The sequence below is a fragment of the Schistocerca serialis genome, chromosome 2 (assembly GCF_023864345.2).
Source record: "Schistocerca serialis cubense isolate TAMUIC-IGC-003099 chromosome 2, iqSchSeri2.2, whole genome shotgun sequence".
Taxonomy (NCBI): Eukaryota; Metazoa; Arthropoda; class Insecta; order Orthoptera; family Acrididae; genus Schistocerca; species Schistocerca serialis.
The window spans coordinates 941673600-941745688 of record NC_064639.1 but is presented as its reverse complement, the minus strand read 5'-3'; positions in this window follow the sequence as shown (position 1 = coordinate 941745688).

Here is a 72089-nt window from a genome sequence, read left to right as displayed (position 1 = left end):
GTATTAATGAGTTTTGTTACAACTGGAAATGATTACAATACTTATCTTATTAAATTACTCAGATGTGTCGCAAGCGAATGGCGACATGAAAAATAACCACGTTTCTTCAGTATAAACGATTCCTAAGTCGCTGATATAAAAGTACCTAATCTTGAAGCTGCTGTTTGACTGGGCCGCGACCAGGCGGGAGTGGCGCTTATGTCCTCTTCAGATAGAGGCCGCTGCTGTTGTGTTGCCGTCCTGGAGAGGGGTCGGTCAGCATGCAATTGGCTGACATCGTCTCGCCGCCCTCTCTGCTCCATCGTTCCAGACTGTCGTGCCGTAACACATTAAACCAAACGCAAATTATGACAAAGTCATCCTGTATCTCCTCCACAGCCATTGAACGACAAAACCTTGCTGTACACTACGGCATCATCAACAGTGGCAGATTTCTGTTCACCTTATCAAACAGACCGTTCGTGTATACAGAGAACAAGAGCAGTCCTATGACTGTTCCATCGGTCTCTCCTGTCGACGCCTTTGTCTCTGTTGAACACTCGCCGGCAAGGACAACGTACCGGGTTCTGGTTCAAATGGCTCTGAGCACTATGCGACTTAACTTCTGAGGTCATCAGTCGCCTAGAACATAGAACTAATTAAACCTAACTAACCTAAGGACATCACACACATCCATGCCCGAGGCAGGATTCGAACCTGCGACCGGACAGGTCACGCGGTTCCAGACTGAAGCGCCTAGAACCGCACGGCCACACGGGCCGGCACCCGTTTCTATTACCTAAAAAGTCTTCTAGCCACCCACATTCCTGAGAAACTATTTATCATGCTCGAACCTTCGCCAACAGTCTGCAGTGCGGCCCTGTATCAAAACGTTTCTGTAATCTTTGAATATGGAAACTGCCTGTTGGTTTTATACACACTGCAGAGCTAAACTTAAGCATAAATGTAATTTTTGCGTGATGTAACATACCTCGTGAAACTTGGACCATATATACAGAGAACTGCTACAATACACTACAGAAAGGACTAAAGGAAATACCGAGTGAGATGAACAGAGCTGATACTCATTCAAAGACAGAAATTAGCCGGCCGGTGACGCCGAGTTGTTCTAGGCGCTTCAGTCTGGAACCTCGCGACCGCTGCAGTCGCAGGTTCGAATCCTGCCTCGGGCATGGATGTGTGCAATGTCCTTAGGTTAGTTAGGTTTAAGTAGTTATAAGTTCTAGTGGACTGATGACCTCAGATGTTAAGTCCCATAGTCCTTAGAACCATTTCAACCGTTTTTGAACAGAAATTACACTGGAGTCGCCGCGATTTACGATGGTCCCCTCGACATTGTAAAAGGCGGGACGTGGTTCTTAATCGCGCATGTGTGACCACCATGTTGGCAATGCTCGCTCTGCAACGGGTTCGCATGATGACGAGATGGTTAGTGAGGCGTTCCTGTGGAAGAACTTTCCACTCCTCCACCAGTGCGGTTGACAACTATTGGATGGTCGCTATTACTTGTCGTCATGGTACAATACGTCTCCCCACCGCATCCCACTCGTGGTCGATGGGACTTAAGTCGGGGGAACTCGCAGGCCAGTTGATTCGCTGAAAATCATCTCGATCCGAGGGCTCTCTTCCACCTACACTGTTAGATACGGTCGCACATTGTCACCTACAAAAGTGAAATCAGGGCCGAATTCACCCCTGAAAAAATGGAAATGGGTAAGAGAACAGTATCACAATGACGTCGAGTGGTGATTGTATCGTGGTTAAAGATTTTGAGCTCGTTACACCCACACAAAATTATGCCTCCCCACATCATAAAACAGGAATCAGCGAAACCATCATGTTCGACAATGGTTCTAGGTGCATTATGTGTTCCTCTCTCGCCATATGATGGTAAGTCCAGCATTGCCGAATATGATCGTCTTGGTGGTCGAGATGTTATGGTGTGGAGAGGCATAAGGCTGCATGGGTGCACTGACTTCTAAATCTTTGATCACGGTACACTGACCGGTCAACGTTATTTTAACACTCTCTCTCATACCCCATGTGTGTCTTTTCCACTATGTATTCGGTCCTTACTTCATTATTATGGATAACGATGTGCACCCACTTAAAACAGCGCCGGTGGAGGAGCTATTGGATCGAGTGCGTCTTGGGCGAATTGACTTGCCTGCTTGTTCCCCCGACTTAAACCCCACTGTGCAAGTGTGGGATGCGGCGGGGAGATGTAGCATGACCGTAAGTGCCAACGACCATACAGCAGTTATCAAGCGCGCTGGAGATGAAATGCAATCCACTGCTACAGGAACTCTTTACCAACCTCGCGCCAGGATGGGAGCACGTTGCAGAGCAAGCATTGCATACCAACTGAACGCGATCGCACACCCTTGTGATGCAGCGCGACCGCAATTTTTGTTCTCATGAGCAGGTTGGAACCACTACCGTTGAAAACCATTCGACGAAACTGGAACGTGATCCGAAGCATCAGATGGTAATTATGCTTTTTCAGCCCTCCTACGAGAGATAAAACTGCGGTCACATTGAGCTCCAAACGAGTGCCATCACGTTCGATAGGGATGCAGCCGCACAGTGTGATTAGAAAAGGGTACAAACGTCCAAGGCTGTCAGGAGTGTCAAAAGTTGTGAAGAACGTCTTCCTGTTGCTCCTTGCACTGAAAACCGTCGATTTCGACCGCAAAGTGAGCGATGGAATCAGATCCCCAAAGGAAGGGGTGGTGTCATTGACGCCTTTTATGCCACCCCATCAGGTCTCTTCGTGTTGATTCTGAGAGGTGGTGTGTGACAAACCATAAGACGACGTGATTTCAGCGCAGGGTGACGCAGTTCTGATCTATATCGCAGAGACGCCAAAATAAGGGGTGAAATGTGGGTAAAGAGGGGCTGTGATAACCCTCTCATTGTGTGACGCGTCTACGCTAGCGTTGGGCAGAATTATGATGAAAGCTGGTGCCAGTGCGGCATCATTCACCCAGCTTACAGCTCACATGAACTTTTGAGCTGTGACTTTTTCTGCATGTGTGTCAATACCTTGCTTTTTGAAGCCCGAGGGTGACGTCAATGGGCGCCACGCTTTTTGCAACGTTACAAAGGAAGGTTGTAAGCATCTTTGAGTCAAATTTCAAACTTACGAGTCGGAACGGGTAACAATTATGGGATTTTCGATGAGAGATCCTTTAATTCTGTTGCTCTGCGTAAGCAAATTTTATTAAACCAGCACCTTATCATTCCCCAACCAGATCCCTGCCTCTTCAGTGGTAGCGGAACATGGTTACGTTTAAGTGGAAGGTTCTGAATTTGTGTAATAAGATTGCTGTGTGTTTTGGCTTTTGTGTTTCATATTACGATCAAGACGTTAATGGGCATATACTAGAGAGATGCTCGGACATCATGTCTTACGAAAGCCCAATTTATTACAGTATCAAATAGGGCGAGGAAACAGAGGGCAGCGTTGCGGAGCGGTGACAATGATTGCAGAGTTTACTGAGCCGCGGTCTTATCATTAAACCTAACACTATGGGCGAGGTAATGGACACCTGTTCCGTTTGTGACAGCCTCCATGCACTGTTGCAGGGTAGTGTTCCACCGGCACTCTCTCTTAAGTAATCGAGTACAGGACTTCGCCTTAATAAGTACAGACCTTAAAGAGAATGCTGCAACAGTAGAACTGCGTGGTATGTCTTCGGCTTGCAACTCGAGAGTCGCTTGCTCAGGTGTCAGGACAACATGGACAGGGTTGAAGGTTCTGTTCCTGGGCACGCCGAGCATCTGAGTCCACTGGCCGAGGCCAGGTGAAAGGGTAGAAACTATTTAACAACTTACTACCTGCTCTGGTCTATTGTGTAGGGCATTGTGAACTTATGTACTGACACCAATGAACAGGTGGTCGACATGTTGTGGTTAACTGTGCACTTGCAAGCAGTCTCGCATGTGATCGATTCCGTAATTTTTCGCTTTATCTGTCGTCTGACTCGCGGGAAGCTGTTTCAAAAGTTCTTGGTGTGGGTGAAACATTAAGTGCATTCTGATGGAGCTTCTTAGAGGAAAAATTTGTAAACTAGTGAAGCAATGACCTAGCGAGTCAGTATTGTCATCAGGTACAGAAATGTGATGAATGTTTGGAACAGTACATCAAATATATCGCAATTGATGGCTCTGTGCCTTGATGTCCTTGATCAGAAGCTATTAATAACGTGTTGGAAGGGATACGTCCAGAAGGTAGGTCACAGATATTATTTTCTAGTAGCTCTAAACTTTCTCTGAGTTAGAAAGGTTGGCGTTAATCATCCAAAACGCCCCCTACGGTGATGTGTTCCGGCACCATCTGTTAATTTGTAGCCGGCCGAAGTAGCCGTGCGGTTAAAGGCGCTGCAGTCTGGAACCGCAAGACCGCTACGGTCGCAGGTTCGAATCCTGCCTCGGGCATGGATGTTTGTGATGTCCTTAGGTTAGTTAGGTTTAACTAGTTCTAAGTTCTAGGGGACTAATGACCTCAGTAGTTGAGTCCCATAGTGCTCAGAGCCATTTGAGCCATTTGTTAATTTGTAGAATGTGAGAGCAAACTTCGCCTCCCGGTATAGTCAAGTCTAACAATGTGAGGATATGTTTTTGGTGCAACCATTTAGGATACTCGGTACAGGGCAGACCAGTACCATGAGAGTGGGCTACTGTGAATCGTGAGAAAGTTTGTGCGCACGGCTTAAAAACGGTGTAAGAGTAAGAAGAGTGATGCAATCTTTCGGCCCTGCTATTCAATCTATGTCGAAGAAGCAATGAAGGAAATAAAGGAAAGGTTCAAGAGTGGGATTAAAATTCAAGCTCAAAGGATATCAATTTTAAAATTCGCTGAGGACATTTTTACGCTTAGTGAAAGTAAAGAACGATCACTGGATCTGTCGAATGGAATGAGCGGTCAAATGTGTACAGGATATGGAAAGACAAAAAATGGTTCAAATGGCTCTGAGCACTATGGGACTCAACTGCTGAGGTCATTAGTCCCCTAGAACTTAGAACTACTTAAACCTAACTAACCTAAGGACATCACAAACATCCATGCCCGAGGCAGGATTCGAACCTGCGACCGGAGCGGTCTTGCGGTTCCAGACTGCAGCGCCTTTAACCGCACGGCCACTTCGGCCGGCCATGGAAAGACAAAAGTAATGAGAAGCAGTAGGTATGAGAACAGCAAGAAATTTAACATAATAATTGGTGATCAAGATGTAGGTGAAATTAAGGAATTCTGCTACCTAGGCAGCAAATAAGACATGATGGACGGAGCAAGGACGACATAAAAAGAAGCCTAGCACTGACTAAAAGGGCATTCCTAGCCAAGAGGAGCCTACTATCATCAGACACAGGTTTTAATTTGAGGAAGAAATTACTTAGCACAGCGTTGTACGGCAGTGAGACACGGGGTGAGAAAAGCGAAACAGAAGAGAACTGAAATGTGGTGCTACAGACATATGTTGAAAGTTAAGTTGACTGATGAGGTAAGGAATGTGGAGGTTCCGCGCAGAAACGGAGACGAAAGGAATAAATGGATAACACTGGCAAGAAGAAGGGACGGAATGACAGTACATGTGTTGAAATCAGGGAATAGTTCTCATGGTACTACATAGTGCTGTAGAGGGTACTGACTGTAAACGAAGGAAGAGATTGGGCTACATGCAGCAAATAATTGAGGACGTAGGTTGCGACGGTTTGTACTATGTCACTGGCGCGCTGGAAATGGTGCAGTACAGTTTCTCATATTTCTAATTTACCTGGCATACATAAATCGAGTATGGTATGACACACTGTGAATGGGAGGCCATTACCAGTGCTGGACAAGATTCGACTGCTTCTTAGCCTTCAGAGCCCTCTTGGCCTATTCATCATTACTGAAGGATATTGCACTGAATAAAGCTCTTTACTGGTTCTCCAGAATAAAAAGAATATAGCTAGATTCACAGGGATGGCGAATTTTTCAGCAAATTTGTTCGTGCTTTGCACAAGTGCCCCCTATACTAATTGCGGAGAAACGATGATTCAATCAGTGGCGTGATAGTCAACCGACATCCTTCGATGCATTTAGTGCGACATTGGCTAGTGTACCCGTCCTGGCTGTAATCGATTTCGATACAGAATTTGTCTTGCAGATGCCTCCAATTCAGGTGTTATGGCCGTCCCCCAAGAGAAGGTGGTAGAGAGAAAGCCTATCAGTAATGCCTCAAGATCGTTATCAGTTGTGGAGAGCTTATGAACTAGAAGCTCTAGCTGTACTATTTGGGTTGTTATTGGACATTGCCAAATTGAAAGACAGGCGATCTGTTATGTCAAAATGTGTGGATTAAAATCCTAGGTCAATACCGCCAAAATTACTTTATTGATTACTAGTTTCATCTCACTGACTAGCCATCTTCATATCAATAAAAATTATTATTTAATTCACCCTGTGTATCAGTCATCAAGATTACACATCATCGCAAGCTATCAAGCTGAATCACTCTTGTTGTCATGTACATACTAAAACAGGTCGTCATGGTTACTTAATGTACTTAATGAACAAATGGAAACGCGTATGGATAACGTTGTACATTATGTAACTGTGACGAGCTATTTGAGTGAGTACATGACAACAAGAGCGATTCAACAGCTTGAGGCGATGTGTAATACATGGTGGCTGATACACACTGAATTAAATAATAATTATTATTAATCTGACGATGACTCGTCAAAGAGCTCAAACAAGTAATCAAAACAGTAATTTTAGCGATCTTGTCCTAAGGTTTTTATCTACACATTTTCATATTATTTGGATTGGAACGATTGAAGTTTTATCTTGAGCATAAGACAATCCTCTTAGAGACAGGCTTCCAGGCCTTTATGTGGGCGCTAGTTAGACCGAAGAAGGGAGGGAATATAGACAGGTGGGCTGTGCGGACATCCGCTCCGTTGTAACGTTCGTCATATAAGGGGTACATATAACCGCGTGGCTGACGCGCTTAGCAGAATGTTTCAACACGAATCTGAGCCAGCGGATCTCTCGCAAGGCTGCTTGGAGTGTTAGTCGTAAAACAATATTCTGAATCTCGATTATGAGAAGTAAAAACATTGCTCAAACGATTGGAAGAGGTACCAGGCTATTCGTTTCATAAGTGGTTGCTTTTCTTTCTAACACGCTATGAGAGGAAGGATAAGATCTGCCCTCTCCAGGTTTTTAAATACTTTCATCATTCCTTGTATGGAGAGCATCTATGGGTATATAAGAAGATCGTGCGGATTATAGAGCACCTCATTTGGACTACGTTAAATGACGAGTCCATAAGTTAGTGGGCCAGTATGAAGAAGTCTTCAGAGTGAAACCCAATTCCAACAGCCTGGTAGAGAACCTTACCTCTGACAGGGCGAAGCACGCTATGAACTACGTATTCATAGATCACCTAGGTTCCTTAACCCGTGCTTAACAATGTAATCAGCACGTAGTAGGTAGATACAGCCAGTATCACCATTAAAAGATACCTGTCGTCTTTAACTAGTGCAAAGTAGTGGTAGGATCAGCTTCGCTAAACCTTAATGTAATCTCCTGAATTCCAAGAATGACTATGCAAGTTGAGCCTACGTTCGCTTGTCTCGAACAAGCACCAAACACAAAATTTCTGATTAGTGGGCCAAATTTATTTAAATATTAATTAATTCAACTGATAACAGGGCACCACCTCACAGATAATTTGATGGTTTAATAAAATACCAATCCTTAAGTTCGATGTACATTAAACATGATAAATTTTATTGGAACATTCTTAAGGGAAGGTGCAAACTGACTGATTTTAAGGATCGGGAGCGGACTGGCGCTGTGAGATGTAATAGCAACGAATTTAGCAATAGTTAACATTTATTCCCTCATTAAAAGTAACACAAACACACACACACACACGCACGCACGCACACAAATTTTTTAGGTAAAAACAGTTACATGGAATGCTGGCCCGTGAATCTCGACACATGGTGCATTGCATAACGCAACAATTGGACCGAGGCTTGACGGTCAAGTCTGCTAAATTATTGGTTACGATCATCAAGATCACACACACCACGATCACACTGATAAATCAGACAACGGAAGACAGAGTTTAGAAGAAAGCTTCCCTACTTCTCATGTTAGCTCACTGGGTCAGAGCGCGACTGGCTTTAACGGTCAGTTTCAGAGGACAAACCCCACTTCACTTCTGAAATTCCGCACACCTCAATAATTTTGTAAATAAATTTATCGTACTTGAATACGTCCACTCGGCGATGAAACTGAGGCTTCAACTCGACCACGAGAGGTGTTTGCGTCGAATTGGAGCCTCATGGTTTATAAAAAAGGTCTGCAGATGGTGCAGCAGAGTACGGGCTACTAAGTCCGTGGGAATGAAACACCAATTGGACGTTAATTCAATAAAATTTAACACAAAAATTTGACAAAGCATACGACACATTCATACATAATACACGAAACTAACTAAAACTGTACACCATGTGGCGACACCGCTCGTCCACGTCAAGTTTCAGTTTAACAAAATATCTCATCGAATAAACCGAATACTAACGAAATTAATACCGTTTCCTGCCTGAAATGATTTGTGCGGCATGACTCTCAGTGCCACACACCACAGTGACCACCGGAAACCCCAACACAGCTATCTCTTAAACATTTCAACTTAGCAGCTGAGCACCCTTACTCACTGGCGCCCTAGCGCAGAGTAAAACTAACCTGCCCCATCGCCGGGGTCTACACACCAACCCATAAGGAACATAAGGAACCAGAGAGCTTACGCGGTTTCTACCCGTACCAACCTCACAATGGATGCTGACCAGTGGCCACTAATGCCTCGCTAACCCAACGTAGCCGTATTAAAAGCTCTACACAAAGGTTGGCCAAACTACCCTTAACATTCAAGGAAACTTCCTGGCAACTAAGGAAACCTGGAGTCCCAGCCACAGACAAACCACACATTCATACTAGCAGACGATTTTTGGGACAGGAAAGATATGACATGAATACGTGATAATACATTACATAGATACATATTGAACATAGTTATGAATTTGAAATTGAGAAAGACATTCTCCTTTGGCGTTAAAACGCCGCTGTAATATGCCTTTTCCCAAAGCTGTTTCACAGAGGAAGACTGCACTGTAGTTCCTTCTCTAGATTGTCGCACAGATGACAAAATGGTAGATATCGAAATAGATGACAGAGGGATAGAAAAACAATTAACATCGCTCAAAAGAGGAAAGGCAACTGGACCTGATGGGATACCAGTTCGATTTTACACAGAGTACGCGAAGGAACTTGCCCCCCCTTATTGCAGCGGTGTACCGTAGGTCTCTAGAAGAGCGCAGCGTTCCAAAAGATTGGAAAAGAGCACAGGTCATCCCCGTTTTCAAGAAGAGACGTCGAACAGATGTGCAGAACTATAGACCTATATCTCTAACGTCGATCAGTTGTAGAATTTTGGAACACGTGTTATGTTCGAATATAATGACTTTCCTGGAGACTAGAAATCTACTCTGTGGGAATCAGCATGGGTTTCGAAAAAGACGATCGGGTGAAACCCAACTCGCGCTATTCGTGCACGAGACTTAGAAGGCCATAGACACGGGTTCCCAGGTAGATACCGTGTTTCTTGACTTCCGCAAGGCGTTTGATACAGTTCCCCAGAGCCGTTTAATGAAAAAAGTAAGAGCATATGGACTATCAGACCAATTGTGTGATTGGATTGAAGAGTTCCTAGATAACAGAAAGCAGTATGTCATTCTCAATGGAGAGAAGTCTCCCGAAGCAAGAGTGATTTCAGGTGTGCCGCAGGGAAGTGTCGTAGGACCGTTGCTATTCGTAACATATATAAATGACCTTGTGGATAACATCAGAAGTTCACTGGGGCCTTTCGCGGATGATGTTGTAGTATATCGAGAGGTTGTAACAATGGAAAATTGTACGGAAATGCAGGGTGATGTGCAACGAATTGACGCATGGTGCGGGGAATGACAATAGAATCCCAATGTAAACAAGTGTAATGTGCTGCGAATACATAAAAAGAAAGATTGCTTATCATTTAGCTACAATATAGCAGGTCAGCAACTGGAAGCAGTTAATTCCATAAATTATCTGGGCGTACGCATTAGGAGTGATTTAAAATGGAATGATCATATAAAGTTGATCGTCGGTAAAGCAGATGCCAGACTGAGATTCATTGGAAGAATCCTAAGGAAATGCAATCCGAAAACAAAGGAAGTAGGTTACAGTACACTTGTTCGCCCACTGCTTGAATACTGCTCACCACTGTGGGATCCGTACCAGATAGGGTTGATGCAATAGATAGAGAAGATCCAACCGAGAGCAGTGTGCTTCGTTACAGAATCATTTTGTAATCGCGAAAGCGTTACGGAGATGATAGATAAACTCCAGAGGAAGACTCTGCAAGAGAGACGCTCAGTAGCTCGGTATGGGCTTTTGTTGAAGTTTCGAGAACATACCTTTACCGATTAGTCAAGCAGTATATTGCTCCCTCCTACGTATATCTCGCGAAGAGACCATGAGGATAAAATCAGAGAGATTAGAGCCCACACAGAGGTATACCGACAATCTTCCTTTCCACGAACAATACGAGACTGAAATAGACGGGAGAACCGATAGAGGTACTCAAGGTACCCTCCGCCACACACCGTCAGGTGGCTTGCGGAGTATGGATGTAGATATAGATGTAATATCACACACTCTTTTCCATCTTTCCCTCCAGGCCTAGTAGTACCGAATATTTCAGTCATTAAGAATCGTAGCAAAACCGAAGGTTGCTTTCCAAGGTTAATGGAACGGCTCACACGGAGACGTTTCATAACCTTAAGCCCTCTTGCCTGTAAATTTGATGATTTTCTTCTGTTGGTTCATTGAATTACTGAATATGAGCGTCAAATTATATAAATTTATCTAACTCTGGTGTCAAAATTTCTAATCTTTCCTTTAATCTTATCTTTTTCTTTTATCCTGAGGCTTCTTCAGCAGCTTTCTTAACTTCAGTTTCTATATTTTTCCGTTCCTTCTCTATTTCTTCCACTTCTTTTTTCTCTAGTCCTTGATTAAGTCTCTTCTGATATAGATTTCGTATGCTTTGCTCATTCTTGTCAGCAGCTTCGATACGTGACCAGTTAAGGTAACCGTGTGATAGTTTCCGCACGTATCTTCCCTTGCTGTACCGGAATTGTGTGGACGGTATTTTTCCGAAAGCCTGATGATACGTTACCATTCTCATACATTCTACACACCACCCTGAATAGTCGTTTGGTTGCCACTTCCATAATGACTTTAGAAATTCGAAAGGAATGTTAGCCATCATTCTTGCTTTATTTGATCTCAAGTCTTCCAGAGCTCTTTTAAATTCTGATTCTAGCACTCGATCTCCTAAGTCGTCCCTATCGAATCCAATTTCCTCTTCAAACACGTCATCAGTTGAGTCCTCCCCCTCACAGAGCTATTCAATCTCCTCTTTCCACCTATCTATTCTCGCGACTGAGTTTGACAGTGGAATTCCCATTGCACCCTTGGGGTTACCACTCTTGTGTTTAATTTCAGCGATGGTTATTTTGACTTATCTATATGCTGAATCAGTCCTCCCGATCATCACTTCTTTTTCGATTTCTTCACATTTTTCCAGTAGCCCTTTCGCCTTGGCTGCCCTACGTTTAGTGTTCATTTATTCCTAAGAAATGTATATTGCTGTATTCCTGTCTTTCCCTGAAGACTTTTGTCGGTGAGTTGAAGTACTTCCTCTATTACCCAAGGTTTCTTCGCAGTTATCTTTCTTGTACATTTCTTTGTCTGTCCAACATCTGTGGTTGCTCTTGTCAGAGCTGTCCACTCCTCTTCAACTGAGCAACCCCCTCAGCACCTGGGTACGACTGATTTCGGAATCCCTATCTGACCTTTATGTAATCCGGCTGGAATCATCCCGTGTCTCGCAATCTTCGCCAAGTATACCTTCACCTCTTGTGATTCTTGCACGAAGTTAGTGCTATTACCATTCGGAATTTATTGCAGAATTCAACTAGCTTTTCTCGTCTCTCATTCATACCCCCAAGCCCTAATTTTATCGTAACCATGCCATCTACTTCTTCTGCTGCAACCGCGTTTCAGTCATCCATGATTTTTAGATTTTCATCTCCCTCTACGTACTGAATTACCCGTTCAATATCCTCATCTAGTTTCTCTATCTCTTCATCTTCCACTTGCGATATCGGCGTGTATACCTGAACTATTGTTGTTGGTGAGAACAACCCTATCAATGAACTGTTCATAGAGAGCTATCTGCATTACCTCCCTATTCATAACGAGTGCTACTCCCGTTATACCTGTACTCAAATGACCATAAATTCTTATCTTCTTTCCATTTCATTTAACTGACACTCACTACATCTAGACTGAGCCTTAGTACTTCTATTTTTAAATTTTCTAGCTTCCCTACCACGTTCAAACTACTGTTGTTCTAAACACCTAATCGTTGGTTATTCCATCTTTTTCTAACGGGCACCTCCCCCTTGGCAACCCCCGCCCCGAGACCCAAATGCGAAACTAGTCCGAAGTCTTTTGCCAATGGAGAAATCATCAAGGCACTTTTTCCAATCACAGGCCACATGTCATATGGCTACACGTTATCTGTCTTTAATGCGGTGGTCGTCATTGCCTTCCGCATCCTCATTCCGTTGACAACTGCGGATTCTTCCGCCTTTTAGAGGAAGTTTCCCAAAGGGCAAGGGAGTGCCCTGTACCCCTGTTATTCTTTAGCAATGCCGTTGGCAAAACGAGGTTGACTTCTCATGCCGGAAGTCTTCGGCCGCCGTTGCTGATGATTTTTATTCATAATTAAAGCAGGGGGTGAATTCTAACTCTGGACCCAGGATGTTTTCATTAGTAGTCACAAACGCTACCCCTAAGATGTGAGTGAACCGAATAATACCACTCCACTTTCAGAGATTAATTAAAACATCCTGTTTTTCCTGTCACACCCCGTAGATGTTTTCTATATTTTGGACCTGCACGACTTGCTACATCTCACACGAAGGAATTCACGAAGCAAAAACAGCGTCAAAATTTTAAAAAAATTGTCTCGGACTTTGAGCACGTATTTGATAGCTAGAATGTGGAGAGGCTGGCCATGTGGAAAAATTAGAAGTATCCTTCCTTGGACACTAGATCGCGTTTTCAAGAATGCTGCTTAAGATGCAGTTGTGTAACAGACTCGCTGTCAGTAGAATAAAGCTTACAATTAAGACCCCTGCGTGTCGAAATCCTTAGTCGTGACTGTCGCTTAATTTTGTGTCTTGGAGATCAAATGCCAAGGCTCAAGGATGTTTAATTACGACTCCTTGTACCAGCACAGTTAAGGTCTATAACTATGGAAGGAAGGCTGTCTTTCTTCAGATATTACAGTATTATGTACCGTTAGTCCAGGAAGTCAGCTAAAAGACTAGACACTTTCTGAGAGACCCGTGCTCTTGTATTGGTATTTAGTGTGTTCTTTGTCAGCACAGTATTTAAAAAATAAGTGTTTACACGAGATTGTGCAATGTAACGCTACATACTTAGTTGCTTTTCTTTTCGGGATTGTACCAACTGGATACCAAAGAAGACTCCTCGCATTCCTAAAACGGGCTATTTATCGAGTCGTATTAGTGTGGTCCGTCGCTCTTGAATAGTGTCCCTACGCTGCGACAAGTTTAACCGTAAGACTGTGTGAACAACGTGCTACCGAGGGACAGCATAACGGCGCTCTTGCGAGGCCTCATGAAAAATTACATCTGCTTCCACATCCACACTCTGCAGCCCTTTGGGAAGTGCATGTCAGGGTGTACTTCCCATTCTACCAGTTATCAGGGCTTGTTCCCGCTCCATTCACGTACGCACCGCTGGATGAATGACCGTTTAAATTTAATCTAACTTCGCTTTGTCCACTTCATCTCTGCGAGAGTGATGCATAGCGGGTTGTAGAATATTCCTAACTAGACTCTCTCGGGATAGCTGGCGTCTATTTTCAGGTGTCTGCAAGTTCAAATTCTTGAGCAATCTATGTGATACTCTCCCACGGGTCAAACAAACATGTGACCATTCGTGCTGCCCTTCTCTGTAGACATTCAATATCGCACTGTTAGACCTATTCGACACAGATCCCACACTCTTGAGCAGTATTCTAGGACAGGTCGAAAGAGTGATTCTGTCGACCGATTGCATTTCCTTAGTATTCTACCAATAAATCGAGCTCTGCTGCCTGCATTAGCCGCGACTGAGCCTGTGTGATCGGTACATCTTATACTCCTACAAAGTGTTACACTCAGGCATATGTATGAGTAGGTGCTTCCAGCTATGTCTCACTGATATTATAGTCATAGGGTACAACGTTTCTCTCGTTTTGTGAAGTGCACAGTTTTCCAGGTTTGAACATTTAAAGCAAGTTACCAATCTTTGCTCCACTCTGAAATCTTATCAAGATGTGACTGAATATTTGTGCAGCTTCTTTCAAACTGTACTTCATTACAAATAACTTCGTCATGAATGAAAAGTCTCAGATTACTATTGATGTTGTCTGCTAGTACATCAACAAAGAACATGAATAGCAAGAGTCCCAACACATTTCCCTGAGGCACATCTGAAGTCGCTTCTACATCCAAGATAGTGTACTGCTTCCTCCCTACCAAAAAATTCACAGTCCAGTCACAGTTTCGCTTGATACCCCGTCCGATTGTAGTTTTGATAACAAGTGTAGATGTGGAACTGAGCCAAATGTCTTCGAAAATCGATAAATGCTGCATGTACCTGACCGCCTCGATACATGTCTTTCAGGATCTCGTGTGAGAAAAGTGATAATGATGTTTGGTTTGCGGAGGGCTCCACTGCGTGGTCATCAGCGCCCGTACAAAGTTCCAATTTTTACAGAGTCCAATTCTTTACACAGTCCAATCGAGCCACTCTCACGAATGATGGTTATGGTGATGAAATGATAAGGACAACACAAATACCCCGTCCCCGGGCAAAGAAAACCTCCAACCAAGTCGGAATCAAACCCGGGACCCCGTGATCTAGAGGCAGAAGTGAGAAAAGTGCTGTTTTTGCTTCGTGAATTCCTTCGTGTGAGATGTAGCAAGTCGTGCAGGTCCAAAATATAGAAAACATCTACGGGGTGTGACAGGTTTCATATGGTTGATGTTTTCGGAATACACGGCGATTGGTGTGGAGTTCATTCTGTTCGAGACACGCTATTACCTTTGAGGTCAGATAAATGGATATTGAACAAATGCAGAACAGTGTTAACACGTAGATGGAACGAATGCGGATGCGCGCAGACTAAAACGAGAAGATGCGTCGTGGTCTGAATGTGAACACAATTAATTAAACATAGTTGGTGAATACAAGGATTTGCCGCACGGGATTAGCCGAGCGGTCTTAGGCGCTGCAGTCATGGACTGTGCGGCTGGTCCCGGCAGAGGTTCGCGTCCTCCCTCGGGCATGGGTGTGTGTGTTTGTCCTTAGGATAATTTGGGTTAAGTAGTGTGTAAGCTTAGAGACTGATGACCTTAGCAGTTAAGTCCCATAAGATTTCACACACATTTGAACATTTTTGAATACAAAGATTTGCAGCAACAGTCTGGTTTCTGTTGCAAAGAACAAGTACTTATTTTCCGGTGGAGCACAAAACAGCATCCTTAAATAAACTGCTGGTCCACATGTAACGGAATTTTATTCGGTTAATTATTTCTTTTTGTTTTTTCTCTTTTCTTTTTACTGTCTTTTATGCCATCTCTGTCATATACGATCCAGGCATATTGTGACCACCGCCTATGTTCGACGGCAAAGTGCAACAAACACTCACAGGCGGCAGGTGGCAACACTGGTAGAGGCGTGTATATAAAGTGTGTCGGGGGTACTCCGAAAACAGTGCAGTCGTTGTCGTAACGCGAAAATGGAGCGATTTGTCTGACGTCCAGAAGGGCATGATCGATTGACTTTCAAACCAAGGATGGAAACACTTCCGAAACGGTTAAGCTTTTAAATTGTTCTCGTGCCGCCGTGGTTAAAGTATACCGCGCATGGCAAAGTAGCGCTGGCCAAAACCTGCGACTGGGCAGCTGTGTTGCACCATGGGCCAGAGATTAGAGGGATAAATGACGGCTACGGAGTTCTGTACGGGCGAATAGACGTGCAACTGTTCAGAGAACATTGCTGTGTACGGGCCTCCGCATCAGGCGCCTGGTTCAAGTACCCATCGGCGACGACGGCTGGAATTTTCACGCCAGTACCTATATCTCTAACGCCGATCAGTTGTAGAATTTTGTAACACGTATTATGTTCGAGTATAATGACTTTTCTGGAGACTAGAAATCTACTCTGTAGGAATCAGCATGGATTTCGAAAAAGACGATCGTGTGAAACCCAGCTAGTGCTACTCGTGCACGAGACTCAGAGGGCCATAGACACGGGTTCCCAGGTAGATGCCGTGTTTCTTGACTTCCGCAATGCGTTCGATACAGTTGCCCACAGTCGTTAATGAACAAAGTAAGAGCATATGGACTATCAGACCAATTGTGTGATTGGATTGAAGAGTTCCTAGATAACAGAACGCAGCATGTCATTCTCAATGGAGAGAAGTCTTCCGAAGTAAGAGTGATTTCAGGTGTGCCGCAGGGGAGTGACGTAGGACCGTTGCTATTCACAATATACATAACTGACCTCGTGGATAACATCGGAAGTTCACTGAGGCTTTTTGCGGATGATGCTGTAGTATACCGAGAGGTTGTAACAATGGAAAACTGTACTGAAATGCAGGAGGATCTACAGCGAATTGACGCATGGTGCAGGGAATGGAATTGAATCCCAATGTAGACAAGTGTAATGTGCTGCAAATACATAGAAAGAAAAATCCCTTATCATTTAGCTACAATATAGCATGTCAGCAACTGGAAGCAGTTAATTCCATAAATTATCTGGTAGTACGCATTAGGAGTGATTTAAAATGGAATGATCATATAAAGTTGATCGTCGGTAAAGCAGATGCCAGACTGAGATTCATTGGAATAATCCTAAGAAAATGCAATCCGAAAACAAAGGAAGTAGGTTACAGTACACTTGTTCGCCCACTGCTTGAATACTGCTCACCATTGTGGGATCCGTACCAGATATGGTTGATACAATAGATAGACAAGATCCAACGGAGAGCAGCGTGCTTCGTTACAGGATCATTTAGTAGTCACGAAAGCGTTACGGAGATGATAGATAAACTCCAGAGGAAGACTCTGCAAGAGAGACGCTCAGTAGCTCGGTATGTGCTTTTGTTGAAGTTTCGAGAACATACCTTTACCGAGGAGTCAAGCAGTATATTGCTTCCTCCTACGTATATCTCGCGAAGAGACCATGAGGATAAAATCGGAGAGGTTAGAGCCCACACAGAGGCATACCGACAATCTTTCTTTCCACGAACAATACGAGAGTGAAATAGAAGGGAGAACCCATTGAGGCACTCAAAGTACCCTCCGCCACACACCGTCAGGTGGCTTGCGGAGTATGGATGTAGATGTAGATGTAGAACTCAACGTCCACTGAGCAGCGACAGGTGTCCTTTCTGAGGAGCCACTTTTATACTCCAACGGATAGATGACCATTAGCGTGCACAGACTGAAACGTCTGAAAACAATCAAGGTGAGACCATTATAGTCGCAGGAATGTTTTCGTGGCATTCCCTGACTGATCTCGTCATTCTAGGAGGCACAATGGATCAATCCTTGCAGGCCATGTCCACCCCTACAAGCAGCTTGTTTTTCGTCGGCGCGATGGCAACTACCAGCAGGACAATGCAACCTCTCACACAGCTCGCAGAGTATGTGCACTGTTCGAAGAGCGCCAGGGTGAGTTTACCCGTACTCCCCTGGTCATCAGACTCCCCAGATTTCAACCCAATCGGTAATCTGTGGGACCACATCGATCGGGCTGTTAGCCCCATGGATCATCATCAACCGAGCAACGTAACGCAGCTGGCTGCGATACTGGCGTCGGCTTGGCTCCACATCACTGGCGGTACCTTCCACAGGCTCTCCGTCTCTCTTCCGGCACGTCTCGCACCTGTCCGCCCTGCAGAAGTTGCTTATTCAGGTTTTCGGCAGGTGGTGACACTGATGTAACTCGACAATGTGTAACATGTTGTAATATCCACGACACTATGTTCTAGCCACAAGATGTTAAAATGAACTAAGAGTACAAACTTATATATATATATATATATATATATATATATATATATATATTTGTTATCTGTGATAATTGTGGTTCAGCTGTTCTTCCTGTGCTAACCGAAGAACTGTTCGGACGTGAGACGTGTGAGGCCTGTTAAGAGAAAGCCTGTAACTATATCGTTAATTATCATTTAAAAAAATAGAGTCGCTATTGTCTAGACGTGGATTTGTATTTATTTCAATTGTAATCCAATCCAATTAATGTTTTCAAGTGTTAATTTTCAGCTCAGCAATTAGGAGCGCAGCCATTAGCGCTAGTAACTTACAGCGGAGTTTTCTAGTAGCTGGTATAAAAAATATGAAGTATTTTTCATTGAGAATAATTTTAAATGCCAAAGAATAGACAGCAAAAGGCTTAAAGACATTTATCTGAATATGTTAACTTGGTCTTAACTTTTGGTCAGGTGATTACAGGGTTATAAATACAAAATCAAATAAGGGTAATGCAGGAGTAGGTTTAATAATGAATAAAAAAATAGGAGTGCGGGTTAGCTACTACAACAGCATAGTGAACGCATTATTGTGGCCAAGATAGACACAAAGCCCATGCCTACTACAGTAGTACAAGTTTATATGCCAACTAGCTCTGCAGATGATGAAGAAATTGATGAAATGTATGACGAGATAAAAGAAATTATTCAGGTAGTGAAGGGAGACGAAAATTTAATAGTCATGGGTGACTGGAATTCGTCAGTAGGAAAAGGGAGAGAAGGAAACATAGTAGGTGAATATGGATTGGGGGGAAGAAATGAAAGAGGAAGCCGCCTTGTAGAATTTTGCACAGAGCATAACTTAATCATAGCTAACACTTGGTTCAAGAATCATGAAAGAAGGTTGTATACCTGGAAAAATCCTGGAGATACAAAAAGGTATCAGATAGATTACATAATGGTAAGACAGAGATCTAGGAACCAGGTTTTAAATTGTAAGACATTTCCAGGGGCAGATGTGGATTCTGACCACAATCTATTGGTTATGAACTGCAGATTGAAACTGAAGAAACTGCAAAAAGGCGGCAATTTAAGGAGATGGGACTTGGATAAACTGAAAGAACCAGAGGTTGTAGAGAGTTTCAGGGAGAGCATAAGGGAACAATTGACAGGAATGGGGGAAAGAAATACCGTAGAAGAAGAATGGGTAGCTCTGAGGGACGAAGTAGTGAAGGCAGCAGAGGATCAAGTAGGTAAAAAGACGAGGGCTAATAGAAATCCTTGGGTAACAGAAGAAATATTGAATTTAATTGATGAAAGGAGAAAATATAAAAATGCAGTAAATGAAGCAGGCAAAAAGGAATACAAACGTCTCAAAAATGAGATCAACAGGAAGTGCAAAATGGCTAAGCAGGGATGGCTAGAGTAAAAATGTAAGGATGTAGAGGCTTGTCTCACTAGGGGTAAGATAGATACTGCCTACAGGAAAATTAAAGAGGCCTTTGGAGAGAAGAGAACCACTTGTATGAATATCAAGAGCTCAGTTGGCAACCCAGTTCTAAGCAAATAAAGGAAGGCAGAAAGGTGGAAGGAGTATATAGAGGGTTTATACAAGGGCGATGTACTTGAGGACAATATTATGGAAATGGAAGAGGATGTAGATGAAGATGAAATGGAAGATAAGATACTGCGTGAAGAGTTTGACAGAGCACTGAAAGACCTGAGTCGAAACAAGGCCCCGGGAGTAGATAACATTCCATTAGAACTACTGATGGCCTTGGGAGAGCCAGTCATAACAAAACTCTACCATCTGGTGAGCAAGATGTATGACACAGGCGAAATACCCACAGACTTCAAGAAGAATATAATAATTCCAATCCCAAAGAAAGCAGGTGTTGACAGATGTGAAAATTACAGAACTATCAGTTTAATAAGTCACAGCTGCAAAATACTAACGCGAATTCTTTACAGACGAATGGAAAAACTGGTAGAAGCGGACCTCGGGGAGGATCAGTTTGGATTCCGTAGAAATGTTGGAACACGTGAGGCAATACTAACCTTACGACTTATCTCAGAAGAAAGAGTAAGAAAAGGCAAACCTACGTTTCTAGCATTTGTAGACTTAGAGAAAGCTTTTGACAACGTTAAGTGGAATACTCTCTTTCAAATTCTGAAGGTGGCAGGGGTAAAATACAGGGAGCGAAAGGCTATTTACAATTTGTACAGAAACCAGATGGCAGTTATAAGAGTCGAGGGGCATGAAAGGGAAGCAGTGGTTGGGAAAGGAGTGAGACAGCGTTGTAGCCTCTCCCCGATGTTTCCAATCTGTATATTGAGCAAGCAGTAAAGGAAACAAAAGAAAAATTCGGATTAGGTATTAAAATTCATGGAGAAGAAGTAAAAACTTTGAGGTTCGCCGATGACATTGTAATTCTGTCAGAGACAGCAAAGGACTTGGAAGAGCAGTTGAACGGAATGGACAGTGTCTTGAAAGGAGGATATAAGATGAACATCAACAAAAGCAAAACGAGGATAATGGAATGTAGTCAAATTAAATCGGGTGATGCTGAGGGGATTAGATTAGGAAATGAGACACTTAAAGTAGTAAAGGAGTTTTGCTATTTAGGGAGTAAAATAACTGATGATGGTCGAAGTAGAGAGGATATAAAATGTAGACTGACAATGGCAAGGAAAGCGTTTCTGAAGAAGAGAAATTTGTTAACATCGAGTATAGATTTAAGTGTCAGGAAGTCGTTTCTGAAAGTATTTGTATGGAGTGTAGCCATGTATGGAAGTGAAACATGGACGATAACCAGTTTGGACAAGAAGAGAATAGAAGCTTTCGAAATGTGGTGCTACAGAAGAATGCTGAAGATAAGGTGGGTAGATCACGTAACTAATGAGGAGGTATTGAATAGGATTGGGGAGAAGAGAAGTTTGTGGCACAACTTGACTAGAAGAAGGGATCGGTTGGTAGGACATGTTTTGAGGCATCAAGGGATCACAAATTTAGCATTGGAGGGCAGCGTGGAGGGTAAAAATCGTAGAGGGAGACCAAGAGATCAATACACTAAGCAGATTCAGATGGATGTAGGTTGCAGTAAGTACTGGGAGATGAAGAAGCTTGCACAGGATAGAGTAGCATGGAAAGCTGCATCAAACCAGTCTCAGGACTGAAGACCACAACAACCACAACAACATGTTAACTTGATATAAAAAGGAGTCGAGAATAACAACAGACAAATTGACTTTCGTCTGTCTGCCGCCATCTTAGCAAAAATATCTCCGCGGCAGTTTTGAATCGAGAATTTTAACAAACATAAATTTTGTTAGATATAAATGAATGGAAATAAATGTGCACCGGTGGTCCCGAATCTACTTTAAAAGACAGAATTCAACTCAGATTGAAGCTTTAAAAACAGTGCTCACAGCACGTTACGTAATATCAATTTCTTATTTGCTGATGTATGAAGCCTAATTATTTCGGACGATTTATATGAAATATTTTAATAGCAGACATACGTCTGTCTTGTGCGCGGGTAGTATTTTGTGACTAAATGTTCTTTTTCCTAGAGAAAAGTGCTTCCATCTTAAGTAACAACTGTGTAAAATCTGATAAATGATATGCAATTTTGTGCCACTCACACGACTTTAGAGACAACATTCCTACACAACGTCAAGGGGAGATTTCTTTAGCAGAGTGAAAAATATTAGCCGGAATAATCATTTTTGAGATCAAACGAATTGTTACGATAACAGATAACTGGTTTTATATTTTTTTATCTATCTGAAATATCATTTATAAGTAATTAAAGTCACGAAATACTATAAACCGGTTCCTCCACAATGTCTAAACTTATAAATAGTATACTGCCCTCTTATATTTTCTGTTTTGTAAGTACTATGCCCAGAGAAGTTAAAACGTATGTAAAATCAGAGAAGCAGTGAGACAGAGACAGCTGAAATACGGTTGAGCGTAGAGAAACAAGTAGTGGCATCTGTTCGACTGCTTAGCGGTACGAGGCGCGAGAATCACAAAAAGCTACATTTATGGACAGTGAGAAGCAATTAACGGTGTGGAAAGTAGCGTGAAGTGAGGACAGACTGTCGGAGGTCTAACCGCAATATTTAAAAGCGACAGCTACAGATAGGATTGCCTGGTCCAAATATACAAAAGCCTCGTTGTTGCATTTAGCGGGACGTTTTTCCCTAAAAGCCGGACTACCTATTTTAAAGAGAAATGGTCAGCTGGGTACTTTCAGTCGTTTATTAATAACCAGTTACAGTCATATTATGTGAGCTTAACCTTAAACGCGTTGAAACCAATATATAAGGGGTATTTCGAAAGTAAGTTCCGATCGGTCGCGAAATGGAAATCACTGCGAAAATCAAAAAACTTTTTTTTAACAGTTAGCTACAACTTCCACCTACATATCTACATAGGTGCCGTTCCGACTTGCGACATTTGTCGTAGCGTTGTAGCAACTTTCCAGTAGCCTCGTGATAAAAGGCAGCCACGAGTGCTTTCCGACAACTCTACGCTGATCTACAGCTCGTAGTCTGTGCCAAAATGTTGTTTTCATAGCCAGTAATCCGTGTGAGCAGAGATGAAACTCAGATGGATCGAATTACGAGCTTTATTGTGGCTGACCTGATCCAACACTTCCCACTGAAAACACTGCAGGAGCATCTTCATTGTCCCTGCAGAATGCGGCTGAGAATTATTGTCTTGAAGAAGAAAACGCATGACAGTTATGTTACGCAGGCTGCATAGATTCAGGAGAAATTGGCGGGAGACACTATTGTTCTGTGCTTCCTTTAGTTCTCGCTGTGTGCTCAGAGCTCTTAAAAGCGCCGTGACGTGATCAACAGGCGTACTAGAGACACTGCCCAACACACCTGTGCAAAGCTTCATAGGATTTTCACATTGGTTTCCATTTCACCACCGATCGAAACTTACTTTCCAAATAGCCCTCGAATATAAAAGGCCAGTAAATAGCCTTATAATTTTCCAACCATCACAATAACTAATTGATAAGTCTTCTTAACAGCTCAGTTCACTTCCTCAGATAATCTCATGTCAAAATAAAGTTTTTCTTCAAACAAAACAAACAATTATCTATCAGATAAGGAAATAATATTCAGTAACTTTGGTCATGTCTCAACATGGGTAGGAGCAACACAAGATTACTACTTATGGAGCGATGAGTAATCGAGGCAGGGCAGGGCAGATTGTCATCGGTTAGTCAACACATACTACAAGTGGCATTCAGTAAGCAATGCAACACATTTTTTCTGAAAGCTAGTTGCTTTTATGCAGGATTCCAGTACACTATATTATTCTCCCACTCTTTTGGCTACAAATCCTTATTTTTCAACATAATCTCTATTCAGTGCGACAACGTTATGCCACCTTACTGGGAGAGCCTGTATGCTCGCTTGGTACCACTCTACTGGTCGACATCGGAATCGACGTCTTGTCACTGCTTCCCGCAGAGTGCATCCTACATTGGGCAAAACAGGTGGAAGTCGGAAGGTGCAAGAACTGGGCTGTAGGGTGGATGAGGACGAACAGTCGAATGAAGTTTTGTGAGATCTTCTCTGGTGGGCAGACTTGCGTGAGGCCTTGTGTTGTCATGGAGAAGGAGAAGTTCGTTTCCACTTTTGTGGCGACGAACATGTTGAAATCGTTTCTTCAGTTTGCTGAGCGTAGCTCATTACAATTCAGAATTGCTCGTTGCACTATGAGGGAGACATCCAACAGACGTCCAGTTGAGCAGCGAGGTGTTTTGATTTCGAGCCGTCAATCGCCTTGAATGAGAGTGTCCGCACGTTCCAACAATGCAGGAGTGCGGCCGGCCAGCATGCCGGTGATCGGACAGGTTTGCGCGACCTCGATGCTATGATGACAGATGCCTCTCCCAACGACTCGCCGTGGTTTTGTTCACTGGCACGTCTTCGTAGACATTCTGAAAGCGCCTGTGAATATATGCGACGCTCTGGTTTTCCGCCAATAGAAGCTCAAAGACAGCTCCCTGCCTGGAATGCATCTCCGTTACAGACGCCATTTTGAAGGTCATGTATAGCGCCACTACCTATCGAAACTAAAGAGACTGAAGCGGGAATATTCCACGACGTCCCACTAAACATTCCGCATTTTTCATCCGAAATCGGCCAAGAAAAGATGTTATCGAACGCCCCTTGTACTTTACCTCACTCGCTCGGCGCTTAACGTTGATGTGACATTATGTGTTAGCCTCGCTCGACCTACGAAGAAAAACATACGACACAGACTTGAGAATAGCACCTGTAGGTATATTTACATATCGTTATGGTTTTTCTCCTTATTCCTCCTCGTATATATTCCTCGCGCTTACGTCCTTATCTTGGAACAGGCCTCTACTTCATCTTACTCAAAAAATCTATTTTACCATTTGGAACGACCGCTACATAAATGGCATGTAATAGCACAACTAATTCCTTGTGGTCAACAAACGATCACCAATTTGCTTAAAAATGAACGGGGTGTGAGATTCTATTTGATTAAAACCAGTGTCTGTGAGCATTTAATCTCCATCGCCTGCGAACAACCCACCATAGACTGTTCTGCATATATTTGACCACAAAGAACTGATGTTTTACGGCGTTTCATTAGTCATTTAGCTTGATCAATACATTTCACGACTAGTTGCGTAATATTGAAGATAGATGGGTCACTATACTGGATACAGCTTCAGATATTGCGTCACTACTTGCCGTCTTCATACGTCACGAGGGAAGCGCAACTTACTTGCATATATCTACATCTTTGGACACTGGACACTGGAAAACAACGGCAGCAAGAGTGAACAAAATTCACAGAGAATATACGTTACAACAACCAATACACTGTTCAAAGACGTCCATCTTTAATATAGCAATATAAATTTTTATTTTAGAAGCAAACTCGCAGCTGAAATTAACTGGAAGATCAATATATTCATTTGATTGAGAAAATTAGGTATATTTGGCTTATAATTATGATTAGTTGCAATCAGCTGCTTGTGTAAACGTTGTGGAAATTCTCGGCTAAATACGTAACGACGTATTGTAAGACAATGTGTTCACTATTACCACTTAACAGAACCTTCATGAAAAACGAATGACCGTAGGGACAATGAAACTCTGTAGGACATGCGGAAGATAAATAGGCAATATCATTGGAAGAAACACTTTTTCATTTCCACATAAGACGAAAACATTTTTAATTGCCACCATGTTTACGTTCCAGGTTTCAAACGATGCTTGGTGTGACGGCCGTCTGCATGCACAACCTGGAACCGCACTAGAGACACCTTTTCGCAACACTCTTCGAACGGTGAACCATGGAACGTTCAGCTGTCGTGACACAACTCGTGCACTGCCTTGAAGATCGCACATTGCGTACAGCATTCTCAACTTCGGCAATAGTAACTTGCTCAGCAATTTGTGGCGCAATTCGCCGTCGGCCTATCCAAGGAGCAATTTCCAGATCGCTAGTTAATACGAACTTCCGTATCATGTTCTTCGACGTCGGTATGGAAAGAGGACCTCTCCGTATTCCTTTAACGCACCGATACTAGAGAAGAGGAGCAACACTACTGCCATTAGATTACCTTCCACTAGGAACGTGGGTGCACTCAACGTCTGTTATATGACTTCCAAATAACAGAGCACAGCAACCAGTCGTCCTGTTCTTGCGGGTTTTATTCGGCAAATCTAGATTTCGGCTAGTGCCTAGCCGTTATCAATGCTACAAAATACAAGAAGTACAGTACATATTCAGGCGATAGTATAAAAAGTTACAACTCTTGGCATAACCCATATGGCTTATACATTAGATTACATAACACCATTTCATCGTATCAATGTATGTTCTAGTACGTCAGTCCCCGGTTGTTCGGGCTTCCGTCACAGCTCTTTCGAGACTACCGTATAATGAAGCTAGGCTTTGCGGAGAACACATCGCTTGACTGTATGGCAACCTTTATATGAACTACGTAATACATAACACTCAAAGGAAAGCAGCTATGGTCCCTAGTAAAAAATTTCAGATTTGCATAGGATTAACACAAAATCAAATACAAGTAAAATTATTTACGATGCTGTCCGATTTATTTCCACCTCTAACAGTAAACACAGAAAAAATAAAGAAATTCCAGGCCCACTCCTTGTGAGTCAATTGTTTTGTTATTCTTTAAAACACATATGTAACGTCAGATTGGAATAACTTTTTTAAAAAGTATTTACAAACCACAAGGAGGTTTTGATTTCATTTAAATGTTTTTGTCTTTTGTACTATTTTTCCCTTTATTTAATCATCGTGACGGTTATGTGGTTCCTCTTATTTACTGAACAGTTCGTAGATGGCGCCAAATGTCAGCAAGATGAATAGTTGGTGTTACGTGCCATTGATTTACAGATGTGGAGAGTACTAGTCTCTGTGCCACTTCAAACAGATTTTAATTATAAATACAATAAAACCAATATACCGAATTGCTGTTATTGACGACCGCTTAAGGCTTGTTGATTAAACCCCTCCGGATCATTTAATTTCTATAAAAATGAAACGAAAGAATAGTCGCATCAGTAGTTGTGACTGCATTACACTGTGCATGGATCGTAGTATCTCTTTTGAATTATTCTAGCACGTTCCTGGATACAATATATTTACGCAGTTGCAACGGTAAGATGAGGTAAGTTGTCTGTTCCGGGCAGGAGCACTGCAGCGTGATTGTTAGGAGACGTTAGAAAATATTTTTAAAATCGCAATCACATATTAGAGAATTGATTTTTCATGATTTATACGAAGTGTAATTAATTTCTGTTTTTGTTCACTATCAGAATACTGACATGTCCTATAGTGGGAAGTTCCAGAAAATGTTTGAATGCTGACATGTCGGAAGAAGGGGTTCCGTAATACAAGTTGTGCATATCAGATTTTATGATAAGGATAATAAAGTTTCGTTAGATTTCCTCGCAATTTTTAGAGAAAAGGTATAGGTGACGATAATATTGTCAGAGATAGAGCTTTACTTATTTCCGTACGTCTTTCACCAGGCTAATAATAATAATCTGAATTTTTCATAACAAAACTTTGAACCTCTTGCCCTTGGGTGGAAAAACTCCCATAAAAAGTGGAAGAATCAGCAATGATCTACTGCATAAGGATGCAGAAGGCAATGGAAATCACTGTATGAAAATCACGTAATACGTATCCACAGGACGCGTGACCATAATTGAAAACGACTCATGATGATCTTTCCATTGAAAAAAGATTCTAAGTTAGTCCTCCGTTCGGATCTCCGGGAGGGGACTGCCGAAGGAGAGATAAACATGGCAAAAGATTGAAGAACCAACGAAATCGTAACATTCTGGGAGTCGGAGCATAGAACGTCAGAAGCCTGAACGCGGTAGGGAAGCAGAAAATCTGAAAAGGAAGACGTAAAGGCTCACTCTAGGTATGTGGGACTCAGTGGAGGGAGGTTAAATGGAAAGAAGATGAGGATTTCTGCTCAGGCAAGTATAGGGTAGACTCAACAACAGCAGAGAATGGTGTAACGGGATTAGGGTTCGTTATGAGTAGGAAAAGAGGGCAGAGAGAGAGTTACATCTACATCTACATATATACTCCGCTAGCCACCAAGCGGTGTGTGGAGGGCACAATTCGCGCCAGTCATATATCCCCCCATCTGTCCCACTCGTGGATCGCGCGAGGGAAAAACGACTGTCTGAAAGCCTTAGTACGAGCTCTAATTTCCCTTATCTTCGAATGGTGATTATTGCGTGATCTGAAAGTTAGTCGCAATAATATATGCTCTACATCCTCGGCGAAGATCGGATTTCGGAATTTAGTGCGCGGCCTCTTCCACTACAAGTGTATCCCACTTCAAACTTTCTACCAACAGACGAACAATACCCTAAGACTGGACGAACTAACGTATTGTAAGCTATTTCCTTTGTTGAAAGACTGCATCGCTTCTACCAACAAACCGCAATCTAGAATTCGCCTTGTGCGTTACTTCTGTAATCTGATTATTCCACTTGAGATCATTTCGAATAGTCACTTGACTGATGTTACCGCTTCCAAAGGCTGGGCATTTATTTTGTACTGGTACATTAATGGGAGTTTTCGCCTTGTTATACGCAGTAGGTTACACTTGCTAATATTGAGAGATAACTGCCAGTCATTACACCACGCATTTATTTTCTGCAAATCCTCATTGATGTGTTCACAACTTTCGTGTGATACTACTTTCCTGCAGACTACAGCATCATCGGCAAACAGTCTAATGCAGCTGTCAATATCATCAGGTGATCGTTTACGAAAATCGCAAAAAGCAGCGGACCTATTACACTGTCATGGGGCACACCTGAAGTTATCCTTGTTTCTGTTGAAGTCACCCAGTTCAGGACGACATACTGCTCCATGTCTGTTAGAAAACTATGTATTCAACCGCATATGTCAATGATAGGCCGTAATCGCGCACATTTTGGAGCAAGCGACAGTGCAGAACTGAGTCGAACGCCTTTAGAAAGTCGAGAAATATGGCATCAACGTCACGCACAAAGAGGGCCAGCTGTGTCTCGCATGACCGCTGTTTCCTAAAACCATGCTGGTTTCTGCAGATGAGCTTCTCAAGAGTCTAGAAAGGTCATTATGTCTGAACACAAAATATGTTCTATGATTCTACAACAAATCGATGTTAGTAAAATTGGCTGGTAATTATGTGCATACAATTTTCTACCCTTTTTAGAGAATGCTATGACCTGTGAACAGTTCAGTGATAGAGTTGTTCTCATCAGGAGGATCGTTTTCAGTTTAACGTAGACGCTGTACCACAACGCAGTGCATTTTTCACAGTAACAAAAATTGATATAGGCGAAAGAAGAAATGACCGTTATATGAAAATCCTGACAGTAACCAGCATTTTAAATGCAGACCTTGCGATCCGAGGCTGGAAACGTATCCATGATCTCCGAGCCACACAGTAGTCAGACAGCAAGTAATACACTCCTGGAAATTGAAATAAGAACACCGTGAATTCATTGTCCCAGGAAGGGGAAACTCTATTGACACATTCCTGGGGTCAGATACATCACGTGATCACACTGACAGAACCACAGGCACATAGACACAGGCAACAGAGCATGCACAATGTCGGCACTAGTACAGTGTATATCCACCTTTCGCAGCAATGCAGGCTGCTATTCTCCCATGGTGACGATCGTAGAGATGCTGGATGTAGTCCTGTGGAACGGCTTGCCATGCCATTTCCACCTGGCGCCTCAGTTGGACCAGCGTTCGTGCTGGACGTGCAGACCGCGAGAGACGACGCTTCATCCAGTCCCAAACATGCTCAATGGGGGACAGATCCGGAGATCTTGCTGGCCAGGGTAGTTGACTTACACCTTCTAGAGCACGTTGGGTGGTACGGGATACATGCGGACGTGCATTGTCCTGTTGGAACAGCAAGTTCCCTTGCCGGTCTAGGAATGGTAGAACGATGGGTTCGATGACGGTTTGGATGTACCGTGCACTATTCAGTGTCCCCTCGACGATCACCAGTGGTGTACAGCCAGTGTAGGAGATCGCTCCCCACACCATGATGCCGGGTGTTGGCCCTGTGTGCCTCGGTCGTATGCAGTCCTGATTGTGGCGCTCACCTGCACGGCGCCAAACACGCATACGACCATCATTGGCACCAAGGCAGAAGCGACTCTCATCGCTGAAGACGACACGTCTCCATTCGTCCCTCCATTCACGCCTGTCGCGACACAACTGGAGGCGGGCTGCACGATGTTGGGGCGTGAGCGGAAGACGGCCTAACTGTGTGCGGGACCGTAGCCCAGCTTCATGGAGACGGTTGCGAATGGTCCTCGCCGATACCACAGGAGCAACAGTGTCCCTAATTTGCTGGGAAGTGGCGGTACGGTCCCCTACGGCACTGCGTAGGATCCTACGGTCTTGGCGTGCATCCGTGCGTCGCTGCGGTCCAGTCCCAGGTCGACGGGCACGTGCACCTTCCGCCGACTACTGGGGACAACATCGATGTACTGTGGAGACCTCACGCCCCACGTGTTCAGCAATTCGGCGGTACGTCCACCCGGCCTCCCGCATGCCCACTGTACGCCCTCGCTCAAAGTCCGTCAACTGCACATACGGTTCACGTCCACGCTGTCGCGGCATGCTACCAGTGTTAAAGACTGCGATGGAGCTCCGTATGCCACGGCAAACTAGCTGACACTGACGGCGGCGGTGCACAAATGCTGCGCAGCTAGCGCCATTCGACGGCCAACACCGCGGTTCCTGGTGTGTCCGCTGTGCCGTGCGTGTGATCATTGCTTGTACAGCCCTCTCGCAGTGTCCGGAGCAAGTATGGTGGGTCTGACACACCGGTGTCAATGTGTTCTTTTTTCCATTTCCAGGAGTGTAGCTCATGATCTAGTGCCCAGTTTACACTGTTCAGAGACTGCAGGGCACTCTCACTTTTGATGTGGTGTCATGCTGCTTAATGTTCATAGGGAAGATGATTTTTATTACTTGGTTGTTATATTCGATACGACTTCATTCATATGATGAAGTGTTTGGCAGTAGTTAACGCTTTTACTTGTGTGCTCTAGTGCGTTCTCTAGTGGTAGGCTTTACCTGTGTTCGAAGGAAGAGGCTGCCGAGTTAATTGGCAGCAGTAAAAGCATACAGCGGCTGAGAGCCAAGGCGGCTTTTTTCTGCAGAGCCTGGTGAAAACGTTTGCTGGCAGCCAAGTCCCCGGTCTCATTGTGCAGACACATTGGGTGGCGCCAGTCGGTCGGCAGCCGCGGCCGGGTAGGCTGACTAGTGCCAAGGAGATGCTGCAGCTATGAGCGGTGCATTGTAAGATCTGAGGGCCAGCAATAAAGCAGAGTATGGGCCCTTGTAAGGTAGAAAGCGGATGAGACGGCTGAGAGTTTCTACGAATTCTGGGGGAGTGCATTGGCGCCCAGGCGTCCAGACTCTGCTTCAAAACATATTTGTTCAGCGAATTTATGGCCGTTCTTTGGAAAGTTCGAAATGGTCACAACAAGGGAGATAACGATCTATTTATGGAGGGCTGTGGTTCCGTCCATGTCATGCTTTTAGTAAAGACACTGTGTAAACACGTGAGAAAGGGGGCGCAAAGTAGAATCTTTTTTCTTTTCTCCCAATTAGTTTTTAAAGTCGCTGGTTGATCAAATCTGTGTATGCAGAGCAGAGGGGTGGTCTCCCAGCTTCTAATGGCGAGCTCTAGCTCCTGATTGGCTTGTGATCAACTGGGTGTAGTCTAAGCATGCAAATGTGCTATGCTACCGAGCTGTGGAGAAAAGCTGTAGAGAAAGAGAAGACCACTCTTGTACTGGCGCTTTGGCAGTAAAGAACGGCAGGTCTTTACCTAGACGGGGAGACTTGTGTCCTTTACTAGCGTGCCACTGAGAGCCTGTGCCAGTCACCATCTGAACCGTCAGAGGTACTGCTTCTTGCATCACGCACACGAGTTATGCATGAGTGTACTTATTTGTTTTGAGATTGCCGTCTAAGCGTTAGACATATTCCGTTATGCATAGTAGTGTCATGGAGTCAAATTGGTTTGGCAGACCAGCAAAGGGGTCCCCCTGCACACTGGAATCCATCGGTGTGTCAGAGGCTCATAGGGAAGTATCTGCGTTCCGAATGAGCGGAACACGAGATCGCGTACTTACATATTTCCGGCCACGAGCCAGTATTAACAGATTGTCGTTGTCCGTGACTGCAGTCGGCGAGCGCGTCGTGATGTGCCACGCTGACCTGCAGAAGGGTAAAGTATTCGCTTCTACGGCGTAGGGCTCCAATAAGTGCTTCTCAGCACCCTGTTCTTTCCAACCATATTTTTCTTAATGGAATAATAGAGTACAGATGCTTGATAATAGCATAGTTTTTGGGCCACACCACGGATTCACATTTCTGAAGTCAGATCAAGCGATTCGTTCTGGTTAGGGTGGTGCGTTGATCCCTAGCTGATCACTTTGTTAACCATAGACCGCATATTATTGAAAGTGTGTCAGATAAAAATGTTTGTGTTGCGTTTCTTTTGTCATGTGATGTTAAGCACGAATAAATCAGTTGTTATTTAGACCACAACTCCTCCCAGATTTACATTACCTTTGCCATTTTATTAAAATCTTGGTTGCAATTGAGGGAGCCTGGAAGCTTGCACTATCTCATGGGGTGCTACACTATTCATGGTTTCCATAAGCTTTCCACGCTGCAGCATTCACTCACTACATTTACACGTCGTTCCCAATCCTGGTTTATGTAACACGATTTCCCAATCCCACTTTTGATTGGACACGCGAACAGTCTAATATCAACTGTGGAAATGCTGTTATAGCAGCAAGACTACCTTTTCCAAAATATGTATTCGCTACTACGTGGATGACCTACCATTTTTGAAACGCGATTGCCTTGCCAGGTTCCTACTTGCTTTTAAAAATGCCATTTAATGTGGACGATGCGACTGTTTGTGTGGCAAAAAAGAAAATGAGGCAATGAAATTACGAAGAACTTGTCCATCTCTCACACTTACTTGACAGAAAAAAGAGTGATGACCCAAGAAGAAATGGTCGGAGATCACTGTAACTTCGTACATGCACACATCTTTGCAGGGCGTGTAAATGAGTAGAGTTACAATTCTCTGTCACAGGTAGAATGGCCATCAGAATGCATTAGCGTTGTTACAAGACCTGGTTGGGTTTATAATGGGCGTTAACAGCGTCAGATTTCGATTAATCGTTGAGAAGGACACAGAGATGTCGTGCAGTCGCGTGAGAGAGCACTGTGTTGGCCCAAGACACCGCACACGCCGGAGTCGTACCAAGGCCGCCGTCGTTGACTGCAACCGCGGACAAAGACCTACCTGTCTACACAGCAACCCTTACCTGTTGGGCCACTTTCTCGTCGACCACCTTCTGAGTGACGATACCTGCGCCTAGAACACTCGCGCCGTTCAAAACGTGTCGATGCGATACAGAAACGCGAATACATACGCGTCGGTCACCGCCGTGTAGCGCTATTTAAACCCGCCAGAACCAGCCTGTCGTGATCTGGTACAGCTGGGTCAAGTGATGACACTCAGCCCTTGTCAGTCGACGCCTTACTTATGACGCAGCCACCACCGACGCCTCTGGGACACGAACCGCCGACCGATGTCTGACTGCCTGGGTTCGAGGTAGCCATCCGCCTGCCACTGCCATATGGCCCAAGACACGCAGCTGAGATGCAGCCGGCCCTGCTGTGCCACTTCCCAGTCCGTGGGGTCCGTGTTCAGCTCCGAGGACAGTCCTGCTCGAGAAGCCTGTCTGTCCATGGTCGCTCAGCCGCCCTGTCATCCTGACTGCCACGTGGTATAGATGCGTGGTCCGGGGCACCTTGCCACGGTTCGCGTAGCTCCCTCCATCGGAGGTTCGAGTCCTTCCTCGGGTGTGGGTATGTGTGCTGTCCTTGAAGTAAGTTAATTTAAGCTAGATTAAGTAGAGCGTAAGCCTAGGGACCGACGACCTCAGCTGTATGGTCCCATAGGAACGTACCACCACAATCCTGACTGTTAGTCAGCTAGCAGCCGCCAGCTGTAATGCAGAGGTAGCAGAAGCTTTACACTACCTTCCTCTACGAAGGCCTAAGTTGGTGTGCACGTGACAGCATGCTCAAGTGCGAGCATTATGGCCCATTTCGTTCAGTCTGCTTGCTGCAGACACGTTTGTTTATTACTGTTAATAAAGAGTTTTAACCACAAGCTGAGTGACTACATCATTTGCAACCCCTCCCCCACCTCCGGCATGGCACCCGTTGCCCGCAACGCCTCCCATTGCATTTGGTGTCAGAAGAACTGTTCGAGGCAATGGTGACCAATGAAGGACAGGAAAAGAAGTATGTACCGACTTTTAAGTTCTTAGTTTTATTTTATTTCTTTCGTTCCTTCCTCTATTTGAGCATACTGTACGCTTGTGGTGATAGTGGTAAGCAAAAAGTCTGTCGGTGGGAGAGCAACAAACCAGAAGACGATTCAGCATTTGCTGCTTGAGGTAGCTAAGGCTCGAACTACAATGAAGCTCTGCTTGGGGAAATAGATGGTTTAAATTGCGAAAGAAGGGATCGGTCAATTTCTACCGCGTCTCCAACCTACCTCGATGCTGGTACTGCCTCATTGGTAGCCCCGTTTTCCGGTAAATCTGGAGAAGACGTTTTCGTCTTTTTCGATACTTCGCAAACAGCGTCGAAGTTAGAGTAATGGGATAGAGTGCAGTTGTTAAGTGTGACTCGATTAAAATTAGTAGAGGATACTAGAACAAATGAATGTGCAATGAGAAGTTGCGAAATGTTCAGTTGTTTGCAGGCTTTCAGAAAGGGTTAGTGGATCGCCACAGAAGAAAGAATACTTCTGGGTACCATCTGGAGCCCTATAATAGTATAGTTCAAAAACAAAGGAATTCTGTAGCTGGTTTTGTAGACTGTACCAGGAAAATCAATATTGACACGTATGAGTTGACGGGTGATGATGGTGCCAATAAGGCCATTTTCCAGGAAACAGAACAGCGGGCGCTTGATACGTTTTTACTGGGACTAGCGGCTGAAATAATCCGAAAAGTAAGCCAGAAATTTTCGATAACGTAGAGCGAAGCAGTAATAACTGCGGTAGGTTTCGCTGAAATTGACTCAGTGACTAGGCAGAGAGGGAACCGAGTAGTTTTTAATGCAGAGGTCATACGTTACGTTCATTAGTCTTCTGACTGATTTCATGCGAACCGTCACCAGTTCCTCTCCTGTGACTAACTCTTCATCTCAGAGTTGCATTTACAACCTACGTCTTCAATTATTCTCAGGATGTATTCCTCTACAGTTTTTACCCTCTACAGACCACTCCCATGGAAGCTACACGCAGATATCTTAGCAGATGTCCTATCATGCTATTCCTTCTTCTTGTCAGTGTTTTCCATATATTCCTTTCCTTGCAGATTCTACGGAGAACATCCTCATTCATTATTTTATCAATCAACCTAATTTTTAACATTCTTCTATAGCAGCATATTTCAGATGCTTCGATCATGTCCTGCTCCGGTTTTCCTACACTCTGTGTTTCACTACAGCACAATGCTGTGCTCCAAACGTGCATTCTAAGGAATTTCTTCCTCGAATTAAGGCCTATTTTTTGTACTAGCAGATTTCCGTTGACCAGTAATACCCTTTTTGCCAATGCTAGTCTGCTTTTTATCTTGTCCTTGCTCCGTTTATGATGGTTACTTTTCTGCCTACGTAACAGAATTTCTTAACTTCATCTACTTCGTGATTTCCAATTCTGATGGTAATTTTCTCGCTGTTCTCATTTCTGTTACTTCTCGTTACTTATTTCTTCAAAAAAAATGGTTCATATGGCTCTGAGCACTATGGGACTTAACATCTATGGTCATCAGTCCCCTAGAACTTAGAACTACTTAAACGTAACTAACCTAAGGACATCACACAACACCCAGTCATCACGAGGCAGAGAAAATCCCTGACCCCACCGGGAATCGAACCCGGGAACCCGGGCGGGGGAAGCGAGAACGCTACCGCACGACCACGAGCTGCGGACACTTATTTCTTTCTTCGATTTATTCTCACTTCATGTTCTGTCCTCAACAGGCCGTTCATTCCATTCAACACATCTTGTAATTCTTCGTCACTTTCACGGAGGATAGCAACATCAGGCAATCTTACCATTGATATCTTTTCACCTTGAAGTTTGTTCCCACTCTTGACCCATTAGTTTATTTTCGTAATTGTTTCTTCTATCTGCAGACTGAAACTACACTCCTGGAAATGGAAAAAAGAACACATTGACACCGGTGTGTCAGACCCACCATACTTGCTCCGGACACTGCGAGAGGGCTGTACAAGCAATGATCACACGCACGGCACAGCGGACACACCAGGAACCGCGGTGTTGGCCGTCGAATGGCCCTAGCTGCGCAGCATTTGTGCACCGCCGCCGTCAGTGTCAGACAGTTTGCCGTGGCATACGGAGCTCCATCGCAGTCTTTAACACTGGTAGCATGCCGCGACAGCGTGGACGTGAACCGTATGTGCAGTTGACGGACTTTGAGCGAGGGCGTATAGTGGGCATGCCGAATTGCTCAACACGTGGGGCGTGAGGTCTCCACAGTACATCGATGTTGTCGCCAGTAGTCGGCGGAAGGTGCACGTGCCCGTCGACCTGGGACCGGACCGCAGCGACGCACGGATGCACGCCAAGACCGTAGGATCCTACGCAGTGCCGTAGGGGACCGCACCGCCACTTCCCAGCAAATTAGGGACACTGTTGCTCCTGGGGTATCGGCGAGGACCATTCGCAACCGTCTCCATGAAGCTGGGCTACGGTCCCGCACACCGTTAGGCCGTCTTCCGCTCACGCCCCAACATCGTGCAGGACGCTTCCAGTGGTGTCGCGACAGGCGTGAATGGAGGGACGAATGGAGACGTGTCGACTTCAGCGATGAGAGTCGCTTCCGCCTTGGTGGCAATGATGGTCGTATGCGTGTTTGGCGCCGTGCAGGTGAGCGCCACAATCAGGACTGCATACGACCGAGGCACACAGGGCCAACACCCGGCATCATGGTGTGGGGAGCGATCTCCTACACTGGCCGTACACCACTGGTGATCGTCGAGGGGACACTGAATAGTGCACGGTACATCCAAACCGTCATCGAACCCATCGTTCTACCATACCTAGACCGGCAAGGGAACTTGCTGTTCCAACAGGACAATGCACGTCCGCATGTATCCTGCGCCACCCAACGTGCTCTAGAAGGTGTAAGTCAACTACCCTGGCCAGCAAGATCTCCGGATCTGTCCCCCATTGAGCATGTTTGGGACTGGATGAAGCGTCGTCTCACGCGGTCTGCACGTCCAGCACGAACGCTGGTCCAACTGAGGCGCCAGGTGGAAATGGCATGGCAAGCCGTTCCACAGGACTACATCCAGCATCTCTACGATCGTCTCCATGGGAGAATCGCAGCCTGCATTGCTGCGAAAGGTGGATATACACTGTACTAGTGCCGACATTGTGCATGCTCTGTTGCCTGTGTCTATGTGCCTGTGGTTCTGTCAGTGTTATCATGTGATGTATCTGACCCCAGGAATGTGTCAATAAAGTTTCCCCTTCCTGGGACAATGAATTCACGGTGTTCTTATTTCAATTTCCAGGAGTGTATATCCCTGTCTTACACCATTTTTAATCCGAGCACTTCCTTCTTGGTCTTCCAGTCTTATTGCCCCCTGTTGGTTGTCGTATATACAGAGGGGTCCAGAAAAATGTAGACACTCTTTGATAGTCAGTATGACATATCGTTACAATTCTTGCACGGGGGGAAGATTACTTAAGGTGTTTTAAGTGACCGCCCTTAGCAACCAAACAACATCGAACTACAACTGTCAGTGTTGCCGGTGTAATAGTCTCACAAAACACCTCGATAGTTTGTCGTAGCTCGTTCAGTGTAGCTGGCTTATGTCGACAAACATAATTTTTCAAGATCTCCATAGGTATAATTCAAAAGGTGTAAGATCTGGAGACCGCGGTGGCTACTCAAGACCTTCTCTTCGACCTGTCCATCGTCCTGGTAGATTTTCATATAAATAGGCTCTGAAATCTCTGTAGTACTGAGGCGGAGCGTCGTCTTGCTGTAGGTAAAATCTTTCCTTTCCAGACACCTCTCGGATGGCGGATAAAACCGATGAACTGTATGCTCTTTAACTGTTCGTTGCGTATTTTCGACGTGGTTTTCACATCTTCGGAAATACCATTTTTGACTATGTTACGATGATTTGAAAATGAGTCTCGAGTGAGTATAAAAGTAAAATTGGCAACTTTCTACTGGTTTTGTCGTTGTACTGAGGAAAATCGATTTTTGCAGCATATGAAGATACACCTGACTAGTAATGGTACCTTCCAAAAAGAGTGGGTCAATCAAATTTTGCGATGACAGACCACAACACACGTTAACACCCGGTAGGTTAACATGTTTGTCCGCCTGAACGCACTCACAGTTGCGGCAGTTGACAGTACCGTTCAGTGTGAACTGCGCTTCGGTCAGACCAGATAACCATTCCTGCAAACCGTTCATCTGCTCAAAGCATGCCTTCAAACCACTCGCAGTACTCCATCCTTCGATCCGGGTCGTCCTCGTTCATAGCGTGCAGCGATCTTGGAATATAGTAGTAGTAGTTGCTTTATTCATCCGTAGATCTCTTTTTACAAGGATAAAGGACATGTCAAAGTATTTACAAGTTTAGACCAATTTAAAATAAGCTAATTCATATACACATATATTTACAGACTTCTAGTTAGACTATCATTAGATTTACTCCTGGTATATAATACTTTTTTTTAGAAATAACTTATTAAATAATGGTAAGCCACACTGTTCACTCACATCTCACTATCAGTCACTGCACACACTATACGCACATCGTTTCATAACACTTCACTCACTACAGACACAAACACACACACACGCACACACACACACACACACACTGGTGATCTTTGGATCATTTTCTGTACCGCAACTTCCCATTTGCTATCCTGAGAAAACTGAGTCATCATCCCTCCATAATGAGTGAGGTATTGAGCTCAGAAAGAGGAAGGGGCGTTAGTGTTGTGCTATGCATACATAGCTTGGGGGTAAGTATTTCTAGAGAGGAAAAAAGAAGGAAAAAAACATAAAGTGAAGCTGTTATGTGGAATGTTCGATGTTTTATAATCATAAGTATTATAATTTATTTTTACAACATTTTTTATCAATCCCCTACTTTGTTTTATCTAAGTAATCCTTCAATGTATAAAATGTCTTGCATAACAGGTGCTTTTTAGCTGCCTTTTTAAATAAGTCTATTTTTGCAATTTCTTTAATCTCTTTTGGTAATTTATTGTACAGTTTTATTCCTTGCTAGAAAATGCTGTTTTGAGTTTTATGTTTATTTTTTCTTGGTAAATTTGAGTTGAGTCTATCTCTTGTTGCATGGTCATGGACAGAGCTGTTTGTGCAGTAATTACCAATGTTATTTTTTTGTGTACAACTGACTGGTAAATGTATTCATATGGAGCAGTTAAAATCCCCAGTGTTTTGAACAGATCTTTACAATGAGCTCGACTAGTATTTTTGGTTATTGTTCTGATGGCTCTTTTCTGGAGTTTGAAAATTCCGTTCATATTTTGTGCGTCTGTTCCCCAAAAAAAAAGAATGCCATAGCTAAGAACTGAATGTACATATGAATAATATGTAACTAAAAGACACTGCATGTTACACACTGATGATAGGCTTCTAAGGGAATAACATGCTGATGACATTCTGTTTGCAAGTACCTTTGTGTGTTCACACCACTTCAACTGAGAATCAATAATCATTCCTACAAATTTTGCATTTGTTACACAGTCTATAGAGGTGCCATCTACATTTAATTTAACATTGTCGTTTTTCCTCTTCAAACTGAAATTTATGGAATTAGTTTTCTTTATGTTCAATGTCACTTTATTGCTTATTGACCAATCACAAACTTCCTTGATAGTTTCATTTGCTTTCTCGGCAAGCAGTACTCTTGTTTTCTCAGTGACACTAATATTGCTATCATCAGCGAAGAGAGTTTTTTCACCATGAGTATCGCTACTGGGAAAGTCATTGATATATATCAGGAACAGTACTTGTCGTTATGCTACCTTGCCGAACCCCTATATTAATGTATTTTGGTTCTGATAAGTGTTTTACTAAATGTTTAGATCTATTTGAAGTATGTGTTATCTCTACTCTTTGTACCCTATCTGTTAGGCATGATCGAAACCAGTCATTAATTATCCCTCTTATTCTTAATGCTTCTAATTTATTTAATAGAATCTTATGGTCGACTGTATAAAACGCCTTAGAAAGATCCAAAAATATGCCTGTGACACACCTATCTTTATTAAGAGCATCAAGCACAACTTTTGTGAATTCTACTATGGCTGACTCTGTACTTTTGCCACTTCGGAAACCAAAATGTGATTCGCTTAAAAGATTGTATTTATTCATATAATTCATTAGTCTGTCTTTCATAATTGCTTCTATTATTTTTGAGAATGCTGACAGCAGGGAAATGGGCCGGTGATTTTCTATGTGTACTGCATTACCTTTCTTAAGCAAAGGTACAACTCTTGGCTGTTTTAATGTTTCTATAAATGTCCCTGATGTGAAGGCTTCATTTATTATATTTGTTAATATAATTGTATAATCCCTATGCATTGTTTCAGTACAAACATTGGTACTTCATCTAAGCCTACTGACTTCTTATTTTTTAGTTTTTGAACACTTTCCACAATTCGTCGTACGCTTGATCGGCTTACTCCGGTTCCACGTGCTGCCTGCTTCAAAGATTTCTGAGGTGACCTAGTAAAATTTTGCAACACAGCAGCGCTGGAAGCTGGACTTGCTGATGTTTTTTGTCGTCCAGACCTTTCCTTATACACGTCCTGATCGGTACCGTCGGCTTTAAATTTATCCCGAATACGATAAATTGTTGTAAGTGTTAATTTCTGAGTTCCGCACACATTACGCCATTGACGCTGTACCTCCATCATGTTTCCGTCCTTCCAGTACCACTTCAATACGGCCTTGTGCTGCTCAAACGACAGTCTTACTTCATTCATTGCTGCACTGTTATCTGCTGGATAACGCTTTCCAAGATCTGTAGAGAAAACAATGGTTAACCATACCGCGAAAATTTCAAGGATATGTCATTTTGTTCAAAAGATATTAACTGTCAAAGAGTGTCTACATTTTTCTGGAACCCTCTGTATTGCATATTATCCGTACATATTGAACATTATCCGCATGCTCAATATACTACATTTAGTTACGTTGAGGATCAACTGCACCGTTCATCTATCCTCATCCTTTCACAAATCGCTCCCGTCTTCTGACGTCTCAATCTTCTTATTGGCAACTGCATCATCTGGGGGCATCCTTACGTATCCAACACTTATGTATGAGGTTATTTATGTATTATATATTGTAAAGAACAACTCTCCTATCACAATTCCTAAAGTTACCTTTATGTCTAGCTATTTTGCTCTGTTAGAAGCGACATTTTGCTGTAGATGCAAGGAAGTTTCGAATCCAGCAGTAAATCTGGGCCGATACTCGGTAAGCTCGTACTTTTCTCCCCAAACTGCAGTATGTGATGGTGTAAAATGCTTTTCTGAAGTCAGGGCATTAGAGTTCAGATTTGTGATGACGCGGGGTTTTATTGCGTCGATTAATTGTGAAACTTCGCTCTAGACGACCATCAGTTGTTTATTTTTATGCTCAATTCTTCTGGTTTCGATCAGAAGATCATTATCAAGCCGAAGCAAAACATGACAAGCAGGTTACGTTTTGCTTCGGCTTGATAATGGTCTGCTGATCGAAACCGGTAGCATTGAGCATAGGCATGAAGAGCTGATGGTCATCTTTATCGAAGTTTCTCAATTCTAATGAGAGTGTCCGCACGTTCCAACGCTACAGGAGTCACAGCTGCGTGTAGGCCGCCGGCACGCGGGGAATCGGACACGTTCGCTGGACCTTGTTGCGATGATGACAGACGCCTCACCCCCAGCGATCCACTGTGCTTTTGTTCACTGCCAGGTCTCCGTAGACATTCTACAGACGCCTATCAATATCTGCAATGTCTGGTTTTCCGCCAAGAGAAAATCGATGACAGCTCTCCGCTCGGAATACACCTGCGTTGTAGATGCCATTTTGAAGGTTACGTATAACGTGTTCGTAGATTTTCCCGGCGAATGAGATGCTTGAAGGTCTCTCGGGCATGCAGCCGGGTTGACTGGTCGTTGTAGAACAAATTTTCGACGGCGTAACGTGCCATCATCATCAGGTTACTCCTGTTGACAGTCAACGACCAGTAAACCTGGCTGCATGCCCGAGAGACCTTCAAGCGTTACGTATAACGCTGCCACCTATCGGAACTTTATGGAACTATAGGTGCTGAAGTGGGAATATTGCTTCACGATGTCCCATAACGAATTCTGGATTTTTTTCAACCGAAATTTGCCGAGAACATAAATATGTTGCATTACTTACTGAGCGTCCCTCGTGTATTTTGAATGTTCTGATATGACATAAAAATAATATGGGAAACATTATCAGTACTGTCTTATGCATCTACATGATTACTCTGAAATTCACAATTAAGTGCGTGGCAGAGGGTTCATGGAATCACCTTCAAGTTATCCCTCTAAGGTTTCACTATCTAACAGAGCGAGGGAAAAACGATCACTAAAATGTTTCTGTGTGAGGTCTTATTTCTCTTATTTTACCATGATAATAATTTCTCCACATGTAGGTGGAGGCAACACAATATTTTTGCATTCGGAGGAGAAAGCTGGTGATTGAAATTCCACGAGAATATTCTGCCGCAACGGAAAACGCCTTTGTTTTAATGACCACCAATCTAATTCACGCATCATATCCGTTGCACTCCCACCCCTATTACGCGATAATATATAGTGAGCTGCCTTTCTTTGAACTTTTTCGACGTCGTCCGTCAGTTCCATCTCATGTTGATCGCACACTGCACAGCAGCGCTCCAGAAGAGAGAGGAAAAGCGTGGTGTGCGCAGTCTCCTTCGTCGATCTGCAGCATTTTGTAAGTGCTACTGCTAACTAAAACTCCTCCCGAACAGGCCTTGAAGGTCTATCGGTCTTTGGTGTGTTTCACCCACAACATTATCTATGTGACAGTTCCAAATTAAGTTTTTCGTAATTGTAATCCCTAAGTACAAACATCAAAAAAAGTTTTGCATCACCTCGGTTCCCACAGTTCCGGAACCTGTACAGATAATTGGAATAGCGATCAACATACACATCATTTCCGCCCTTTTTACTGCTCATGGAAACCACACATTGCATGTTGTACCACCAACAGCGAGGTCTTCAGAGGTGGTGGTCCAGATTGCTGTACACACCGGTACCTCTAATACCCTGTAGCACGTCGTCTTGCTTTCATGCATGCCTGTATTCGGTGTGCGTCGTGGCATACTATCCACAAGTTCATCAAGGCACTTTTTGGTCCAGATTGTCCCATTCCTCAACGGCGATTCGACGTAGATCCCTCAGAGTGGTTGGTAAGTCACGTCGCCTATAAACAGCCCTTTTTAATCTATCTCAGGCATGTTCGGTAAGGTTCACGTCTGGAGAACATGCTGGCCACTCTGGTCGAGCGATGTCGTTATCCTGAAGGAAGCCATTCTCAAGATGTGCACGATGGGGGCGCGAATTGACGTCCATGAAGACGAACGTCTCACCAATATGCTGCCAATATGGTTGCGCCATCGGGCGGAGGATGGCATTCACGTTTTGTACAGCCGTTGCAGCGCCTTCCATGACCGCCAGAGCGTTCGTCGGCCCCACATAATGCCACTCCAAAACAGCAGGGAACCTCCTCCTTGGTGCACTCGTTGGACAGTGTGTCTGAGGCGTTCAGTGTGACCAGGTTGCCTCCAAACACGTCTCCCACGATTGTCTGGTTGAAGGCATATGCGACACTCATCGGTGAAGAGAACGAGATGTCAATCGTGAGTGGTCCTATCGGCATTTTGTTGGGCCCATCTGTACCCCGCTGCATGGTGTCGTGGTTGCAAAGATGGACCCCGCCATGGACGTCGGGAGTGAAGTTGAGCATCATGCAGCCTACTGCGCACAGTTTGAGTCGTAACACGACGTCCTGTGGCTGCACGAAAAGCATTATTCAACACGGTGGCATTGCTGTCAGGGTTCCTCCGAGCCATAATCCGTTGGTAATGGTCATCCACTGAAGTAGTAGCCCTTGGGCGCGCTGTGCGAGGCATGTCATGGACAGTTCCTGTCTCTCTGTATCTCCTTCATGTCTGAGCAACATCGCTTTGGTTCAGTCAGAGACGCCTGGACACTCCCGTTGTTGAGCGCGCTACCTGGCACAAAGTAACAATGCGTACGCGACCGAACTGCGGTGTTGACTGTCTAGGCATGGTTGAACTATAGACAACACGAGCCGTGTACCTCCTTCCTGGTGGAATGAATGGAACTGATCGGCCGTCAGACTCCCTCTGTCTAATGGGCTCTGCTCATGCATGGTTTTTTACATCTCTGGGCGGGTTTAGTGACATCTCTGAACAGCCATAGGGACACAAACTACAATTTTTAAGCAATTTCAATTACAATTTTCAAGCAATACGAGGACCTCGAAATGCTGTGACGGGAGAGTGACGATCCATAGAAGATACATTACGTGATCAAAAGTATCCGGTACACAGCCGTTGTCTATCTTCAGGAGTTCTGGGAACTGAGGTGGTGCAAAACTTTTTTTGATGTATGTAGCTGAATTTAGAGCCTTTAGATTCATGTGATTTATCGTATAACCAGACTTCAGCTGATTTATTGTAGTACTCATGAGGATGACTTCACCCATGTCATTATTTAGAGTCAGTTGCCCCTTTTTGGACCGTACAGATGTCTTCTCACCATTCATGCAGAAACAAACTGTGTGCCTGCGCCAGCCGACTGTGCGTTTAAACACTCGCCTCGTTCAGAACGAAGACTTCCGCAGCCGGGTAGAAGGCGGCCCATTACCGATTGGCAACAGCGAGCGCCCCCAGCGGCCAGAGAGGGCAGGCGGCCTACACAACATCCTCGGGCCGACCCGAGTGGGCCAGCTGCGCTGACGCGCTGATTGATCGCATCTGCGCCTGCCGCGCCTCGTCGGCCGAGCAAATAGAGACACCAGGCCGGTGTAGCTGCCAGCACAAGCGCACAAGCACAAACGCAAGCGCGCGCGGTGTGACGGGCGGCCGAACACAAAGGCGCAGGCAGCGCCGCCGAGATGGGCCGGCGATAGCCCGGCGGGGGGTTAAAGAGGCTGCCGAGATAGCGAGCCGCAGATAACTGAATTAAGTTATATTCCGGGCCGGGGAAAGGCCACAAATTACAGGCGGACCGAGCACTGTTAGCCGGCGTAATTACACTGGCCGGGGATAGGATAGGATAGGCGAGGCGGGCAGAGACGGGGGTGGTTAGGAGGGGGGGGGGGAGGGGTTGTAGCAGCGCTCCAGAGGGCTGCGGGGGCGAGCGGGGCAGGGCGGGGAAGAGATTGATTCCTGTCCCTCAGCCGGGGCGCTCTCTTCTCTCACGAAGCGGGCCGGCCGTCACGCACTCGCGCGCGCCTGTGCGAACTCTGTCCGCCCCTCCCCTTTCCCATATCTAACGCATCACCGGCCACACTTACTTACACACACACACCTAAACATGTATCAACAAGGGAACATAGAGAAGGTGGGTGGGGGGAGGAGGCAACGAAACGTAGAAAGAGAGAGGGGAGCAATGAAGGAGAAAGAGAGAGGGGAGGAATGGAGGAGAAAGAGAGAGGGAAGGAATTAAGGAGAAAGGAACAAAGAGGAAAACAAAGAAGTCGTGTGTGTGTGTGTGTGTGTGTGTGTGTCTTCAGGTATGCATCTCCAAACACATGAGCCAGGGAGAGAAAGAGCGAGAGAAAAAGGAAGAGATATTATTTGGGGCCAAATTTTGCTTGCTTTGACTTTTTTCTTTCTGTGTAAGGTTCCGAGTCTCAGTCAATAAAGAACAGAACTTCGTAGTCCGTCTGTCTGTCTCTCTGTCTGCCCGACTGTTCAGAACCCTTTTTCTCTTGAATGGGTACGCGTATAAAGTTAAAAAATTTATATCACATAATAAGATCTACGTTGCGTTGGCGACGCAGAAAAGTGAAGCATCGAAGTCAGTGCAATCAAACGACACGGCCATGTGTATGACACATTTTGATATTTCATAACTCGTCAAAACCTGTAGGGGACTTCCCCTTGACGTAGAATAGTGTAATTTGGTAACAATAAGTTCAAATGTGTGTGAAATCTTATGGGACTTAACTGCTAAGGTCATCAGTCCCTAAGCTTACACACTAATTAACCTAAATTATCCTAAGGACAAACACACACACCCATGCCCGAGGGAGGACTCGAACCTCCGCCGGGACCAGCCGCACAATCCATGACTGCTGCGCCCTGGAACGCTCGGCTAATCCCGCGCGGCCGCAAAAATAAGTGTTTCACGGTACAAGTAAAGGAAAAAAAAACATAAAATTGTTGATTTGTAATTATATTGCACGAAAAAAATTTTCTTTTGTCGTCTGTTATCCGACTTCGATCTTGAAATTAAAACATTCTCGAAAGTTTTGGATATATTGCCAGTACCCATGTCAATAAAGGGCAAAATCGTCGAAATCATAGATTCCCGGAGTGAGTGAGCTGTATATATCCATAATTAAGTTTCTACCGAACCCTTAGTAGACGAGTCCAAATCGCACCGCCCTTTTCTTAATTGCAAAATCACAGCAACTAATTACCACATTACCAATCAAAGCGAAATATTTTTGGCGTTAATTAACATCCTGTTCTGCATTTTGTTGGAAAGCGTGCAATACAGGCATATAATTTCCAAAAGCAAGACAAAAAGGATTAAAGAAAACAAGGACTGAAAGAATATTCGCGTAATAAGTAAGCGAACGTTGCCCAGTAGGAAAGTCATGTAAGTCTTACCAAACTGACTCATCAAAGCTGCTGCTTTCAAATATATGTGCAACCGGTTCCCAACCCCTCAGCACAGAGAGAGAGAGAGAGAGAGAAACAGAAAAACACAAACACATACGGAACAAGTTTACTTTATGTGTGTGCGTGTGTGTGTGTGTGTGTGTGTGTGTGTGTGTGTGTGTGAGAGAGAGAGAGAGAGAGTGAGTGTGTGTGTTCACGTGTGAATGAGAATGTCTACGTTGACATGTGGATGTTCACAGTTGTTTTAGAGCGGAGAGAGTAAAAGTAGGGTGTGGGATACACAGAGAGAAATAACAGAGAGATCTGAAAACAGATAGTGAGGTCGAATGGGAAAAATAATGGGGAGCTACAGAGAAGCGAAAAAAAAAAACAGATGTGAGAAATTGGACAAGAGTTGAATGACAAGTATTGGAGAAAGACAAAAAGAGAAAGAGAAATAAGAGAAACTGATTGACTGAAATAGAGAAAAACTAACAATGAGAGAGAAGCAAAAGAGACACAGAGAGAAAGGGCGAAAGAAAAAGGGGAGAATAGGCACAGGCAAAGAGCTTATAAAGAGAAGAAAAGAGGTAATACAGAGAAGGAGAACTGATAGAGGGGGAAACAGGGGGGAAAGAGAAAGAAGTACAATGAGAAACAAGAGAGAAGAAAAATAAAATAGGAAGGGAGAGAGGAATGGGAGAAGAGAGAATGAAATAATGAAAAGAGAAAATTACTATAAAATACAAAATAGAAAGCCAGGCAGAAAAAGAACTATAGAGAGATAATGGAGGAACTGAGAAAGAAAGACACAGAGAAAATAGACGCATAGAAGTATGGAATAAGAAATATCCTACTACGGTGTATTCCTACGCCACAGAATACTTAAAAACACTAAAATAATCTGACGTTTTGGCCAAGCTGCAGCAACATTCCTGACGGTAAAGACTAATTATCTGGGTATTAGGTGCTTTACTATATCGCCTTCATAACGGTATCACAAGACCACCGACGTCACATTTGTGAGATTTCATTGACCTTAAAATAACATCATGGGTGTTAGGAAAGAGGGAGCGGATTTGTGGCTGATGTGGATATGTGGCTGACTAATTGTTGGCAACTGATAGCCTCCTACGAATCAGAGACAAATTTCCAGGCACCATCTTTTCATATTGCCAGTAGTGGAGAAGAAATGTAAATATGTGAACTTGAAAGTTGAAACCAGGTATCATTTAGTTTCTTCTGATAGTACGTGCCTTTGGTGAAGTAACTGCATCACTTCTGTTTGCAAAACTTTGGGGATCAACACAAGTCACTGTCATTTTGAACAAGAATCACACCTTGCTGTATAGCGAGGCTATGCCGACGTGAAAATTCTCGCCGTGCTACAGAGTTTTTCTGCTATGCATAGAGTGAGTCCAAGATGTACGAATGTATTTTAGCAAAATGTTCAAATCTGACTCAGCTTCCGTGACCTGTGCAATTTTCCTATAGGAAGGGATTGAAGCAGTTCTGAATCCTGAGGATCAATGTGACAACAAGATGGAGCACAAGCATCGAAGTCTATACCAGGGTCAAATGGTTCAAATGGCTCTGAGCACTACGGGACTTAGCTTCTGAGGTCACCAGTCCCCTAGAACTTAGAACTACTTAAACCTAATTAACCTAAGGACATCACACACATCCATGCCCGAGGCAGGATTCGAACCTGCAACCGTAGCGGTCGCACGGTTCCAGACTGTAGCGCCTGGAACCGCTCGGCCACCCCGGCTGGCTGTATCAGGATCAATCAGAAGAAGTGAAAGTGCGTCCGCACTACCATATTGAGCTGTCAGACGATACACAGCCTCATGTTGGTATTGAGACAACAACAAACCCCATCTTTGCGATTTTTGGGCAGTTCGTACTGGAGCCAGCTTCATCGGATGAAACATGTACTGCAATGGCTTGTGATCCGTTACTAAGTATAATTTTCTGCAATACAAATAGTGGTGGAATTTGGTGACACCTTCTCTATTTATGAATAGTTATTCACAGCTTTGGACAACACTTTTGATGCGAAAGCAATGACCTGTCTTTATCACCAATTCTGTGTGAAAGCACTGCACCGATTCCGTAAGAGGAAGCGTCAACTTACAACACAATCGGTTTTTCAGGATCAAAGTGAACCAAGCATCGATCACTGACCAATGCATCTTTAAGTTTTTGAAAAGCTTTATGGCATTCATCTGTCCAAACAAAGGAAAGGTTCTTGAGACGCAAGCGATGCAATGGAGCTGCGATTTGTGCCGCACTCGGTATGACCCGAATATAATAGTTCATTTTCCCTAACACTGTCTGCAATTGCGAGGAAGTGGCAGGTCAAGTATGGCAGACAAATGTGACTGAAGAGGACGTACACCTTGACTGTCTATGACATGACCAAGGTACTGCAAATCAGGTTTGAAAAATCACACTTCTACAGTCTACACATTAGTCCTGCATCAGATAACACACGAAAAAAGCACGAAAATTGGTAATGTGTTCTTCAGGCGTACTACCTGCCACGAAATATCGTACAAATAGTTTGAACAGTTTGGTACTTGAGTAATCAGCTGTTCCAAATATCGTTGGAAAATGGCGGGTGCGGAAGCACTGCCAAAAGGCAAACGCAAATACTTAAACAAGTGTTCACAACACGCACTTTTTGAGGTTCTTCATGTAGTGGTATTTGAAGATATGCGTCGCGCAAATCAATTTTTGAAAAGTAACGACCAGCGCCTAATCTGTCCATGAGATCCTCTAGGCGTGGCAATGGATAAGTATCAGTCACAGTTTGTGGGTTGACTGTAGACTTAAAGTCAACACAGACGCGAATGCGACCTGAAGGTTTGGGGAGAAAAACCATTGGACTTACCCAATGACAAACTCGTTTGAGCGCAATAGCTCCACTACCTTGCAATTATTTAAGCTCAGCAGCGACTTTGTCCCGTAATGCAATGGGATCAGATCTGGCGCGACAAAATTTCGGCTGAGCAGTGTCACATTTACGAGATTTCATTGACCTTAAAATAACATCATGGGTGTTAGGAAAGAGAGAGCGGATATGTGGCTGATGTAGATATGTGGCTGACTAATTGTTGGCAACTGATAGCCTCCTACGAATCAGAGACAAATTTCCAGGCACCATCTTTTCATATTGTCAGTGGCGGAGAAGAAATGTAAATATGTGAACCTGAAAATTGAAACCAGGTATCATTTAGTTTATTCTGATAGTACGTTTTGTTTGCTGTCTGAATCGTTCAGCTCCAACAACAATCTCCTTTGTCTGGACTGTAACTCAGGTTTGAATACCCAGCCGGCCACCAGATTTAGATGCTCCATTGGTATGTTAATTACTTGCTGTGAGTGCTAGGAAGGCTCCCTAATCAAGACCACCCTACTTCTTCGACAACAGTTTCTGCTTCGTCTCTAATGATCTCGACATCGACAGAAAGTATAATCTTTCCTTTTCCAGCGTCAAGCCGTATTTGTTTATTGTTCTCAGTTAATTTGGATGAGAAGTTACACGTTTAATCCAATGGCTATAATTTTATATAATATCCAGAGATTTAGGAACCAGGCTTAAAATTGTAAGACATTTCCAGGGGCAGATGTGGACTATGACCACAATCTATTGGTTATGAACTGTAGATTGAAACTGAAGAAAATGCAAAAAGGTGGGAATTTAAGGAGATGGGACCTGGATAAACTGACTAAACCAGAGGTTGTACAGAGTTTCAGGGAGACCATAAGCGAACAGTCGACAGGAATGGGGGGAAAGAAATACAGTAGAAGAAGAATGGGTAGCTCTGAGGGATGAAGTAGTGAAGGCAGCAGAGGATCAAGTAGGTAAAAAGACGAAGGCTAGTAGAAATCCCTGGGTAACAGAAGAAATATTGAATTTAATTGATGAAAGGAGAAAATACAAAAATGCAGTAAGTGAAGCAGGCAAAAAGGAATACAAATGTCTCAAAAATTAGATCGACAGGAAGTGCAAAATGGCTAAGCAGGGATGGCTAGAGGACAAATGTAAGGATGTAGAGGTGGCCGAAGTGGCCGAGCGGTTCTAGGCACTACAGTCTGGAGCCACGCCACCGCTACGGTCGCAGGTTCGAATCCTGCCTCGGGCATGGATGTGTGTGATGTCCTTAGGTTAGTTAGGTTTAAGTAGTTCTAAGTTCTAGGGGACTGATGACCTCAGATAGTGCTCAGAGCCATTTTTAAGGATGTAGAGGCAAGATAGATACTGCCTACAGGAAAATTAAAGAGACCTTTGGAGAAAAGAGAACCACTTTTAGGAATATCAAGAGCTCAGATGGAAACCCTGTTCTAAGCAACGAAGGGAAAGCAGAAAGGTGGAAGGAGTATATAGAGGGTCTATACAAGGGTGATGTACTTGAGGACAATATTATGGAAACGGAAGAGGATGTAGATGAAGATGAAATGGGAGATACGATACTGAGTGAAGAGTTTGACAGAGCACTGAAAGACCTGAGTCTAAACAAGGCCCTGGGAGTAGACAACATTCCATTAGAACTACTGACGGCCTTGGGAGAGCCAGTCCCGACAAAACTCTACCATCTGATGAGCAAGATGCATGAGACAGGTGAAATACCCTCAGACTTCAAGAAGAATATAAGAATTTGAATTCCAAAGAAAGCAGATGTTGACAGATGTGAATATTACAGAACTATCAGTTTAATAAGTCACAGCTGCAAAATACTAGCGCGAATTTTTTACAGACGAATGGAAAAACTGGTAGAAGCCGACCTCGGGGACGATCAGTTTGGATTCCATAGAAATGTTGGAACACGTGAGGCAATACTGACCTTACGACTCATCTTAGAAGAAAGGTTAAGGAAAGGCAAACCTAGGTTTCTAGCATTTGTAGATTTAGAGAAAGCTTTCGACAATGTTGACTGGAATAATCTCTTTCAAATTCTAAAGTGGCAGGGGTAAAATATAGGGAGCGGAAGGTTATTTACAAATTGTACAGAAACCAGATGGCAGTTATGAGAGTCGAGGGGCACGAAAGGGAAGCAGTGGTTGGGAAGGGAGTGAGACGGGGTTGTAGCCTATCCCTGATGTTATTCAATGTGTATATTGAGCAAGCTGCAAAGGAAACAAAAGAAAAATTCGGAGTAGGTATTAAAATCCAGGGAGAAGAAATACAAACTTTGAGGTTCGCCGATGACATTGTAATTCTGTCAGAGACAGCAAGCGACTTAGAAGAGCAGTTGAACGGAATGGACAGTGTCTTGAAAGAAGGATATAAGATGAACATCAACAAAAGCAAAACGAGGATAATGGAATGTAGTCGAATTAAATCGGGTGATGCTGAGGGAATTAGATTTGGAAATGAGACACTTAAAGTAGTAAAGAAGTTTTTCTATTTGGGGAGCAAAATAACTGATGATGGTCGAAGTAGAGAGGATATAAAATGTAGACTGGCAATGGCAAGGAAAGCGTTTCTGAAGAAGAGAAATTTGTTAACATTGAGTATAGATTTAAGTGGCAGGAAGTCGTTTCTGAAAGTATTTGTATGGAGTGTAGCCATGTATGGAAGCGAAACATGGACGATAAATAGCTTGGACAAGAAGAGAATAGAAGCTTTCGAAATGTGGTGCTACAGAAGAATGCTGAAGATTAGATGGGTAGATCACATAACAAATGAGGAGGTACTGAATAGAACTGGGGAGGAGTTGTAAGTAGGCTGTTTAGGTTTTTATGTTGGTAACGCCACGTAGCGCTCTATATGAAAATCAATGACTGTGCTGTGTGAAGTCTGTGGCTGGTTTGCATTGTTGGAATATTTGCTATTGTAGTGTTGGGCAGTTCGATGTGAACAGCGCGTAGCGTTGCGCAGTTGGAGGTGAGCCGCCAGCAGTGGTGGATGTGGGGAGAGAGATGGCGTAGTTTTGAGAGCGGATGATCTGGACGTGTGTCTATCAGAAACAGTAAATTTGTAAGATTGGATGTCATGAACTGATATATATATCTATATATATAAAATGACTTTTGAACACTATTAAGGTAAATACATTGTTTGTTCTCTATCAAAATCTTTCATTTCCTAACTATGCCTATCAGTAGTTATTGACTTCAGTAGTTAGAATCTTTTATTCAGCTGGCAGTATTGGCGCTCGATGTATTGCAGTAGTTCGAGTAACGAAGATTTTTGTGAGGTAAGTGATTCATGAAAGGTTTAGGTTATTGTTAGTCAGGGCCATTCTTTTGTAGGGATTATTGAAAGTCAGATTACGTTGCGCTAAAAATATTGTGTGTCAGTTTATTGATGATCTGAATAAGTAAAGAGAGAAATGTCTGTGCACGTTCAGTTTTGATCAGCTGTTTGAAAATCAAATAATGAAAGGGGTTTACCAGCACAATCATTCATAAATTTTCTAAGGGGATGTTTCAGAGTTTGTGGCACAACTTGACAAGAAGAAGGGACCGGTTGGTAGGACATGTTCTGAGGCATCAGGGGATAGCAAATTTAGCATTGGAGGCAACCGTGAAGGGTAAAAATCGTAGAGGGAGACCAAGAGATGAATACACTAAGCAAATTCAGAATGATGTAGGTTGCAGTAAGTACTGGGAGATGAAGAAGCTTGCTCAGGATAGAGTAGCATGGAGAGCTGCATCAAACCAGTCTCAGGACTGAAGATCACAAATATATATACACACAGATATCAGTAAAGCGCCACACATAAGTGTGCTTTGTAAATACTTGTTGTACTTTCCAAATAAAAAACGGCATGGTGCATAAAAACATTAATGCAGGGTGATCAGAAATTCCCATTACAAACTTCTAGAATTTGTAGAGGGTAGTGAATGTACAATATTGTGAATAAGTACCCACTTTCGGAAACGTCATGCATCGACGCTACAGAGCGTCAAAGTTGAAGGATGATGGAGAAGGATAAAGGTATCAATTTCAGGTAAGGGTCTCTGGTCCGGAAGCGAACGAGCAGGAAGGTATAAGCTAAAACCGTTCTGATATTTCTCATAGTAGAATACATGTATCGGTACTGTTGTTGCTCAGACTGTGAGGAAGGCAGCTTTCAGAGGTGGTAATGTGGACCAAAACAAGAAAAAGACTTCTAGTAAACACATGCTCTAAAATGCGTACTTTGACGGTTATGAGCACTTGTTTTATAGAGGAGTTGTGTTGATAAAGGAGTTGGGTTTCACACGTGCGAAGATGAAAAATTGTTCCTGACTCCTCAAGTATGCATTTTAGAGTCCGTGTTTAGTAAATATTTTTTCTTGTTTTGGTCCATATACCACCTCCGAGAACGGCGCACCCTATATTCTTAGCAACAACATTTCTGGCACATGTATCCCACTGTGAGAGGAATCACAACGATTTTCACTTATAACATTCGACTTGTTCGTTTGTGCATCAGGGACCACTACTTCAGTTTGATACATTTGTCCGTCTCCATCACCCTTGATGGTTTGCAACATCAGCATTGAATATATACACAGTTACAGGCGCCGGTACCTATAGCTTTGATGCTCTGTAGCGTCGTTGGATGACATTTCTGGACATGGGTTCCTATTCAAAATATTATGTACCCTCACCACTCTACAAGTTCTACAAGTTTGTAACAGGAATTTCCGAACATACTGTATATCGTTACCAGCTAAATGTGTGCTGATTCTCCTTGTAGAACGATGCATTACATTACTTTGATGATACTAGTCTCTTCGTTTCTTCCCATGTCGTCCCAACAAGCAATTTGGCGTATAAACCCAACCACGTTGCGACTTAGACTTTTTAGAGACACTGGTGAACGTAAATCAAAGAACAAACTATGAAAGACTCTTTAATATGTTCAAAATAGATTTTTTCCGTCATTTTGTTTACAGCGAGCTGGTGGTATGGGAGGATAATTTATTTGACAAATGAACTAATTTTGTGTGGACGCTAAATTACTGATGACTTGTTTTCCGAACTCTTGCAGTTGCCCATTATATAAAATGTAAGAAAAACATTTATTTGCTATTTTATTCTTTAAGCTAGAGACCTTGAATTCAGGTAAAATTACATTGTTTTAACAGTATCACATAATGTGATTTGATTCTTTCCTAGTTTTAGTCGTTTTTGTGCGATATAACGATACTTTCACCAACGTTTCTCGATCCGAAAACTGGTCTAGGTTACAGGTGTATTTAATACACCCTTCAATTAACAAACCGCGTTTCCCGATACAAACAGACGCAGGTAAATGACCGCTCTGCGAAAGTGGACTAACTTGGAGAATGGGAAAGTAAGCACGAGCGAGTAATTACCCCGTGATTACTTAAAGTTAATTTAGCATTCGGCGATAAACACATTGTAAGGACGATGAATTGAGCAAACTTGGTGGAAACCGGTCAAGGCTTATAGAAGCAGCTTTTTTTTGGTACAGTGTTGATTGCTGGCAGATAATATCAGCATTAGTGACGCTTAACGCAATCTTCAGATTCGTTTCAGGTAATATAGTAACTCACTTTCTTCTCTGCTGTAGTGTTCCATTTTTACATTCCCCTTGAATGAAGTTGTAACAGATGGGATGGAAGCACACATCGCTGATTTGAGTCATCTCCACAATACCCTCGATAGTTGTTCTTTCTTTCCTTCTGAGCATATTAGGCTTTTCCTGTTACACCTACTTATAGAACTTAGTTTAGATTCTTCCCCTGGTTTTGAGTATCCCTATGTTTCTTCGTCCAGCTGGCTTGTATTTACAAAGTTTCTTTCTATTTAAGCTATCACTCTTCGACTTAATAATATGGTCTTTCCATTTTCTTGTGTGTTGTTGTGACTTTGCGTTTGGAGGCATCAATCCTAATTCTGCTCATGTTTCTGTATTTCGCTTTAGATCTTACCTTGTTCATTCTGCTACGTACCTGAGGAACTTCCTTTAACACTGGAAGTCTTGTTGTATCCTTTTCTTTCTTTACTGACCAAGTTTCACCTCCCTACATTGCAGTGCGAATGACAAAAGTTTTTAAAATTTTAACACGGTTTCTTTCCTAACTCTCCTGTATAAGATTCATGCGACAGATCTGTTCATTAGGTTAAAGTGATCTATGTTTACCTGTTAATTTCAGCTTCATGTGATGTATGGCACCCGGGTATTTAAAATTTATTAATTGCTATAATATGTTTCTACTTATTATAATATTAGTTTAACATCCTCCCCTTCGATCGCGTAGGCTACACAGTCTGCACAGATTTTTTTGTTTTTCTTTAATCGACTTTTTATGTTGTTCACAAATTGCAACACTTTCTAAACTTAATGAAGGCCATAGTAGCATGGTCTTTTCCGAATGTACATCGGACCTAAAGCTGAATCTGTTGGTTGAAATCCAAGGTTTTTGTTAATCATGCCTCTTTCTTTCTTGTGCTGATATTTCCATAGAAACTTCCATCTTCTACCACATATTTCTTTGTATCTAACCGAGAAGTGGAATACCAGTTTCATAGATTTAGCTTTAAAATATTTTTTAACATACGCAAATACTTTCTAAAAATTGTCATCGCCTGTTCCACCTCCTTAGGGTCTGAATTTCCAACAACGCTGAAACACATATTTTTTTGTTTCTTATTGAGAAACAAAATACCAGTTTTCGTAGTTGTAACTTCAAAATTGCCTTAATAGCGATATGTTTTCAAAAAACTTTTCATCCCCTATTTCATCGCCTTAGGGGTGGAATTTCGAAGAATCCCTTCTTGAAGGACGCCTGCTATATAATATCAACACCTACTGCAAATTTCAAGTTTCTACTTTAGTGGTTTGAGCTGGACGATGATGAATCAGTGAGTGGGTCATTCAGCCGGGACACTGCCTTTTATATATAAGAGATAACATCTAAATTTGTTTTGCAAAGAATGATAAATCGGCTGTATTGGATATGTCAGTGATTACTCAAATTCTTGTTACGAAAATAATTTTCTTTTTCGTCACAAGCCGTTTGTGACTGAGTAAGAAAATAAATTATTTACAAAACAAGCAAATTAGTTTTATCACACATGTCGTTACATTTGTTTTCCCACCCGATCTCTGCAAATTACACGAAGCACCTTCTTTGTAGTTTCTGACAGAGGTGGTCCACTGGCAAAACACAGGACTACTATTCGACATTACGGATATTCGGATTCCCGTCCAGCCATCCATATTCAGGAATTCCGTGATTTCCGTAAAACGCTTCAGGCAAATGTTGAGACGGTTCCTCCCAAAGGACACCCACCCTTCTCCAATTCTAACTTCATCATCTCTAATGACTTCGTCGTCGAATATTCCGTTGTTTGTAATTGATATTCTGATCTTCGAATATCATTTTCGTTTTAAAGTTAATCAGTTAGTCTTCTACAAATAGCATCATCTGTATGTAGTACTGTTTTTTAATATTAAAAGAATAAATTGGCATGATATTTAACCAGTCCATAAGGGTTCTGCTTACATAAAAACAAAAAAATTGAACAACGCTCATAAAAATGTTCCCCTGACTACAGTCAATCTTGATAACCATTCCTTTTCGATTACCTCGTCCTCCAACTGAAACAGATGTCCTTATGAGGCAAACGATTATCAGTACTTGCTTAATTGAGTGTAGCTGTCCTTTGCGACGCGAAAAGCAGCCATTCAGCGTGTCATGGATTCGGCAGGTCCTCGGCAGTTTTCCGGATGTGTAAGACACCGGATGTCTACGCACAGATCACGCAGTTACCGTAAATTTCGGACCGGTGGTTTGGGGACACGGAGCTATCACCCGATAGCTTCATATGTATTCCATTTGGTTCGGAAAAGGCAGATTTGGTGGCCAAGTAAGTCAAGTATCATACTACTCAAACAACTGTATCGTTACTCTGACCTTGCGACAATAACAACCTGGTGGAAGATGCCGTCGCCCTCGGAGAAGATATAAAACACGAAGGAATGTCGGTGTCACACTATAGTGTTCACGTAGCCTATAGCTGTCAGTATGCCTCCGATTACTACCACAGGTCCCATGGGAGCCAAGCTGAATGTCACTCGTAGCATAATACTGCCCTAGGGATGGCGGTTATCCCTGAAAAAAAAACTGGTTTTCGGTTACATCGGTTTTTTCCAAGCCAGCGTCAGCGGTTTCTCAAATAACCCATTTTAATTTTTTTATTCCTATTAGTTCTCGTAATAACCGCAGAAATCGAACAATGGTAGAAAAATTTTGACTCTCTCGGTGTCAAGATACATAGAATCAAAATATTAAATTAAATAGGCAAATAGAAGAAAACTTAGTCCGTTTACATCTCAAAAAGTGATAATTGGTTGATTATTACAGAAAAAATCATCAGTACTCTCCTCCTGATTCTAATTTTCTTGAAACTCTGCTCAAAAATAATGTTATAATCGGGGGCTCTTATCACTATTTGGACGTTATGAATAGTCACTGCTAAAGGATGAAAACTGAGGTTGACAAATTGTTTTTCGTGTTAATTCGTTCGTTTTCGAGGGCTACAAGCAGACAGCAGATCAGCTTTTTCTATTTTTATTGTATTCTATGAGTGAGTTGTTAAGTTATCAATTTAATATTGTTACCATAATTTCCTTCTTCTTTTATTATTTCATAGAAATGGCAGGCAAATCTTAAATCTTTTAAAGCAAACGAAGCATCGTACTTCATAGGTACTTCACTTCCTAAAAAAATTTCCAGACCAGGGTTGGTCCCATTATGCAGTACAACGGATGCCCGGCAACGACAGCGAAAAACTACCGTATAGATAAAGTGCAAGTTGTGCACACTGTACTTACTACCGTAGCTTAAGCCACGACACACAGTAACATAGACATTACTGTCTCACCGGTGATGTGCCAGTTCTAATGCCATGTGTTTGTTGTTCGTTTTTGTCGACGTTGTTATTAAAGTAGCGTCGATCGCTTTTCCCATTTGCTATAAAAACGCAAAATTTCAAACCAATGCAAATTCTGCTAACAAAAAGTAATCTTATTTTAAAACATGGCTTATTTAAAAATGAAAAATTTTAGCACTGCTTCTATAGGTAATTGATATTTCGTTTTTGTTACTCGGTTATTGGTAAAAAATAAAAAACACCTGTTACAACTGACACCAAACAAAGACCGAAGAACACCGGTTGTTAAAAAAAAATACCTATGTAGGGTTTAACTGGTCGGTTTTTCTCATCCCCATACCGCTTTACCCGCACGTCTCTGACCAGATGCATGTTTCGAGCAACCTATCGCCTGACTGGTGGCGTGTCTGTACACGATGGTCGACCTTGGGTAGCAATAAACGCGATTTATCCGACCAAGCGACAAGTTTCCATAGATTAGCGATCCCGTGCCCACTGCAATCGCAGCTGAGAATGTCGTTGGTTCGATGTGCGAACACGTAGTAGCCGTCCGCTGCAGAGCTCCGTGTTCGACAGCGTGCACTGATTGGTGTGACCTGACCCACTCGTGCCTGTACCAGCATTGCACCCTGTCGTGCGATCTGCCACAGATGGTCACCTATCATGCTTTCCAGAGCGGGCAAGCCACGATCGCTGAAGTGGCGTAGACTTCCAACGCCTTGTCACCTGCTCATAACTTGACCGATCTTTAGAGACTTTCTATAAACGACCACGTCACAAGTGTGCAAGCAGTCGAGCAGCTCATCGAGATTTGGTTCACTGGAGTCGGGCCTTAATAATATGCCCTTAGTCAAAGTCTCTTGTACCAGTGGATATCACCATTTGCTCGAATGAATCACCACTCGTTTTTGCTCTGTACTCATACAAGATGATTCAGCTGCCCCTACCGCTGGGTTATATGCAACCCGCAAAGCTTTCAAAAACCGCACACAAGACTTTCATATTCTCTCGCTTGCTGTGTGCAAACTATTAGTCCTACAGGAAAAAATGAACAGGACCTTTTTGTAGAAAGTTTAAAGTAGTTACATTTTGTACTGAAGAACAGTTTCGCTGGAGGCCACAGTTTTCGAATCATTCATGTGAAATGTATGAAAGAGACCTTCAAACGCGATTTTCTTGAATAACTCGAAAACCGTGGCCTCCAGCGGCAACTTAGCACCGTACAAAATTTAACTACATTAAATTTCCTACAAAAAGGTCCTGTTCCTTTTTTCTCTTGGTCTAATAGTTGACGCATAGTGAGAGAGAGAATATGAAACTCTTGCACGAGGTATTTGAAGGCATTGCGGGCTGCATAAAACACTATGGTAGGGGCAGCTGAAACACTCTATACATTCCTTACAGTGTCACGTGCCCATAACGCCAATAGGCAGCATTCATTCTCTCACTGCACAGTGCTCCTAAAGTTTTACCTCATCAGTATATTACCGCAGGTTCTTGGAGGTTTTTCAGAATCTTGGTTGTTGGTTTCGACTTTTTTTTAACTATTTCTATTAAGTTTTCATGTACGATGTGATGGTTCTTTAAATACTACACATATATGTTTGAGTCGTTTTGTATACACATCATGTGGGCAACAGCGGGCAGAGTACTGCAGCTACAGCTCCTGGACATCGCTAGCTAGTCAGCAGTTGGCGTCGGATGCCTCACAGTATTACACAGTACCTCTGACCACAGGCTCTGCTCATGTGGTCTGCAGGGAGTCTACCTCACACTTTATGCTAAAGTTGTTTTATGCCTAGGACTCAAGATTGCTAATAATGTGTCATCCGCTATTACGACCAGTTTTTGTATTGTAGATGTTGTCTTCAGTTAAAACTTCCTGGCTGAGAGGCCGTGGTCGATGTACAAAATTTTCACCTCACGTTTCGTCTCCACCTGCGGGAGACATCTTCTGAGGTCGTCGGCTACTGCCACTGAGGCTCTAGGTACTCTCGCATTTATAGAGCGCATAGAGGGCACCACCATTCGTCACATGATGCCGACGGTATGCCTATCTTTGGAAGGCGTCATCATTCTCGATTAAGAGTAATCGATTGTCATTCTGCTGGTGCAACGTCGACATCCATATTTTGTCCAACTTAAAACTTCCGCCTTTCTATTAAAATTATTAGGGTGTTTGTGAATCTTTATTGCCTCTCTATACATGCGCGCATGTAAGGCTTATGAGCAACCGCTCGACCATGAAATCCGTGTTCTCACCTCCCGTTTAACTGTCATGGTACTTGCAGTGGATCCTGATGCAGTTTGGAATTCCTGTGTGATGGTCTGGATAGATGTCTGCGTATTACACATGAAGACCTCTTTAACTGTCGTCGATCTCTGTCTGTCAACAGACGAGGTCGGTCTGAACGCTTTTGTGCTGTACGTGTCCCTTCACGTTTTCACTTCACTATCACATCGGAAACAGTGGACCTAGGGATGTTTAGGAGCGTGGAAATCACGCGTACAGACGTATGACACAAGTGACACCTAATCACATGACCAAATTCAAAGTTCGTGAGTTCCGCGGAGCGCCCCATCCTGCTCTCTCACGATGTCCAGTGACTACTGAGGTTACTGATATGGAGTACCTAGCAGTAGGTGGCAGAACAATTAACCTAATATGAAAAACGTATGTTTTTGGGGTGTCCGGATACTTTTGATCACATAGTGTAATATACCACGCAACTCATAGTCACATCAGCTTAGTATAAACTACTAAATCGTCTCCAAATGCTGTTCAGAATAAAACTATTATATTTCCACATAAGTCGTACAAATATGCCGCCAACTTCTCTAAAATCCATTAACATCGAAGTCCAGATAAAGAAAACTTGGCGCTATTCGATCATTGCTTGAATATGACGTATCAGAAACACAATGTAACGTAAACAGTGGCGACACTTACTGCTTTGAAAACTGGTACCGTCTGATGATTGGAACGGCACTACCACCCCTGGCGGCGGAAAAGCCAGCTGTAAGATTAACTTTTGTTTTTAATTGTTCCTCTACTTATTTGACGAACTAGTTATTATATTTTTGCGTTCCAAGCGTTAGTAAATGAAGAGATATGAATGATCGTGAAATGAACGTAATAAAACCCAAATCTCACCGTTTCAGAGACATATGCTGCAATATATTCATGAAGAAATACTGACCGATATGCGTGTAACTGCAGCTTGCATCGTTGAACTCAAGAGAATATAGACATATTCCACACATGAGAAGCACAAATTTCTGTTGTTGTCCATTCTAAGTGTGATATGTACTTTAAATGACACGTAACGATGCTATATGAAGTCTGATGATTCGCACATTGTTCCACTTTACTAGACTTTATAATACACGAATATTTTTGTAAATGGAATTACTTTCGCTTCAAGTGCGAGTATATTGAAGACTCTTCTCGTTTGAGGCTAGGATGCAACAACAATTGCGGAACTGGTTTCTACTGTATTGGGCAACAGTATCATTGCTTTTGACGTTTCATGATCACGTCTATGTGGTTTTCCCCTTCAGATACAATTGTGGTGCGTTATTTGGTACGCTAAGAAACAAAGCTATTGCATTCCATACAAGTTTCCTATACCCCACATCACTCATTTGACTGGAAGTGTAGTGACCAAAAGTAATCGTCGTTGAGTAGACGTATGACGTCTTTCTGCAAAAGATCAGGTCTTCTCCTCTTTGCTAGACATTTTTTGCTCTTTGAAAGATAACGCAGTTGTTCGTGTAATAACTGTAGGTTGGAAGAGAATCGTAAATAAACTGCCCCGTAATGTACAGTTTCATACTTCCCAGGATCCTTAGGAGACTAAATGACAAATGTGTTGTAATTTTTTACTTATTACCGATTTTTGTGGCACTACCTACGCTCCCTATTCTCAAAACAAAGGAACAAATAACTATAAACGATGCTATTCGCACTCGTCCGATATCGTACTCAGAGGTGTAGCCTTCTGGCCGCTTGGAGCGCTGGTATCTCCTGTGTAACAAAAACGGGCAGGAGTGTCGTGACTTGTCTGTGTTAGACCGTGACAGAACTGTCTCTCATTCTTTGTGTTTTATATTCATTTTCAGCTGTGGCCATCGATAATCTTTCTCTTTGGCGTCAGAAGCAGGATACTGTTCGTTTCACAATAACTTCCACAAACGTGACGTCATCTGGACGTCACGCGCAATATCGACGACAGTATGATCGGCTATCGACTTCGTGACAAGGCAGAATATGAATAACATTGTTCCCCGATCCACTCGCAGCAATTTCAGTTGTCCTCTTAGGTTCCTGCCTAACCATACCCTCGGTAAACGCCACACATTCATAAATAAACAGCGAACTATTTGTGACAAGTTAATTCTCCTTGTTTCACTCGTAGCAATTAAACTGCCCTCTTAGGTTCCTGCCTAAACACACACTCAAAAGGTGGCACACATTGGGAAATAAAAATCCAAATATTTGTGAGAAGGAGATTATGAATTATATTGTTGCTTGTTTGAGTCGCAGCTATTTAAGTTGTTCTTTTAGGTTTCTGCAGACCCACATTTTCGGAAATCGTTAAGTATTTATTTCATTCTTCCTTCTCAGATTAGACTGTATGTAAATAACATCCAATATTGCATCCATAAGAAAGTAATGGAAAAAATGGCATGTAACGGATGAGAACCGGGTGCTTTCAACTCCAAAAACCAAGAACTTGTTCATTACCCTAGCACTTAACTTATGATGAGCAATTTTCGTCTTGGTTATCATATTCTGTCTGCAAGACTTGTACCGCTGAGGCGTTATTAAGTGACAGTTAATGATAATGGTGATGTGTTTGTGATGAAACACTGAAACAGTATAACTTACTGAAAATTATAAAACAAGTATGTTTCATTCTTAATTTGTAAATTATTGACGATAATAACTGGCTCTTAGGAGAGCACTCTAATATGAAAGCATTAACCGTCGACAAATCATTACATGACATTTTATTATAGCAATAATTACAATAAAACATTCTAAGAATGCAGTGTTTTTGTAAATCTCCGGTATGAGCCCATTAATTCATGTGAGAGGCCCGTATCGAGTGCTGACGAAAGTCGATAGCCGAACATGCGGTCGTCGACATTATGTGTGACGTCACAATGACATCACGTTTGCGGGAGTTGTCGTGAAACCAGCGTTACTCTCCCAAGCTTCCCAGATCGGCTGTCGGTTATACGCCGCTAGTGACCAGGTGCTCAATCTCCTGGTCGTTGCTGACAGCGATGCCCACAGGTACACACAACTTTGTAACATATTTCATCACGTTAACGCAAGGAAATTTTCCCTCTTGTAAACTCGGCTACGCAGCTGCATCCCTCTCATTCAACCGATCCCTTCACAGAAATGTTGCGTATAACGTAATAACGTGTAGGCCAGTGGTTCCCAACCTGGGGTAATTACCCCCCGAGCGGTAAAATGAAATTTACTGATGGGTAAAAACTAAACTTTTAGATTCTGTTTCAGTCACTGAACTAAATTTTTTCAGAAGGGCATTACTATTAATCACAATTTTGTAAGACTCTAGCGATAATTATATAACTTATCAATAATTACCTTTCTCAATTAGTAGCCTTAATGCGGTGGAATTTACAGATTCCTCACATAGTCCACCCACTACACACATCGCTTATGTTAAAAGTGAGATATATACATAAAAAATGGTAATATCTTAAGAAAATGTCTTCTTCAAATTGTAGATAGTACCTGCGGTGGTCTAGAAATTGCTTCATTATTCACACCGAAACGGACAAATGAATTAATTGACTGCACGGCACAGCAGTAACTACGTTAGGACTACTATAGTGCTCTACACAGTATTATTATTATTATTATTAGCTGCTGTGGTCTGACGCGTAGCATTAACATACGAAGTTTTCCAATTTCTGCCAGTTCAGAGTTAAGGAGTGCAGAAATCAAGTAATTTACGAACAGTAAGTATAGTTCACAAATTTAACTTGGCTTATTGTAAATGGGGTTGCAATGTGCAGGTCAAGCAAGTGCCGCAATGGAGAGGAGTAATGTAGAGGAAGAATGTTTTGTAACAAGTGTCTACCCACACTGTGGGTAGATAGCTCTCTTGAAACTTCCTGGCAGATTAAAACTGTGTGCCCGACCGAGACTCGAACTCGGGACCTTTGCCTTTCGCGGGCAAGTGCTCTACCATCTGAGCTACCGAAGCACGACTCACGCCCGGTACCCACAGCTTTACTTCTGCCAGTATCTCGTCTCCTACCTTCCAAACTTTACAGAAGCTCTCCTGCGAATCTTGGAGAACTAGCACTCCTGAAAGAAAGGATATTGCAGAGACATGGCTTAGCCACAGCCTGGGGGATGTTTCCAGAATGAAATGATCTTTCAGGAGTGCTAGTTCTGCAAGGTTCGCAGGAGAGCTTCTGTAAAGTTTGGAAGGTAGGAGACGAGATACTGGCAGAAGTAAAGCTGTGGGTACCGGGCCTGAGTCGTGCTTCGGTAGCTCAGATGGTAGAGCACTTGCCCGCGAAAGGCAAAGGTCCCGAGTTCGAGTCTCGGTCGGGCACACAGTTTTAATCTGCCAGGAAGTTTCATATCAGCGCACACTCCGCTGCAGAGTGAAAATCTCATTCTGGAGATGGCTCTCTTGTTTGTGAAAGAGTTGGGGGTAGCATTTGCGATGCACCACGAAATGCTTCGTCATTCATTCTAACACACACGCACGCGTGCGAGTGCCCACGTACACACATACGCACACCACACACACATACACACGCACCCAAACTAAATGTCATTCATATTTCACCGTTTTAAAAATAAAGGTGTTCCGAGAAAAATCCTTCATTGTACAGTTCAGTTAGGTGCTAAAGCTGGTGATAATGTGGGGGACTGGCGGTGGAGGGGGGGGGGGGGCAGTGGACGGTGGGGGACAAGGGGACCGGGATACTAGCTAATACCTAACTTGCACCCAGGGGTAACGGTCTAAGAAAGGTTAGGAACCACTGGCCTAGGCAGTATGCAGATCCTTACACACTTGTTTATACCACAGGGCCTGGTAACGACACTTAACGCCAACAACACTAGTGCACTCTGGTGGCCGATCTGCTACAGGAGAGTTGTTAAATACGACGGTACATTGACATCCGACCATGTTTTCACATTTCTTGTGAGGTAGTGTATAGACTCGCAGGCGTCGGCTGCCCCTCCTGCAGGGAACACGCCTGTGAGCCGTGGTGTGCTGGGATATCCGCAGTGTGTTGGCCGGTGTGTGTGCTGCTGCCCTCAGTGTTGTTCTCCCACGGCTGACGGCGGCCTGATTTATCGCGGATAATTGGAGGAAGCGGCTGCGGCCGCGGCTCGGACGGGCTCGGTTCGCGCGTCCGCCCCCCGGCTCCGTCAGCCACTTCCCGTCTGACGCCCACCACTCAACGTCTGCTTCCCTGCTGGCTGCGGAAGAACGGGCACGCCGCGCGCAGGACATAAAGCGTAAACTGGAAATAGCAAGGACAGCTCTCCTTAAAAAGGGACAAATGTTATCGAATACACGCTTTTACATTGCACCTATAGCAGTTTAACGATACCAGGCGGCTTCAGGCCGAGGTTAGGGGCCCTATTCTGTATCAAATGGCTCTGAGCACTATGGGACTCAACTGCTGTGGTTATCAGTCCCCTGGAACTTAGAACTAGTTAAACCTAACTAGCCTAAGGACATCACACACATCCATGCCCGAGGCAGGATTCGAACCTGCGACCGTAGCGGTCACGCGGTTCCGGACTGCGCGCCTAGAACCGCGAGACCACCGCGGCCGGCTATTCTGTATCGTTCATACCGATCGGTGTAGTAGGTTAGTCTCGGTAGTGACGTCATTTTCGGTTCTTTATCGAAATATCCTATTCAGTAAGCTTCTGAGACTTGTTACCGAACGGTCGTCTCACCGATTTTACGACAATTGTACCGGAGAGGTTTGGGTTTCGCTCTGGCCCTGTCCATCGGTGAGCTGTGGTTTATGTAAACCTATAATTTGTTATTTTAAACACATTTAGTGGTTTTAGCTTTAGATTTAGTGACTGTGTTACTAAACAATCCCCAGAGGAGGCATCAGACTGGAAAGTGAGTTCATAATAGACTGTTTTCCTTTGTTGGAAATATGGTTAGGTTAGGTTGTTACTGTGAATGATTACGACCAAAAAACGTTTTCGGTCAATATTCTCTCAAAATACGTGTTATTTTTATGAAAATAAGAGTGTGAAGGTCCGTAACTCGTGGTCTCGCGGTAGCGTTCTCCCTTCCCGAGCACGGGGTCCCGGGTTCGATTCCCGGCGGGGTCAGGGATTTTTCCTGCCTCGAGATGACTGGGTGTTGTTGTGTTGTCCTCATCATCATCATTCATCCCCATTATGGTCGGAGGAAGGCAATGGCAAACCACCTCCACTAGGACCTTGCCTAGTAAGGCGGCGCGGGTCACCGGCGTCACTCCCCTACGCTCTGTAAAGAAGTATGGGACTCATCATCATCATCAAGAATGTAAAGATCATTAAATATCAAGGCATCGGCTCTGCTTACGTATATTACATGAATGTGCACTGACGTTACTAGTGCCTTTGTGTACTTTTTCCCACAAATGCGTTACTTAGTAACTATCGAAACGTGTTTACAACTTTCAAGTAACAATGGAAAGCAATTACGTGAAGCCTGATATTGGAAACCTTCCAACTGTCGCTCATTTATGACTTACACAGAACCGTTTTGCAACGAAGTCAGCCTACGTTCCTCTACAGAATATTATAAGAATTGAGCACTGAGTGTCTGTTGTTTGGTGTGGCCAAGTGGTTAACGTGCGAGAATGCAAAATGAAATGGCATGGGTTCGCGCATGGGTAGCTCAAATTTTTTTTTTCCTCTTCATATATGCAACACGTTATGAGACATTGTTATTCGTGTCAGTTCAGATTCTTCTGCAATATTCGTTATTACTTACATGTAAGAGCGCACTTCTTCAGTAATGATTTCGTGATTTCTGTTTAAAATACGAAATATGAAATTGTTGGAGATGAAATTGCTGTGGGTGAAACAACCGACAGTGACCTTTATACTTTTTTTGTCAGAAATAATTCACCATTTTTTCCGAATATGTAGCGATTTCCGAATATGCGATTAGACAGGAATCTAAGAGCGCAACTTAAATTACTGGGAATGTAACCAGCAGCAGTCATCTTCATAATCTTCCTTGTCACAAGTATTTATCTGCGATCCAATCCTCAACCACAGTAGACAGAGATGAAAGATCTCTGCCGTAATATTTTTAGACTATAGTACCATATAGGAAACACTTTCACTCATGAGATGCATGTTATAAACTTCGACGACCTGCAGGAGCTCTCGAAAATGCGTTGTTTTTTTCAGTTTTGTTTGTAAGAACCAAATCGTTGACGTATCATATAGGGATCTGGGCTACATAATCATTTGGATCTCTAGGAGCGAGGTATAACCACATTCTGTTTATCTTATTCTTTGAAACTCTCAGAATCAATTTTTCGGGTGTTTTTATAGATGTATTAGTACAACGTGGTACTACATACTATTCCTAACTCATTTACCGAGACGTAAAATCCAAAACACGATGTCAGTGTGAATGAGAATAAGATGACGTAATGCGGCATTTACGACAATCTGCAGAATACAGTCAAATACTCTCATCGTTATTACGCATGCATGGAAACATGCGGTCAGAGAAACTGTAAAAATTTGTATGCATTTCAGCTGAGAATCATGGAAATGGACATACTGCGCCTGATACTGTTAAGGAGGAGGCAAGGGCATTGAAGGTGGGCACGTCAGCTCGATGGAATGCGGCGTCATGCGCTATGGCAACGTAAGCGCAATTTTTGATACTTGGAAGAATAGCGCGCCTGTGTCGTCTGCTAGCCGCTTTGTGTTCGTGGCGCTGTGCGCGCTGCTGTGCGCATGCGCGGATCTGTGTCCGCTTGCTTTTGATTGGCTTCCGCGACACGAACCGACAACAGCGCTTCGGTATCGCTACCGAAATGCATACTGAATAATGCAGGGACTCTAATTCAAGTAGTAGACCGTTCAGTGCTCTTGAGTACCAAAACGATTGGCACAATGGCGGAAAGATACAAAATAGGCACCCAGTCACGCTTCTATTGCGACAAGCGTGCTCCTCGTAAACCTATTAGTTTCAGTTAGTTACGGCTGCGGCCGAACGATATCGCTATCGTACAGACAATGAAACCCTAAGCATATAGAACAGTGTATTTTGGAAACTAATCTTATCTTCAGTGAATATTACGAGACATATTCGGAACGTAAGGTCCGAGTAGGCGCGAAATGGAAACCACTGCAAAAATCCGATAGAACTTTGCTCACATGTGTTGTAAAACGTCTTCAGTGTGCCTGCCGATCGCTTCACATCCCTCTTTTTAGTTCAGAGCGCCAAGTGATCACGTAGAAATGGCTGAAACAACAGTGTCTCCTGCCGAGTATGTGAATCTGGTGAGATTTCGCCTGAAGCTATGCAGCCCACATAACATAAATGTCATGCTTTTCTTTCTTCAAGACAGTTTTCAGCCGCATGCTGCAGGGGCAATGAAGACGTTCCTGCAGCGTTTTCGATGGGCAGTGTGTGATCACCCACAGAACAGCCCATAATTAGCTCTCTCCGTTGTTCATCTCTGCTCACATGAACCGCTAGCTATGAAGACAACGTTTTGGCACAAACAACGAAAAGCAGACCAGCGTAGAGAGTTGGCGGGAAGTGCAGGTGGTGGATTTTCTGTGTCGAGGTTACTGGAAAGTTTGTACAACGCCACGACAAACGTCTAACTCGGAGCGGCGACTAGCTAGAGAGATAGCTGGAAGGTACAGCTAAGTGTTGCGAATAAATTTTTTTAAATTTTTACTGTGGTTTTCATTTGGCGACCGATCGGACCTTACTTTCAGAACAGCCCTCGGACGTTTTTTATTAATTACTGTCTTACCGCCAACTGCTTCGCTCGCGTCGACTGCATGGTCTGCATTCTAAACCTTTCTTGCCAATTATGGCTATAGAAGCATGTTCTTTTCCGAATATTATTCTTACTAAACAGCGATTCTGAAAGCTGGAGTCGGAGATCTTTGATAATACTGCCTTTTGAGTTCCTGTGGCGACATTCCCAAAAAAACTTTTAGCTCCCAACACATATTTCTTTACAAGTCAAATACCAAGTTTCACAATAGCTGTTATAAGTTAAAATACAAGGAAATATTTTCACAAAAATTTTCACCCTCTCTTTCATCCCCTTAGGACTTGAAGTTCCACTGAAACAGATATCTTTTTTATTTCTGACCTACAAGTCAAATAGCAGTTTCAGAGTTGTAGCGTTAAAATGCTTTAGTTGCACTTTAATAATAATTTGTTTTCAAAATAAACTTTCACGCGCTACTTTAGCTCATTGTTAGTTGAATTTCCAAAAGCGCTGAAACATATATCTTTTTAATTTGTGACCGAGAAACTAAATGCCAATTTTCATAGTTCTAGCTTCAAAATTTCCTTATAGAAAAATATTTTCAGAAAACCTTTCACCTAATTTCGGAAAATCCTTTCTTAAACGACGCCTGCAGTACAAGATCATCACCCTCTCCAAAGTTCCAATTTCTATCCTTAGCAGTATAGGCTGAAAAATGGTGAATCAATCAGTCAAGACGTTTCCTTTTGTATATATAGGGACTGCTGATACAATACATTTATTAGAGGGAATTAAGGTGTAAATACTAAGTAATATGATAACTGGATACCACAATGTCTGTTAACTGCGTATATCGTAGTGTGAGTGAGGCATACATTCACGGGAACTTTGTAACGTATAATTTGTCAGTTTACATACTGGAGGAAGAAGAAACGTACTCAGATAATTCAGTCAGGTAAAGGGGGGATTAGCTTGCTATTTGTGGGTTTTCTCAATATTTTCATTTAACAAATTGCTAAGAAAATCCACTATGCTGTGATTGTCCCATTGCAAAAACACAGGTAAGAGTGACTTAATTCTGGTAGCGGATTGGCTATGAGTTTTCTCACCCAGTCAGAAGACATTACCTTCGTGCATATTTTGTGGGCTAGATGAATTGGTTTGTGGAGTCTAAAAGGGATTCAGATCTCAGCCATCATAACGTTCGGACGCGTGTACTAGGAGCTCTGAAAAGTGGTTGTAATTTTACGGAATTTTGAGTCGCACTTGATCGTGGAGTGCCGTTAAGTAATCGCGGACGAGTGATAAAGACGAATGTGTAAATTCCGGATTTTCTGTGCGAACTGTGAATTAATGAATAACTTAAAACTGCGTAGCATGTTATACTAGTCCTGACCGAGACTATTTGGTTGAAGAGGTCGATTGTTATAACATACAACTAGCACTCAAAAACACAGAACATTCGTTTGCAAACTTCCTGGTAACAGGTTAAATACCATGAGCTGGCTATTAAGAGCAAACGTGTTCGAGTGCGAATGTCGAAACTGTAACTTAAGACTATTGCTGACTTGGCAGTTAATATATCAAAGAAGTAACAACACATCATTATGTTCAATCGAATCATTTATTAGCTCAGATAACTTGATGCTAGAAAACTTTTGAAGCACCATTTAAAATACACTCCTGGAAATGGAAAAAAGAACACATTGACACCGGTGTGTCAGACCCACCATACTTGCTCCGGACACTGCGAGAGGGCTGTACAAGCAATGATCACACGCACGGCACAGCGGACACACCAGGAACCGCGGTGTTGGCCGTCGAATGGCGCTAGCTGCGCAGCATTTGTGCACCGCCGCCGTCAGTGTCAGCCAGTTTGTCGTGGCATACGGAGCTCCATCGCAGTCTTTAACACTGGTAGCATGCCGCGACAGCGTGGACGTGAACCGTATGTGCAGTTGACGGACTTTGAGCGAGGGCGTATAGTGGGCATGCGGGAGGCCGGGTGGACGTACCGCCGAATTGCTCAACACGTGGGGCGTGAGGTCTCCACAGTACATCGATGTTGTCGCCAGTGGTCGGCGGAAGGTGCACGTGCCCGTCGACCTGGGACCGGACCGCAGCGACGCACGGATGCACGCCAAGACCGTAGGATCCTACGCAGTGCCGTAGGGGACCGCACCGCCACTTCCCAGCAAATTAGGGACACTGTTGCTCCTGGGGTATCGGCGAGGACCATTCGCAACCGTCTCCATGAAGCTGGGCTACGGTCCCGCACACCGTTAGGCCGTCTTCCGCTCGCGCCCCAACATCGTGCAGCCCGCCTCCAGTGGTGTAG